Raw genomic sequence first — 72,089 nt, 5'->3', positions numbered from 1 at the left:
CATTATCACACGAGGAAACTTACAAGAAACCTCAGGATTTAAACAAAACAAAGACTTGTTGACACGTTCGCGACTTAAGGAATATTTTCGTTATTTTAGGAAGCTGTTAGAGTTCATCCTGAGCTTTGAGGTTCTAAAGTGGCTTTCAGAAGTTGGGGGTTCCTGCACAGTATTACAGGCTATGACGGTAAAGATGATATTGGATAAGCAATTTTTTTTCAAGTTCGGCATGACTTTAGTGTGGAAGCAAATTCCAGAGAATAGGGGCAGCTCTAGAGAAGTTTCTAATGAGAAGAATACAAGATCCTAGGACACATGGTCATGGTGGTTAGGGAGTCTAACACATCGAAGGGGACCAGAAGTTTAGGGTGAAGTATGAAGCTTTTTCTACGTACGCAAATTATGGTGTAATCTATAACCCAAGAGTTTTAGGTTTATCTACCACTTGCAACATGGTCTTTTGGGGTATATCTATCACTTGTGGTCATAGTCTTTTTGGGCATATCTACCACTGGTGGTCATCGTCTTTTGGGTATATGCACCACATGTGGTCATGGTCTTTTTGAGAATATCTACCACTTGTGGTCATTGACTATTTGGGTATATCTACCACATGTGGTCATGTTCTTTTTGGGTATATCTACCACTTGTGGTCATGTTTTTTTGGGGTATAGCTACCATTTGTGCTCATGGTCTTTTTGGGTAAATCTACCACTTGTGATCATGGTCATTTTGGATATATCTACCATTTGTGGTTATGGTCTTTTTGGGTATATTTACCACTTGTGGTCATGGTTTTTTGGGGTATAGCTACCATTTGTGCTCATGGTCTTTTTGGGTAAATCTACCACTTGTGATCATGGTCGTTTTGGATATAGCTACCATTTGTGGTCGTGGTCTTTTTGGGTATATTTACCAATTGTGGTCTTTTTGGGTATATTCACCACTCATAGTTATGGTCTTTTGGAGTATATCTACCATTTGCAATCATGGCTTTTTTGGGTATATCTACCACTTCCAGTCATGGTCTTTTTGGGTACATCTACCACTTGTGGTCATGGTCCTTTTGGGTATATCCACTACTTGTCGTCATGATCTTTTTAAGTATATCAACTATTTGTGGTCTTGTTCTTTTTGGGCATAACTACCACTTGTGGTCATGGTCTTCCTGGGTATATCGATTTGTGGTCATGGTCTTTTTGGGTATATTTACCACTTGTGGTCATGGTCTTTTTGGGTATATTTACCACTTATTGTCATGGTCTTTTTGGTATATCTACCATTTGTGGTTATGTTTTTTTTTGGTATATCTACCATTTGCAGTCATGATTTTTTTGGGTATATCTACCACTTGTGGTCATGGTCTTTTTGGGTATATCTACAACTTGTGGTCATGGTGCTTTGGGGTATATCTACCACTTGTGGTCATGGTATTTTGGGATATAGCTATCACTAGTGGCATGCTCTTTTTGGGTATATCTACCATTTGTGCTCATGGACTTTTTGGGTTTATCTACCACTTGAGGTCATGGGCTTTTTGGGTATATCTATGTAACGCCTGCCTGGATCCACAGACTCAGATGGGCTGTAATGGACAGGCTAGAGGGAAGCCACTCACCAAGCAGGACCCCCAAAACCCTGAAACCCTTTAACCCCTATACAGTAATTTGGTATTACACAGGTCCCTGGAGATCACTACCTGTGGAAGGCTGCAGTCTGAGAGAGTAGTAGTCAGGCAGGGTCGAACCAGGAATTGCGGAACAGGGACAGAATCGGCAGGCAAGGACGTAATCAGAAAACGTAGCAGAGGTCAAATCCGGATCGGGCAGCGAGGTACATAAACAGCAGGCAGGAGGGTAGTCAGGAAACAAGCGGTAATAAGCACACGAAATCACAGAACAGGACGAAACAGGAGCCAGAATTTTCAGAACTATCTCTGGCAGTGGTCAGCAGACAGGAGGGGGAATAAGAAGGGTGTGGTGTCTTCCCATTGGTTGTAGCTGAATGATGGTACTTCAGATGGGAGACACCCGCCACCTTCAGTCAGCCAGTGGCACTGCAGGTCCCCAGGAAACCCTGACCAGTGGATGAGCGGAGCCTGCGCCCACCGATGCCGCTGGCATCGACTCCTCTCCCATCACCAGCACTATCCACGGCAGGAACACGGCGTCACCTGGCGATCGGAGTAGAAGTCGATGGAGCGGATTCCGGTGATGACGTAACAATCTACCACTTTTGGTCATAGTCTATGCTCTTCCTATCAGGAAAGGTCGATGTGTGGAGATGTTGCTCACTTTCAGGTTTTGTAAACTGTGATGCATTGCACTAATCCGATATACTGTGTAATATATACATTCCTCCTAATGGACATTTTTGGTGACCCTAATGCATTTGATGACAGTTCCAATGAAGGGCATCTTCGCTGTCTTTGTGCAATGCTGTGTCAAGGCTTGGCATGATAAGTGCATGCAAGGGGGTGATCATGCGTCTGTTATTCTTGATGGTGGATAAACACAGCCGGTAGTATGTCAGCTATTTTAATAGACCTTGTCGGATATAGGTAGAGCACGCTATTAATAAAGGCATCTGGTGCCTGACACGTAAAGACACCATACTTGTCAACTCTCCCAAAAATGCCTTGGATGCTTCCAGATGAAGAGGAGACCTCCTGGGCTCCCAAAATGGTTGCCAATTTTCAAGATTGGCAAAGAAACCTCAGAGAAAGCAGAGCTCCCGAAAGGTTCCTTGAGCTTAATGCTGGGATGCTTTGACGTAAGGGTCCTAGCATCTAAACGCACCCTGGTGGGGAAGTTAATGGGATGGGAGAAGTGAGGCATGGGCTAATAAAGGACATGCAGCTATGAAAGGCCGGCTCACAAAGTGTAATTATAAATAAAACATAGCATGGAGGGCTGTTACAGATTAATAATTCTGGCCCGGAAGCCAATTTGAAACCATAAAAGGGCAACGGAAGAACAGATATGTGACCAAAAGAAGTCAAGGGCTTGAGGGGTCTTTTAATTTCATGGACTAATTTTTTATCTTAAGTTTGAAATTTACAGGTTGCCATTTTTTGTCTTAAGTTGGAAATTTACAGGTTGCCATGCACTTTCTAAGTTCCAGTGCCCCATCTTCTATATTTTGGCCACCATAAAAATTAGTATGGTGGAGAGGTTGTCTAGAGTGGAACGGGGAAATAGTCGTTGGCCAGGTTCTGTTCCCTGATGCCCAAGCACACTATATGAAAAACGAGAACCTGGCTGGATGTGTACGGTAAGTACGTTGGGGCGGTACGACCGTGTAGGCCACATACTGCTGCGGGCTTCGGATGACTAGGACCCAATGTTAACCTGTTTCGGCAAGGAGACCACCACTTCCTTTTAAGCAGAGGAGCTTTACTGAGCAGTCCTTCAATGACTTCTATATACGCCAAAAAGTGGGTATACAACTTCTCGTACGTTTCAGTAACACAGAGTATCTTCAAGCGCTCGTTCATCAAACACATTTGGGATGTTCCTATTCCAGCCTAGAAGAACTTTACAGCCTGTGACAGCCATTCTATTGTCCCTGGGGTTCCGCGTCTGATTCTCCTAGAGGAGCCAATTTGTCAATATGGCTGTAGTCAAACTTCAAGCTTTCAGATGCCTCGGGAACTCTCACCTAAGATAGTCACTTTTTCTCACAGACTATTTCGTCTTTGGCCCTTTACTTTTAAGAGCTGTAGGTCATTTGGGGCCTGACTGCTTGTCATCTTTCTATCCGGACCCTTCTGACTAGGGTAATCCGATTCGAAGATCGGTCCTTGGACCTGACGCAATCTTATTGGATCACGCTATCTTGTCTCGGTCTCCTTTCTCCTGTTTGTCACAGGTCACCCACTCCATGGGGCCCTTCACAACCTTTCAGACTGTAGGGCTGTTCTAGTCACACGCTAGACCCTATCTGAACTTCTAGAAGGAAAAAATGTGTCTTTCCCTACATGCTAACCCCACCCATCATGGATTAGTCCCAACTTTTACTATCTCTGACCCTCTTCACTATCAGTTAATGTGCATAACTCAACTCCCTCATAGGACAGTGTACAACATTATTCATGGAAACATCTTAACACATCACAGTTCACATGACATTATATAACGTGTTTGGTGTCTTCAGGGAAGGAACCCAACAACAAGTCCATGTCCTTACAGTAGGGCAACATTTCCTAAGCTATTCTTCCCCTACTACTCCTAAACTTCTCCACAGTACTGAATTCTGGTCCTGCCTGATTGCCGTTACCTGCCCATTGGCTTGTTTGACTTTTTTACATCTACTTCTTGGTATATCTAAACCAGCACCATGGAATCAATGGTCCTCTAAAAATTAATAATAATAATCCTGACCGATCTCTATTAAAGCCAGAGTTTTACTGGCCTCCTGTTTCCCCGGCTTATCCACCATCCATGGTACATTCTGCTACAAGTACCTTCTCCACTGAACCTTCTGTAGCGTTGGCATATGTTATAGATCGTGAAATAACCTGGAAGAAGACTTGAATTTAAAGTTTCATGGCTGAATTTAGGGCTACATAGTCTAAATTATGGTGATCTATCACTATGGCGGGTATTGTTGCAACCCAAGCACTAATTCTCCAAGTATTCAGTCACGTTCCCAAACCTTAGAAGACCAGAACTTGTTACCATGCAGATCAAATATGAGTGACGGACCAACATTTCTCTTCCAGAACAATTTCTGAGAGTGTAAACATTAAGGGTCTTGTTCCGTACAAAACACCCCCCATTGCCCTCATGCACCGCCAGGTTGTGATGAGAATTGTCGACAGCACCTGTCTGGAGTGTGTACAAAACAAAGGCCTTACCATGCAACGGCCCCCGCTACAGTCACAGTTGTCATGCATTCCTGAGGGGCGGACATGACAGCGCAGGAAGACTATCTGAGGAATGGGCTATATCTTGCTGGGGCAGAGTAGGGGTTATCAGCAACGTAAACAGTAGGAGCTGCCCGGCCATTGGAATGGCATTCATCCAGGCTGAAAATGAATTGTCACTTGACTAATTTGGGGCTGATAGCAAGTGACATTACAGGACGCATTCCATTACTAACATGACCTGGCTATCAGTGCCATTATATAGTCGCCATGTAGAAGATCCACATCCAAAATGGGTTGTATAGGGTCAAAATCTCAAATTAGGAGGCAGATTACTCCACACATCGCCCTTTACCAGTGATGAATAATCATTGGTAGAAGATCCAAACCGTAGGTGACAATGTTGGACCACTATGGTAAATGGGCCATTCTACCTTCCAGGCCATCACTGTGAATGACTTCAGCACATCAGCAGCCACAGGACATCACTAGTCTCTCACACTGCTCTGGTGGGATTTTGGCCCACTCTTCTTCCAGTCTCTACCACAGGACATCACTAGTCTCTCACACTGCTCTGGTGGGATTTTGGCCCACTCTTCTTCCAGTCTCTTCCACAGGACATCACTAGTCTCTCACACTGCTCTGGGGGGATTTTGGTCCACTCTTCTTCCAGTCTCTTCCACAGGACATCACTAGTCTCTCACACTGCTCTGGGGGGATTTTGGCCCACTCTTCTTCCAGTCTCTCCACAGGACATCACTAGTCTCTTACACTGCTCTGGTGGGATTTTGGCCCACTCTTCTTCCAGTCTCTTCCACAGCACATCACTAGTCTCTCACACTGCTCTGGGGGGATTTTGGCCCACTCTTCTTCCAGTCTCTTCCACAGGACATCACTAGTCTCTCATACTGCTCTGGGGGGATTTTGGCCCACTCTTCTTCCAGTCTCTTCACAGGACATCACTAGTCTCTCACACTGCTCTGGGGGGATTTTGGCCCACTCTTCTTCCAGTCTCTTCCACAGGACATCACTAGTCTCTCACACTGCTCTGGGGGGATTTTGGCCCACTCTTCTTCCAGACTCTTCCACATGACATCACTAGTCTCTCACACTGCTCTGGTGGGATTTTGGCCCCTCTTCTTCCAGTCTCTCCACATGACATCACTAGTCCCTCACACTGCTCTGGTGGGAGTTTGGTCCACTCTTCTTCCAGTCTCTCCACAGGACATCACTAGTCCCTCACACTGCTCTGGGGGGATTTTGGTCCACTCTTCTTCCAGTCTCTACCACAGGACATCACTAGTCTCTCACACTGCTCTGGGGGGATTTTGGCCCACTCTTCTTCCAGTCTCTCCACAGGACATCACTAGTCCCTCACACTGCTCTGGGGGGATTTTGGTCCACTCTTCTTCCAGTCTCTTCCACAGAACATCACTAGTCTCTCACACTGCTCTGGGGGGATTTTGGCCCACTCTTCTTCCAGTCTCTTCCACAGGACATCACTAGTCCCTCACACTGCTCTGGGGGGATTTTGGTCCACTCTTCTTCCAGTCTCTTCCACAGAACATCACTAGTCTCTCACACTGCTCTGGGGGGAATTTGGCCACTATTCTTCCAGTCTCTTCCACATGACATCACTAGTCTCTCACACTGCTCTGGGGGGGGGGGGGGATTTTGGCCCACTCTTCTTCCAGTCTCTTCCTCATGACATCACTAGTCTCTCACACTGCTCTGGGGGGATTTTGGCCCACTCTTCTTCCAGTCTCTTCCACATGACATCACTAGTCTCTCACACTGCTCTGGTGGGATTTTGGCCCACTCTTCTTCCAGTCTCTTCCACAGGACATCACTAGTCTCTCACACTGCTCTGGGGGGATTTTGGTACACTCTTCTTCCAGTCTCTTCCTCATGACATCACTAGTCTCTCACACTGCTCTGGGGGGATTTTGGCCCACTCTTCTTCCAGTCTCTTCCACAGGACATCACTAGTCTCTCACACTGCTCTGGGGGGATTTTGGCCCACTCTTCTTCCAGTCTCTTCCACAGGACATCACTAGTCTCTCACACTGCTCTGGCCGGATTTTGGCCCACTCTTCTTCCAGTCTCTCCACAGGACATCACTAGTCTCTCACACTAGAGCAGTCTCTGGTGGGATTTTGGTCCACTCTTCTTCCAGTCTCTTCCACAGTTATTTGACTGTAGTGGGTTTCTTGGCCATAACTTTGCTACCAAGGATTTTTCAGAGGTTTTCTATTGGGTTTACATCAGGACTCTTGGCTTTGGCCATTTCATTGTTGCCAAGTTCTGCTTTCCCCATTTTGCTGTGTGACAGGGGGCATTGTCTTGTATGAAAATTACAATTGCTAGCTGATTGAGTGATGAACAGAAGAAAGGGGCCACGTGTTGTGAAGAAGGTTCTGATCCACACTTGGATTCACTCTGCCATGTAGCTGTATGAGAGGTCCAGCTCCTGCTGCAGAAAACATTCCCCAAACCATGACCCTTCCTCCACTGCCTTTTACTGACTTCTTAACACACTTTGGGTTCAGTCTTTCCCTAGTTTCTCCATGAACATAATGTTTCCCATCAGACCCAAATAAATTAAACTTTCATCACTATAATGACCTGTGGACATTGCTCCTCTGTCCACTCAACATGCTCTTCAGCAAGATGAGTCTAGCCTTGTGATTCTTTCTGCTAATCAGAGGTTTGGACACTGCAGAGTGGCCTTTCAGTCCAAATGCTCTTACACGTCGTGATACTGTATGACGACACAGATCCTTACCCTGTTCAGTGCTGGACTGGCGAGCAATTCCAGCTGCAGTGTTGAAATGATTACCCATGGAGATTCTCCACATTATTCTGTCCTCTCTTGCATTTATCTTTCGAGGGTGACCAGCCTCCCTGGGGGACTTGAAAGAGTTTGTGATGTTGTAAAGATGCAATATTCTCGAAATCACAGATTTGGAACGACCAACTTATCTTGCTATTGCTGATGGGGTCACCCCTTTGGCCTTCATATAGACAACCTGCTGCCACAGGGTTTCAGTCACTTTGGAATAGCACACCATTTTTGCAAAGTCAATTACATGCTAGTTACGTAGGGTTTGTCAGATAATTAAGGAAATTAGCACCAGGTGCCAAATTAACACCAATAACTTACAGGGATCTGAAAGTGTTCTCTAATTTTGATCAGTGTTCTTTTACATTTATCTCATTTACATTTTTATTATGTGCATTTGAGTAAATTCAATTTATAAAATAAGCAGAAAATCCTCATTTTAGATTCTAATCACATAGAACGACACAATGACCGCAACATTTTGGAAATTGTGTGTTGTTCTCTAATTTGATCTCCAGTGTATATAAGATTATCTCAGCACAAGAATATTTTTTTAAGCACATCAAATTGTGGAACTTATTATTATTCCAAGATCTATTGATTAAAGGTCACTTTGAAATTAACTTTTTTTTGTGGAAAAAACCCTTTAAGGAAATGATGCCAAGATCCAAGTGCTGAATACTTGATAATGAAAGACCTGGGGCAAAGGGGATATAGGCTGATGTCACACTTGCAAGTGATTCATACGAGAATCGACTCGCATCACTCGGCACGGTCTACCGCTCTCTGGACAGGAGCGTGCAGCTGCATAGATATACATGCAGCTGCACGCTCCTGTCCGAAGAGCGATAGGCCGTGGCGGGTGATGCGATTCTTCTTGCATGAGTCACTCGCAAGCATGACACTAGCCTTATGGGAATATTCTCCAGATCAGAACCCACATTGGGATGAATTATTTCTAGCTGGGAGGAAGCTTGCTGCTGCCGCAAGCTACTTCCTGCTAAATTAGAAGAGGAAAAAGTGAGGACCACGAGGAAAAATGGATCTCTAGCTTTGCTCTTGGATTGGCATGAGGCGCGAGAACAGATAACAATGTACTCTTAATGAATTGGCCATAACCTTCTGAGGTTTTAGGACTGATGCTGACGACCTCTGAATTGTTTGAATTGATCAACGGGACTTTTGCATTTTTTAATGTCCGTTCTTCTGTATTGCAGAAGTTAAAAGCAGAGGTGGATATATATCGTGATGTTCACGGATTACGTAGTCATTGGTCACGCTCGGCTGATGGTGGTATCTATTAATCTCACTTCTGCCCTCCGTCTATCTTCCTCTCTATCTGTTTACATCACACAGACCTGTGTACAGGATCATGTACTTATGGCTAAACACATGTAAATATCTAAATGGTTAAAACCATTGTCAGGACCATGGCTGCGGCTTCTCGTTTAGGTGATGAGAGGTCTCCAACTTGTGTCTCTCCAGCTGTTGCAAAACTGCAACTCCAAGCATGCCCTGACAGCCTGAGGAAGAGTAGCCGATGACTTATCTCTACTGGGAACGGCAGTGTGTGAGGCCAGGGAGGACCTGTTAGAGTCCTCTGAAGGGTGCTGAGGTCTGTCATAGGGCCCGCCGTCACCAAGGTCTGTTCTAGGACTCTAGGGGCTTTTAAAGTATGCTGGATCCTCATAAGGTCTTATGAAGGGTGCTGAACCTGTTGGAGTCCTCTCTAGGGTGCTGAGGTCAGTCATAGGGCCCAAGGTCAATAGGGTCTTCTCTTGGACTCTAGGGTCCTTTAAATGTTCCTGAATCGTCATAAGGTCTTATGAAGAGTGCTGGACCTGTTGGAGTCCTCTCTAGGGTGCTGATGTCAGTAATAGGGCCCAGGGTCAATAGGGTATTTTCTGGGACTCTAGGGTCTTTTAAAGGATGCTAGATCCTCATAAGGTCTTATGAAGAGTGCTGGACCTGTTGGAGTCCTCTCTAGGGTAATGAGGATGGTCATAGGGCCCAGGGTCAATAGGGTCTTTTCTGGGACTCTAGGGTCTTTTAAAGGATGTTGGAGTCTCATAAGGTCTTATGAAGGGTGCTGGACCTGTTGGACTCCTCTGAAGGCTGCCGAGGTCAGTCATAGGGCCCATTATCACCAGGGTGTTTTCTTGGACTCTAGGGTCTTTTAAAGGATGCTGGATCCTCATAAGGTCTTATGAAGGGTGCTGGACCTGTTGGAGACCTCTCTAGGGTGCTAGGTCAGTCATAGGGCCCACAGTCACCAGGGTCTTTTCTTGGACTCCAGGGTTTTATAAAGGATGTTGGATCCTGATAAGGTCTTATGAAGGGCGCTGGACCTGTTGGAGACCTCTCTAGGGTGCTGAGGTTAGTCATAGGGCCCAGAGTCAATAGCATCTCTTCTGGGACTCTAGGGGCTTTTAAAGGATGCTGGATCCTCATAAGGTCTTATGGAGGGTGCTAGACCTGTTGGAGCCCTCTGAAGGCTGCTGAGGTCTGTCATAGGGCCCACAATCACCAGGGTGTTTTCTTGGACTCTAGAGTATTTAAAAGGATGCTGGATCCTCATAAAGTTTTTTAAAGGGTGCTGGCCCTGTTGGAGACCTCTCTTGGGTGCTGACGTTGGTCAGTAGGTCCTTTTTAGGGACTCTAGGGTGTTTTAAAATTTGCAAGATCCTGCTAAGATCTCATGAAGCGTGATAGACCGATTACTGTCCTCAAAAGGGTGCTGAGCTCTGTTATAGGGTCTTTTGAAGGGTTATCAATGTTGCTTGGGTCCACTGAAGGTGTGTGACCTACATATGAATGGGTGGGACATACATCTAGAAATTTGGCAATCTCTCCAGCAGAAAAAGGTATTTATTTTTTATACTTTTACTCATCCTTTACACAATTACTTTTAGTACCTAGAAAGAATTTGCCAACTCGCTGGGATATAAAGACAAAAATGTACAAAAGAACAAAAAAATATGGAAAATTGTGTAACAGAAGCCGCTGCTGTTCAGCGTGATGCCTTACGTCATGTTCTTATGGTATAGCAATCTGAAAAACTTCATAAACGATGTCCTTTCCTGCGGTGAGATGAAATGTTGGGACGACAGAGATTCATTAGGCCTCGTGTTCTGGTTTGACCTTTTTGTAAATCATTTTAACAAAGTTCAAAAAGTTTTCAAAAACTTTATGGTAACCATTTAGAATTTTTTTTTAATGAAGTAAGTGATGTAATTGGTTACTACTATATATTTATGGGAAGTGACAGGTTCCCTTTATAGCCTTTGTCTCGTAAGGGAACGCCTTGTCTATATGTCTGTCACGCATATGACTAGGGGATGTCCGGCACACGGTGCAACACCGAGGTCACAACAGGATGGAAAGGTACAGGAAGATCCTGATGATAGGGAGCAGGGGATGTGTCACGGGGTTGTACGGATGGAACAGGGGCTCCTAGGTTGACCCTAACACTGGGCCCCCTGTGCTTTTCCATATCTTGAAGGTAGACTTGATAGCAGGCAGGTTTGAGCCTCCAACGTGGCCCTGTTTCCTGTTCAAGCCCTGATACTACTTCCGCCCAGTAACCAAAACCCCACAAATAATCACAGACAAGGATAAACGAAAACTGGTGCACACTGCACTCAAACACAAAGGAGGGACAGTAAGTGAACTGTAGAGTAATTCAAAAGGGGTAGAAAATAAATGCACAACTGGAGGACTCACCACGCTGAACCTCAACTTGTAGGGGTTGCACCTAAGACGTGTGTGTGCACACTGGCCCCTCTCTTAAAGGGCTGGCATATCGTTTCCCAGAAATACCTCAGCCTGTTGCTGAGAGGCACTATGTAATTAAGGCACCCTCCCATTAGGAAAGGTGTCTGCGCAACGTTCCCAGTTAGTCAGTGCCCTGTAAGTCTAGCTATTTGTCAGGTTCCTGTGCTCCTGTCCTGTTATATCTGTGTTCATGACTCTGTACCTGCCTTTCCTGGCGTGCCCACCTTATTTGTCTGGCACAGTCATCCTGACTGTACCTGCCAATATCTGTGCCCGTACATCACCTGTCCTGCAGGTCAGCTGCCATAGTCCCAGTCACTGCCCTGGGAGTGGCACCTGGCATCTACGTCACAGTAGGCGCTTAGTTAAGCCCCTTCCAATACATTGTGAGCAGAATTATTAGGCAAGTTGTATTTTAGAGGATTTTTTTTATTATTGATCAACAACTATGTTCTCAATCAACCCAAAAGACTCATAAATATCAAAGCTTAATATTTTTGGAAGTTGGAGTGGGTTTTTTTAGATTTGGCTATCTTAGGAGGATATCTGTTTGTGCAGGTAACTATTACTGTGCAGAATTATTAGGCAACTTAATAAAAACCAAATATATTCCCATCTCACTTGTTTATTTTCACCAGGTAAACCAATATAACTGCACAAAATGTAGAAATACACATTTCTGACATGCAAAAACAAAACCCAAAAAATTAGTGAGGAATATAGCCACCTTTCTTTAAGACGACACTCAGCAGCCTCCATCCATAGATTCTGTCATTGCTTGATCTGTTTATGATCAACATTGCGTGCAGCAGCCACCACAGCCTCCAGACACTGTTCCCAGAGGTGGACTGTTTTCCCTCCCTGTAGATCTCACTTTTTATGAGGGACCACAGGTTCTCTATGGGGTTCAGATCAGGTGAACAAGGGGGGCATGTAATTATTTTTTCATCTTTTAGACCTTTACTGGCCAGCGACGCTGTGGAGTAGTTGGATGCATGTGATGGAGCATTGTCCTGCATGAAAATCATGTTTTCTTGAACGATAGCGACTTCTTCCTGTACCACTGCTTGAGAAGTTGTCTTCTAGAAACTGGCAGTGGGTCTGGGAGTTGGGCTTCACTCCATCCTCAACCCGAAAAGGTCCCACAAGTTCATCTTTGATGATACCAGCCCATACCAGTGCCCACCTCCACCTTGCTGGCGTCTGAGTCGGAGTGGAGCTCTCTGCCCTTTACTGATCCAGCCTCTGGCCCATCCATCTGGCCCATCAAGAGTCACTCTCATTTCATCAGTCCATAAAACCTGTGAAAAATCAGTCTTAAGATATTTCTTGGCCCAGTCTTGACGTTTTATCTTATGTTTCTTGGTCAGAGGTGGTGGTTTTTCAGCCTTCCTTACCTTGGCCATGTCCCCGAGTATGGCACACCTTGTGCTTTTTGATACTCCAGTAACGTTTCAGCTCTGAAATATGGCCAAACTGGTGGCAAATGGCATCTTGGCAGCTTCACGCTTGATTTTCCTCAATTCATGGGCAGTTATTTTGCGCCATTTTTGCCCAACACGCTTCTTGTGACCCTGTTGGCTATTTGCCATGAAATGCTTGATTGTTCGGTGATCACGCTTCAAATGTTTGGCAATTTCAAGACTGCTGCATCCCTCTGCAAGACATCTCACAATTGTGGACTTTTCAGAGCCCGTCAAATCTCTCTTCTGACCCATTTTGCCAAAGGAAAGTAAGCTGCCTAATAATTAAGCACACCTTATATAGGGTGTTGATGTCATTACACCGCACCCCTCCTCATTACAGAGATGCACATCACCTGATTTACTTAATTGGTAGTTGGCTCTCAGCCTATACAGCTTGGAGTAGGACGACATGTATAACAAGTATCATGTGATCACATTACTCATCTGCCTAATGCGGGCTTTACACGAGATGATAGATTGTGCGATATGTCGTTGGGGTCACGGTTTTCGTGACTCACATCCGGCATAGCGCACGACGTCTTCTCGTGTGACACCTCCGAGCGATGCAGTATCGCTCACAAATTGTGAGTCGTGTACTCGTCGTTAACTTTCATAATCTCGTTTATTTTCATGGGTGCAGGTTGATCATCGTTTCCGTAGCATCACACGTTGCTCCGTGTGACACCACGGGAACGATGAACACAGCTTACCTGTGTCCCACGGCACCCGCCTGCTTAATGGAAGGAAGGAGGTGGGCGGGATGTTTACATCCCGCTCATCTCCGCCCCTCCGTTTCTATTGGTCGACTGCCGTGTGACGTCGCTGTGACGCCGAACGTCCCTCCCACTTCAGGAAGTGGACGTTCGTCGCCCACAGGGAGGTCGTCCGGAAGGTAAGTGCATGTGACGGGGGTTAAACGAGTTTGTGCGCCACGGGCAGCGATTTGCCCGTGACGCAAAAACGACGGGGGCGGGTACGGTCGATTGTGAAATTGAACAATCGGTCGTCCCGTGTAAAGCAGGCTTAATAATTCTGCACACAGTGTAAAGGGTAAGCCCGGGTTCCCCCCGTGGTCCAGTAGGTCCACGAATCCTGCTCGCTGCCCTTACAATGGCCATGAGTGTTACACTCATGGAGAGATATCTCCTGGTGGGGACCACCCTATGGGAACCATAGCAGGAGGTCAATAATTAAGGCCATCAGCAGGTCAATGTATGACATTTTCCGCCATTCGTTCCAGCAGGCACACGTGTAGGGCCTACTTGAATTTCCGCTGCAGCTAACAGGTGATAACTGTGTTCCAGAAAACCTGATTGGGACTGCCATCTTTAGAGGAGATGTCTTCTTCAAAAAAAAGCGCACAACCTCTGCCGGAGGGAGTATAATACATCCATACTACACATTATTCAGCGATCATTGGGGTCTTAGGGCCTGGACTCCCACAGATCTACAGGCAATTAAAGTGGCTTCGAAAAAGGGGAGTTACATTTATTTAATATATGAAATGATCAGAAAATGATTTAGCAGGAAACGAATCATTTATTATTGTGCTTGACTTATGAAAATTAATTTAAATTATTATTACATTTAGAATTTATGGGATTTAATTTAGAATTTGATTGTGTTACCTGACCCTTTTGACTTTTTTTTTTTGGCTAGCGAATATTCAGATGATTAGTCACTTCTGAAGTATTGTACGATAATTAATTTCATGGGAATGTGTTCGGAGGATGAGATGGATATCTATGGATGACTAATGAGACATTCGGGAGACTTCTCTTCGCACATACCCATTATTCGTGAATTATTTTTAGACTCTGGTATCAAGCAATTCCTCTAACCCGTCTGATTCAGTCTTTTAGGATTAGTCATTCATGTCTTAAGTCATCTTATTACTGAACTTGCACTGAAGGAACCAAGGGGGTATTTGATCCCTCGATACTAAGGAATGAGTGGCGCTCCAAAACCAACGGGTCAAATTCCAAGGAGAACTTTACTATGGGGCCTCTAGAGAGACAGGGCTCAAGCTTAGTTTATCCCATTCATTTTACTTTTGGGTAGGGGTACCAGGACCCCCTCGACAGAGAATGTCAGGTTGATTTCTAAGGTGTCCAATGTCCTCTCCAAACCCTCAGGTTTGTAATTCCCGAAAACCACCCTAGACTTGTAGTCACGTCTAAGACGAGGCCGGAAAGAGGAGAAGAATCTACAGAGTCAGGTCTGGGGGTCTGGATTTGTTTAGAGGATCTTGAGACAGTATTAATTTAGGGAATCTGGTCTGGGATCTGGTCTTAAGTCCATATTATTTTAGAGAATCTGTTATGGTATCTGCAATAGTTTAAGGGTCTGGTTTGGGGTCTGTATTACATTTGAGGTTCTGGTCTAGGGTTTATATTAACTTAGGGAGGTCTGGTCTGAGGTCTGTATTTATATAGAGGCTCTGGTCTGAAGACTCTATTCTATTTATATAGATGGTGTGGTCTGAGGTCTGTATTTATATAGAGGGTCTGGTCTGAGGGCTGTATTTATATAGAGGGTCTGGTCTGAGGACTGTATTTATATAGAGGATCTGGTCTGATATCTGTATTTTTATAGAGGATCTGGTCTGATATCTGTATTTATATAGAGGGTCTGGTCTGAGGGCTGTATTTATATAGAGGGTCTGGTCTGAGGGCTGTATTTATATAGAGGATCTGGTCTGATATCTGTATTTATATAGAGGATCTGGTCTGATATCTGTATTTTTATAGAGGATCTGGTCTGATGGCTGTATTCATATAGAGGATCTGGTCTGATATCTGTATTTATATAGAGGATCTGGTCTGATATCTGTATTTTTATAGAGGATCTGGTCTGATAGCTGTATTCATATAGAGGATCTGGTCTGATATCTGTATTTATATAGAGGGTCTGGTCTGAGGGCTGTATTTATATAGAGGGTCTGGTCTGAGGGCTGTATTTATATAGAGGGTCTGGTCTGAGCTCTGTATTTATATAGAGGGTCTGGTCTGAGGACTGTATTTATATAGAGGGTCTGGTCTGAGGGCTGTATTTATATAGATGGTCTGATCTGAGGGCTATATTAATATAGAGGGTCTGGTCTGAGGTCTGTATTTATATAAAGGATCTGGTTTGGGATCTGTATTTATATAGAGGGTCTGATCTGAGGGCTATATTTATATAGAGGGCCTGGTCTGAGGTCTGTATTTATATAGAGGATCTGGTTTGGGATCTGTATTTATATAGAGGGTCTGATCTGAGGGCTATATTTATATAGAGGGCCTGGTCTGAGGTCTGTATTTATATAGAGGATCTGGTTTGGGATCTGTATTCATATAGAGGGTCTGGTCTGAGGTCTGTATTTATATAGGGGTCTGATCTGAGGTCTATATTTATATAGAGGGTCTGGTCTGAGGTCTGTATTTATATAGAGGATCTGGTTTGGGATCTGTATTCATATAGAGGGTCTGGTCTGAGGTCTGTATTTATATAGGGGTCTGATCTGAGGGCTATATTTATATAGAGGGCCTGGTCTGAGGTCTGTATTTATATAGAGGATCTGGTTTGGGATCTGTAATTATATAGAGGGTCTGATCTGAGGGCTATATTTATATAGAGGGCCTGGTCTGAGGTCTGTATTTATATAGAGGGCCTGGTCTGAGGTCTGTATTTATATAGAGGATCTGGTTTGGGATCTGTATTCATATAGAGGGTCTGGTCTGAGGTCTGTATTTATATAGGGGTCTGATCTGAGGTCTATATTTATATAGAGGGTCTGGTCTGAGGGCTGTATTTATATAGAGGGTCTGGTCTGAGGGCTATATTTATATAGAGGGTCTGGTCTGAGCCCTGTATTTATATAGAGGGTCTGGTCTGAGGTTTGTATTTATATAGAGGGTCTGGTCTGAGCCCTGTATTTATATAGAGGGTCTGGTCTGAGTTCTGTGTTAGAGGGTCTGGTCTGGGGTATGTAATTATTTTGGAGTGTAATGAAGACTGTCATATCTACTGTATATACGGTTAGGTCCAAAATATTTGGATAGCTATACACGTTTTGTCGTTTTACCAAAACATATTCAATATCCAGTTATATAATCAATATGGATTTAAAGTGCCGACTCTCAGCTTTTATTTAAGGGTATTCACATTTTAACTGTAGTAAGGGTTTAGAAATTACAGCTGCCTCTTTTTCAAGGTACCAAAAGGAATTGGACAATTATCTCTAAAGCTCTTATTTGGGCTACATGAGGAATCCATGACAGAGATAGCAGAAATGTTAGGAGTGGCCAAATCAACAGTTTGGTACATTCTGCAAAAAAAAAAAAATGGCACACTGGTGAATCCCCAGAAGACAACAGTGGTGGATGATCGCAGAATCCTAAATGTGTTCACAACATTCACCCAAGTGAAGAACAATCTCCAGGAAGTCTGTGTTTCAGGATCTAAATGTACCATAAAGAGAAGACGTCATGAGAGCAAATACAGAGGGGTCACCACAAGGTGCAAATACAGAGGGGTCACCACAAGGTGCAAATACAGAGAATATAGAATAGAAAAGGAGGGGCGGAGACCAGAAGCATTAACAACACTGTCACAAACCACCGGGGGGTCACTCAGAAATCCCCCGCGCTGGCTACCAGTACGTCACAATCGGGGGGTAACAAGTGGGGGTCACCCCTCCTTTATACCTCCCGACCGACAGACAGAGCACGTGACGCGCTCTCTAGCGCCCCTCTTATAGTCAGGCCAATTATGGAATTGCCCGACAATAAGCCAGGAGGCCGCTATACTACTTATGCCGATTATTGAAGGGTCCCCGGTGAGAGTAAGGCATATATTCCCCCGACCTCCGCGGGCGGAATATATAAAATCTCCCCGAATCTCACTGGCCTCCCCACAATAATCCTTGGCACAATTCGCTGCCACCAACCGATTTACGGTAACTATTAGCCGAACACACAGACGTGGGATTCAAGATCGAGATAACAGAACAGCCCAAGATTAATTATATAATTTAATCAGCCTAAAGCACACTAGAAACTACAATATATACAATAGGGAATCTACAGAATATACATATGTCAGAGTACAGTTACAATCAAAGCATGGGTTACAAACAGGCATACACAGTTCCAGCAGTTACCTTGTTGCGTCTGGCCACAGGGGGGCGCTGTAGACCAGGTTTCTAGGAACTTCCCACAGATGTTTCCTACACGTGCCCCCAGCGAAAAGAACACTGGAAAATGGCCGAAGTAGGGTTATCAACCTGGGCAAATCCAGGTCCCCTCCTACCTTAGTGACCTCAGAGGGAGCACTGCTCCACCCCTGGCTGGAGTTATGGACAAAATCCACAACATGGAATATGGCCATAACTTGGCCTGGGAGCGTCGTAGGCGGACGCCAATGCTCTCATTGTGACAGCTATGAATTTAGCTACAGAATGAGAGGTTTCATGACTTGTCTACTAGTTCCACATTGGCTGATATCACGCCTGGGGTATTTCCCAAGCTCCCGCTCCCATAAAAAAGGTGTGCCAGCATCGTCCGCATGCGAAAACACCATTTTTATGGTTGCCGTATTTATCGGAAATATGGCTGGCGAGATATGAACCATTTTTTACTGGAGTCGTTCTGTCTGGCTAGTTCCAGAGCCTTATAATGAGATACAACTCTTGTTACAGGGTGACGGCAGGGAGTCATCCTGTGTCCTTTGTTCCCACATCACCTAATTTCCATATCACAGGAGAGGGCCATGGGATGGGTTGCTAAACAAGTTGTGTGAAGGAAAGGGGGGGTGACACCAGGAGAGGGCTTCCTGACATAACTTGAATATCATGATTTATCGTCATATCTCCGGATTTACCTCACACCTCCCCCCTTTTGAGGGCGCTAGGGGGCAGCACACTCCGGTGTTCCCCCGTGCGCCCGTCCGCGACCTCTCCTTGTCGGGACAGCCCGTCTGCGTTACCGTGGTCACGGCCCCTTTTGTGGCGAATGGTGAAGTTGTATTGCTGGAGCGCAAGGCTCCATCGCAACAGTCGCCCATTCGTCCCAGAGACGGTGTGCAACCAGCTGAGGGGGTTGTGGTCCGTCTCCACGATGAAGTGGCGCCCGTATAGATAGGGTTGCAGACGCTGCAGGGCCCACACTATGGCCAGGCACTCCTTCTCCATTGTGGAATAGGCCACTTCCCTCGGTAACAGCTTCCTGCTCAGGTACAAGACTGGGTGCTCTTGGCTCGCAGAGTCCACCTGGCTGAGCACCGCACCGAGGCCGAAGTCACTGGCGTCGGTCTGTACTACAAACGGCCGCGTGAAGTCGGCTGCCTGTAGCACGGGCGGGCTGGACAGGGCGTCCTTTAGGGCCCGGAAGGCTGTCTCGCAGTCCATTGTCCAATCGACTGCAGAGGGCAGCTTCTTCTTGGTGAGGTCCGTCAGGGGCTTTGCCAGGCTACTATAGCATGGAACAAACCTCCTATAGTACCCAGCGGTCCCCAAGAAGGACATCACCTGCTTCTTGGTCCTGGGGGTGGGCCAGGATGCGATGGCCTCCACTTTCTCAGGCTCGGGCTTCAGTGTTCCCCCGCCTACCCGGTGACCGAGGTACTGGACCTCGCTCATGGCCAGCTGACACTTGCCCGGCTTGATGGTCAAACCTGCCCGGTGGACCTGCCTGAGCACCTGTGCTAGATGCTCTAGGTGGTCCTCCCAGGTGGGACTGAAGACGGCAATGTCATCCAGGTACGCGGCCGCGTACCCTTCAAGTCCCTTGAGCAGGGTGTTGACCATCCGCTGGAAAGTGGCAGGGGCATTCCTCATCCCGAATGGCATCACCGTGGACTCGTACAGTCCAAATGGGGTAATAAAGGCAGAGCGTTCCCTGGCCTTGCGAGTCAGGGGGATCTGCCAATATCCCCGGCTCAGATCCATGATGGTCAGGTACTGAGCCCCGGCCAACTGATCGAGCAGGTCATCGATGCGTGGCATTGGGTACGCATCGGCGACCGTGACCGCATTGAGCCCCCTGTAGTCCACGCAGAACCGAGTGGTTCGGTCCTTCTTAGGGACGAGGACTACAGGCGAGGCCCAAGCGCTGTTGGATGCCTGGATCACCCCCAGCTTCAGCATCTCGTCAATCTCCTGGCGCATGTGTTGCTGCACCTCCAGGGAGACCCGATATGCTGAACGCCGGATCGGGGGATGATCCCCAGTGTCCACGTGATGGACAGCCAAGTCAGTCCTTCCGGGCTGGTTGGTAAACAACCCCCGGAAGGGGTGTAGGGTGGCCCACAGCTGGGACCGTTGGTCCTCCAAGAGCTGGTGGCCAACCTCCACATCCTCAATGGATCCGCCGGCCCTAACCTGGGCTAGCATATCCAAGAGGGTTTCCGCTTCTCCCTCCTCGGGCAGGTTGCACACGGGGAGCGCACACGCCTCCCGCTCATGATGTGCCTTCATCATGTTCACATGGAAGGGCTTCCGCCTTCCACGGGCAGGGTCCAGGGTGACCAGGTACGTCACAGGGTTGAGCTGCTGGTACACGAGGTATGGGCCTTCCCAGGCTGCCTGAAGCTTGTCCTGTGGTACGGGGACCAGTACCCACACCTTTTGACCCACTTGGTAGGTCCTCTCACAAGCGTTCTGGTCGTACCAACGCTTCTGATCGGCCTGGGCTTGAGCCATATTGTCGTGTACCAGTTGCGTCAAGGCCTGCATTTTGTCCCGGAAGCGCATGACATACTCGATAACCGACACTCCAGGGGTGGCCAAATCCCCTTCCCAAGCCTCTTTCACCAGAGCCAGGGGGCCCCGCACACGTCGCCCGTACAGGAGCTCAAACGGTGAGAATCCTGTTGAGGCCTGTGGAACCTCCCGGTAAGCAAATAACAGGTGTGGGAGATACCGCTCCCAGTCACGCCCATGGGAGTCGACCAACATCTTAAGCATCTGCTTTAAGGTGCCATTGAACCGCTCGCACAGGCCATTAGTCTGTGGATGGTACGGGCTGGCCACCAGATGTCGCACCTGGACTTGCTTACAGAGGGCCTCCATCAGCTGGGACATGAATTGGGTCCCCCGGTCAGTGAGCATTTCCTGGGGAAAACCCACTCGGGAGAAAATCTCCAGCAATGCGGTGGCCACCTTGTCAGCCCGAATGGACGACAAGGCCACTGCTTCTGGGTACCGGGTGGCATAGTCCACTACCGTCAGTATGAAGCGTTTCCCGGAGCTGCTGGGGATGGCCAGCGGGCCGACCAGATCCACAGCCACCCTCCTGAAAGGCTCATCGATGATGGGCAGAGATACCAGTGGGGCTTTGGGGCGTGGCCCCGCCTTCCCCACTCTCTGACAGGTTTCACACGAACGGCAGTAGGCAGCCACATCGGCCCCCATTTTTGGCCAGTAGAAATGCTGGTTCAACCTGGCCTTGGTCTTAGCGATCCCTAGGTGTCCGGCCATCGGAATCTCATGTGCGATCCGCAACAACTCCGTCCGGAACGGATAGGGTACCACTAACTGTCGGTCCCTGGGCCACGCCTCCGGTGAACCCTGCTGGACCGTGGCCCGGTACAGCCGTCCTTGGTCCCAGACCACTCGCTCCGGGTCCGAGTCCGAGGGAGGCTGTGCCGCCTGCTCCTTAAGAGCTTTCAGGCTGTCGTCAGCCTCTAACGCTGCCTGAAACCCCTGACTAGATGTGGCCAGAATCGACGAGACTGTCACATCTTCAGTCAGTACCCCGGGACCTGTGTCCTGGCCTCCACCTGACTCGGCTGCCACTTGGTCAGAAGGGGAAGAGCTATCGGACCTCCGGGAGGCCCCTTGGCTTCCAGCACTCCCACTGCGGGTGACAGCGGCCACAGCCGCTGCGACCGTGGGTCGTGCCTGCTCCTCCTCCGTTCCTGACCAAGTCGCCGGTTCAGGCAGACCTACCTGGCTTCCTGACACCCCGGTTGTGGGGGAACCATGCACCGAGATCTTACCTGGGAGCACTTCCGCTCCTGGACCGGCCCCAATCTCACCTGCCTGTTCCCCTCCTGCAGCAACAGAACCCCGCTGTGAAATCTCTGGGGACCCCACATTTGCTGTGGTAGCCCCCACCCCACACACTGGTCCTCCCCCTGCAGCACCCTGCTCTCTGCTTATCCCTGCAGAGGGCAACAGATCCCAGCTCACAGGCTGATCACTTGTAGAGGCATTGTCACACCTTTCTCTGACCCCCTCCCCTGTCACAGCTGCAGCTGTGTGTGTGTCTATGGTGTCTATGCAAGCAGAAATATCAGAGTTCACTCCCTCCTCCCTTACATCATTCATAGATAACACATTAACATTGTCCGGAGGCATGTCAGTACTGGCTGAAGGTTCAGCCCTTGGTTGGGGCCCAAACTGGGAGGTTATCTGCCCCAAATCTGTCCCAAGTAGCACGTTTGCGGGGATCCGATCAGTTACCCCCACCTCCCTCACCCCTCGCCCTGCGCCCCAGTCCACATAAATGTCAGCAACAGGCAGCGCCGGGTCAATGCCTCCAATCCCGGAGACAGCGAGGGTTTTTCCAGGGATCAAGTCTTGGGGGGACACCATCTCAGGCCGCACCAGAGTCACCTCCGAGGCGCTGTCTCGCAGTCCTATGGTCACAGACCGGCCGACGGTGACAGGTTGGAAGCTGTCCAGGGACCTACCACCACCCCCACCCACACAATACACCTTGGGCGGCCCTTGGGACGGGGACGGAGCCGGGGCCTTGGGACGCTGAGGGCACATGGCCTTGAAGTGTCCAGGTAGGTTGCACTGGTGGCACCGTCTTGGTTCTGCCACGGGCCTGGAGAGGGGAGTTGAGGGGGACACCCCCTGCAGTCTAGGGGCAGGTGGGGCAGTCGCAGAATTCATCTTACCCCCTCTCCAGGTGCTGCTGGTGGCCGCTCTCCTGGCCTCAGGGGCCCGGTTGTTGGTGTAGTCATCGGCAAGGGCAGCTGTAGCCGTGGACCCCTTTGGCTTCTGGTCTCGGATGAACTGGCGGAGATCCTCAGGGCAGTTCCACAAGAGTTGCTCCGTGATGAACAAGTCCAGGATCTCCGGTCCGGTGGAAAGCTGCAGGCCTTGGGTCCAGTGGTCGGCAGCTCGGGCAAGTGCCCGCCGGTGGTCAGCCCAGGAGTCCTTTGGTCCCTTCTGTAGGCTCCGGAACTTCTTGCGGTAGGACTCTGGAGTGAGGTTGTACTGTTGGATCAGGGCCCGCTTGATGGTGTCGTAGCCCTGATCTGCCTCAGCAGGCAAGTCCCCAAGGATATCCAGGGCCTTACCCCTTAAACGGGGGGTCAGGTATTTGGCCCACTGGTCCTTGTCCAGATGGTGCTGCAAGCAAGTCCGTTCAAAAGCAGTCAAGAAAGGGTCCAAGTCTCCATCCTTCTCCAGCACTGGGAAGTCCTCAACACGGACCTTTGGAAGTTTGGTGTCTTGAAGGTCACGTGTGGCTGATGAGGGCTGGAGCTTGGCTAGATGCAGCTGGTAGTCACGGTCTGCCTGTCGCTCCGCAGCCTCACGCTCTGCCTGGCGCTCTTCACGCGCTGCTTGCCGCTCCGCAGCCTCAGCATCACGCGCTGCCTGCCGCTCTGCCCTGCGCTCTGCCAGGAGTTCCTTGTAGCCCTTCTGGTCTCCAGCCTGGAGAAGGGCCATAGCCATTTGAAGAAGGCTATCCGAGCCTCCCAGGCTCGGTGGAATGGCACGTGGTGATCTGCGGCCCGCTGCGGAGCCTGGTGATTCACTGTCCATTGCAGAGCGGAGGGCTGGCATCTGGCTCGTTGAGGACCCTTGGGTGAGCTGCTCCTCATCTTGTCCAGCAGTGCCAGGTTGTGCAATGTCCTCTGCAGAGCTGTTTTCTGGCGTCGGGCTCTTGGAGGACTCGTGGACAACCTCCTCATTACTGTCCACAGCACCGTCCTCCCTCTCTTCGGCTCCTGCCTTAGCATTGGCCAGTTGCATAGCTCTGCTCCTGGTGCCATCAGCCATTCTTGCAGACTTTTGGTCACTGACACAGAACTGACACCTGATGCCTCCACACACCTTACAGTATCTGCACTCTGACACTCTAGTGTTGAGCTAGTCTGAAGACCCCAGCAGCCACAGCTGCTGCAGGCAGTCTTTAGTGTCTGGGAGTATGGGTCTCACACTCACACACACTATTATCTCGATCCCACCGCTTGCCACCAATATGTCACAAACCACCGGGGGGTCACTCAGAAATCCCCCGCGCTGGCTACCAGTACGTCACAATCGGGGGGTAACAAGTGGGGGTCACCCCTCCTTTATACCTCCCGACCGACAGACAGAGCACGTGACGCGCTCTCTAGCGCCCCTCTTATAGTCAGGCCAATTATGGAATTGCCCGACAATAAGCAAGGAGGCCGCTATACTACTTATGCCGATTATTGAAGGGTCCCCGGTGAGAGTAAGGCATATATTCCCCCGACCTCCGCGGGCGGAATATATAAAATCTCCCCGAATCTCACTGGCCTCCCCACAATAATCCTTGGCACAATTCGCTGCCACCAACCGATTTACGGTAACTATTAGCCGAACACACAGACGTGGGATTCAAGATCGAGATAACAGAACAGCCCAAGATTAATTATATAATTTAATCAGCCTAAAGCACACTAGAAACTACAATATATACAATAGGGAATCTACAGAATATACATATGTCAGAGTACAGTTACAATCAAAGCATGGGTTACAAACAGGCATACACAGTTCCAGCAGTTACCTTGTTGCGTCTGGCCACAGGGGGGCGCTGTACCCAGGTTTCTAGGATCCTTCCCACAGATGTTTCCTACACGTGCCCCCAGCGAAAAGAACACTGGAAAATGGCCGAAGTAGGGTTATCAACCTGGGCAAATCCAGGTCCCCTCCTACCTTAGTGACCTCAGAGGGAGCACTGCTCCACCCCTGGCTGGAGTTATGGACAAAATCCACAACATGGAATATGGCCATAACTTGGCCTGGGAGCGTCGTAGGCGGACGCCAATGCTCTCATTGTGACAGCTATGAATTTAGCTACAGAATGAGAGGTTTCATGACTTGTCTACTAGTTCCACATTGGCTGATATCACGCCTGGGGTATTTCCCAAGCTCCCGCTCCCATAAAAAAGGTGTGCCAGCATCGTCCGCATGCGAAAACACCATTTTTATGGTTGCCGTATTTATCGGAAATATGGCTGGCGAGATATGAACCATTTTTTACTGGAGTCGTTCTGTCTGGCTAGTTCCAGAGCCTTATAATGAGATACAACTCTTGTTACAGGGTGACGGCAGGGAGTCATCCTGTGTCCTTTGTTCCCACATCACCTAATTTCCATATCACAAGAGAGGGCCATGGGATGGGTTGCTAAACAAGTTGTGTGAAGGAAAGGGGGGGTGACACCAGGAGAGGGCTTCCTGACATAACTTGAATATCATGATTTATCGTCATATCTCCGGATTTACCTCACAAACACGCCCACCTCGTTGCCGGGGGACGCAGGAACTCTGTTGTTCGTCGTTCCCGGGATGTCACACATAGCGATGTGTGCTGCCTCAGGAACGACTAACAACCTGCGTCCAGCACCAGCAACGATATTTGGGAAAGGAACGATGAGTTAACGATCAACGATTAGGTCAGTATTTTTGATCGTTGGCAGTCGCTCGTAGGTGTCACACGCAACGACGTCGCTAACGATGCCAGATGTGCGTCACGAATTCCGTGACCCCAACGATATGTCGTTAGCGATGTCGTTGCGTGTAAAGCGGCCTTAAAGGTCATGCGCACTACAATACTTTGATCAGCCCTCAAGCAGGGCAGAGAGAAGTGCGCGTGCACAGGCGAAGAATGGAAGCCTCTGTGTGTAGGACAGCGATCGCAAGAAGCTAGGAGGCACCGAACCGAGACCAGTGACGCCTATGAGACCTGTCCGTCCACCAGTGAGTATAATAAAAGGTCTTTTTTTACGTTATACAGAGCGGCCTTGGCTCTTATATACAGCGTTCTAGATAAAGAACTATCAGCAAAATTGTCTGTTTTGCCCATAGTAACTGGAGCACCACAAGGGGTCAGGGGAAAATACTCATCACCAGGCTGGTGAGGGTCAGGGGATGTCACGGGTGGCCCTGCCCGGTTTCGTGACCTCGAGGTGTCCACGGAAGGGAATGGGTGATGAAGGAAATAGTATGGCGTTGTCTTGTGACGTCACCTGTGGTATGTGGCCAGGGAATAGCCGCTGCTGCTGTCCTCTGGGGCTGATGGTAGTAGCAGCTAAGGCGTTTCTGCTCCCCACAGGAGAGGGTCCCGGGGAGGATGATGAGGGGAGTAGTGATGGCAGGCGCCGAAGCATGGGGCGCCAACGCCGGCAAGGACAGGCGGACACAGTCTCTGCGGATTCAAGGTTTTCTTTATGTGCCGCCCCCATGCCAGCAGTCGGCACTGCTCGGATCAGGGGCTTACAGTACGGCTCGAGGGGTTCCCCGGACTCGGGGGTCGCGCTGACACTCCGAATAAAAGGGGGACGTATTTGTACGGGACTTATTGTAGAATGTCTGTGACGCCACCCACGGTGTGTGGTGAAGCGGGACACCACCGCTGCTGTTGTGGGATACCCGGGGGAGATGTAATGGCAGCCGGATGTTAACACCTCCGTGGGTAGGGATGGTTGCCCCGGGGCCCAGTGTCTCTGTGTAGGGTTGGATGACGGCAGGGCCTTGCACGCTCAGGTGAACCAGGGGTTAGTTGGTTACTCACAATTGAATGAATCACACGAGTCTTTTGGTAAACCAAGGTGCTGGTGGCCGGCCGCCGCGGCCGATTGTACTCTGGTCCCCCACCCGGGCTGGCGGTCTCTGTCCTTTCCTCTGCACTGTTTTGTGTATTATGGGATGCCTGGTTTGGGACTCAGGATTCCGCTCCCGCCTTTCTGTATGCCTGAGGAGCCGTGCCCGCTGACGCTGACCTGTGGGATCTATGGGCCCTGGCGGTTGCCCTATGCCTCTCTGTGGGTGGTTGTCTGCTTTTGGGACTTTGGTTGGGACAGGACCTGTAATCCTGCCCTCAATCAGTTAATTAGCTAGGCCGCTGGTTTCGGTCCTGGCTTCAGGGTCCGAGTACCCCCTCTGTGCATGGTTTTCGGTCAGGTCTCCGGTGTCGGTACCGGTGGGTTCCAACCCTTCTCTGGTCCTCCTCAGATCTGCCAAGCCGTCTTCCCGTCTCCTGCTGACGGAGACCACCGTCTGCCACCTAGCCAAGGTACCGGGGCTCCGACCCTGGCACCGTTCAACTTGAACTTCCTCTGCTGGAGCTACACCTAGCTCCATCCCACACTCCTCTCCACTTGAACTCCAAAACTGAACTAAAGCTTAACTGAAGCTTAACTGCTTGTTTTCCAGCCCCGGGGTGTCTAGTTCCCTTACTGCCTGGTCCCGCCCACTGGTGTGCCTGTCTTGCCCTGAGGGGGGTGACTAGGGTTTCAGGTCAGCTGTGTGTCACCTAGGTGAGGTAAGGTGTTGTGCGGGGGCCTATGTGTGACTACCTGGTTTTGCCAGGGCGTCACATTTACTCACGGTCCTGGTTTACCTGGGAGATGCTGGTCACCGCCGTTATGGGCCCCAGTCGATCCCAGATCCGTTGGAGGTCAGAAACGGTACAGTGGACGGTGGGCCCTTCCTCCTTGCACTTCTTAAGGTGGATCCCAGTGGCTTGAAGCTTCTTGGGGATCCCAGTTCTTGAAAAGTGTTTACTCCCGTCCCGTATGCAGGTTCCGCGGGTACATTGTGGGGCCTGCCTTGTAAGACGACCCCGGACTCTATGTAGCACTGTGCTCAGGGAATTGTGGGGGCCGGAGGGACATGCAATCCCTCTAGCCTGCAGATTTTGGTGGACAACCTGAAGTATAATCCACACTAGGATTCTGCACCCCGTTTCTGCGCCGGTCTGGAGGGAGTAATGAAGCTCTCTCCTCGGCGACCGTACTGACTCCTGCATCCCACCAGAGCCACTAGCAAAACCCGACTGTTCTCTTCTTCTCCTGCTGGAGAACTCCTAACTGTGGTGTTGTTCCTGACTCCCCCTGGTGGCTGCTCCTCACCCGGTTCCCTGTCACTAGTGGGTGTCAGCCCCCCATGTTTGGTGACTGCCTTAAGAACAACCCTAGCTGGTTACCAGTGGGGAGGCCAACCTGGTTGTGTGTGTGATTTGGGGTGTTGTGAAACCGGTACTGACCTCCTCGGGATCCAGGATGAGTACCGCACCTTGTGAGGTGCAGTACCCTGTGGCGATTGAAGCCTCAGGGGCGCCACACAACCAGAGTTCAACTTTCATTTTACCAGAGCAACCAACCAATCAGAGTTCAGCTTTCATTTGCCAGAGCATCTAACCAGAGCTCAGCTTTCATTAGCCCACAGCAACCAGAGCTGATTTTTTTTTTACCCCAGCAACCAGTTTTAACTCAGCTTAACCCCTTAACGACCGCGGGCCGTAAAATTACGTCCTAAATGACATAATCTTACTGCCCGCGGTCCTCCGGCGGCAGCATGCCGCGATCGGCACACATCTCAGCTGATTTTCACAGCTGAGATGTGTGCCTGCTAGGCACGAGCAGAATCGTTATCTGCTCGTGCCGATTAACCCCTTATAATGGCGCTGTCAATACATGACAGCGCCATTATAAGCGCAATCGCGGTAAAGTTTTACTTACCGCCGAAACCGGAAGTCACGTGACGCGATCACGTGACTCCCGATAGTTGTCATGGTAGTACAGGGTCATGTGATGACTCCTGTACTACACATGAATTGGTTTCACTTTCGCTGTGCCCGGGGCACAGCAAAAGAGAAAGACAGCGTATCTGCTGTTTACAGCCTTCCAGCTGTGATCAGCAGATACTGCAGAGCGATCGGAATGCTGATCGCAATAGCCCCCTAGGGGGACTAGTAAAATAAAAAAAAAAAGTAAAAAAATAAGTTTTAAAAAATTAAAAAAAAACAAAAAAACCTAAAAGTTCAAATCACCCCCCATTCGCCCCATTGAAAATTAAAGGGTTAAAAAAATAAAAAATATACACACATTTGGTATCGCCGCGTTCAGAAACGCCCGATCTATCAAAATATAAAATCAATTAATCTGATCAGTAAACGGCGTAGCGGCAAAAAAATTCCAAACGCCAAAACGACGTTTTTTTGTCGCCACAACTTTTGCGCAAAATGCAATAAGAGGCGATCAAAACGTAGCATCTGCGCAAAAATGGTACCGTTAAAAACGTCAGCTCGAGACGCAAAAAATAAGCCGTCATTGAGCCTAAGATCCCGAAAAATGAGAACGCTACGGGTCACGGAATATGGCGTAAAACGTGCGCCACTTTTTTCGGACAAACTTCCGATTTTTTTTTAACCCCTTATATAAAAGTAAACCTATACATGTTTGGTGTCTACGAACTCGCACTGACCTGAGGCATCACACCCACACATCAGTTTTACCATATAGTGAACACAGTGAATAAAATATCTCAAAAACTATAGTGCTATCGCACTTTTTTTGCAATTTTTCAGCATTTGGAATTTTTTTGCCATTTTCTAGTACACAATATGGTAAAACTGATGGTTTCATTTAAAAGTACAGCTCGTTCCGCAAAAAATGAGCCCTCACATGACCATATTGACTGAAAAATAAAAAAGTTACGTCTCTCAGAAAAAGAATGGCGAAAAAAAAAAACGGAAAGCGAAAAATCGGCCGGTCGTGAAAGGGTTAATTTGCCTACAGCAACCAATTAGAGCTCATCTTTCATTATACCAGGGCAACCAATCAGAGCTCAGCTTTTCATTTTACCTCAGCAACTAGACAGAGTTCAGCTTTCGTTTTACCTCAGGAGCCAGTCAGAGTTCAGCTTTCGTTTTACCTCAGGAGCCAGTCAGAGCTCAGCTTTCGTTTTACCTCAGCAGCCAGTCAGAGCTCAGCTTTCGTTTTACCTCAGCAGCCAGTCAGAGCTCAGCTTTCGTTTTACCTCAGCAGCCAGTCAGAGCTCAGCTTTCGTTTTACCTCAGCAGTGTAATGTCTGAGGTGGTCGTCTTCGTCCTGTCAGTGGAGGGTTTCTCTGAGGAGGACCGTTGTGTTATCTGAGTACAACATGGAGTCTTGTTATTGCGTAGGCCGATGTTCACACAGGAGCAGTCACAGAAACACGCGACAGTTCTGCCGGGCAATTTCCTGATCTTCCCGTTCCAGCAGTATACCTGGAAGAAGTACCACAGGATTGGAAAGTTGTTGTATAGGTGCAAAATGGCGGCAGATAGGGGGCACCAGAGATGACGTCCTCATCGCATTCCTTAGGAACAGATGGAGGGGAAAAATGTTGTTTTCTTTGCTTTTCTTGTGGAGGTCTTCCAAGTGTAACATTCGGCTGGGACGGCAGGAATGTGGGGGCCGCGGGGGCCACTGTATGGACAATTTTTGTTCCCATAGCCGACCTTTCACCTCTGCTGTCAGGGGCGCAGCAGCTGTCCCAGCCGAGCAATGGCGACGGGAGGGGGAGACGGCCCATATGTAACCTACTGGTGCTGGAAGGAGAGACGTCTGTGCTGTCTGCCTACTGACCATACAGAGGAGCTCAGGGCCTGAGGAAGGCACCGCACTATCTGCATTGTCCGTGCCATCCTGCTATTGGCCATGGCAAGCTATACTCATGTATCCTGTAATATTCAGAATGGGAAAAGAAGGGCATAATGCCCCCTGTAGGGAAAACTGGCACAGGGTACACATTATTTTGCAGTGCCCGATTGTAGTTACCAACGTTCCTGAGCACAAATGCCACCTGGCACAAGATGCCTCATATATGCCAAGCTTAACATGGACAAAACAGAATTCATTGTCTTTCCTTCTCCTCACTCAACTCCTCTGCCAAGCCTTTCCATCAGACTTAATGGTTGCTCACTCTCCCCAGTCTCACAAGCTCGTTGCCTTGGAGTAACCCTCGACTCTGCTCTATTCTTCAAGCCGCACATCCAAGCCCTCTTCACCTCATACCGACTACAACTCAAAAATATCTCCCGGATCCGTGCTTTCCTTAACCAAGAATCAGCAAAAACATTAGTACTCTAAGTACGCTCTCATCATCTCCCGCCTCGATTACTGCAACCTCCTGCTCTCTGGCCTCCCCTCCAACACTCTTGTACCCCTCCAATCTATCCTAAACTCTGTCGCCCGCTTAATCCACCTCTCCCCTCGCTATTCCCCAGCCTCGCCACTCTGCCAATCCCTTCACTGGCTTCCCATCGCCCAACGATTCCAGTTCAAAACATTAACCATGACATACAAAGCCATCCACAACCTGTCTCCTCCTTACATCTGTGACCTAGTCTCCCGGTACCTACCTGCACGCAACCTCAGATCCTCACAAGATCTCCTTTACTCCTCTTTCATCTCCTCTTCCCACAATCGCGTACAAGATTTCACCCGTGCCTCCCCCATACTCTGGAACGCTCTTCCCCAGCATATCAGACTCTCACCTACCGTGGAAAGCTTCAAGAGGAACCTGAAGACCCATCTCTTCCAACAAGCCTACAACCTACAATAACCCGCAGTCCAGTACACCACTGCGCAACCAGCTCTGTCCTCACCTACTGTACCATCACCCATTCCTTGTAGACTGTGAGCCCTCGCGGGCAGGGTCCTCTCTCCTCCTATACCAGTCTGTTTTGTATTATCATTCATTCTTGTACATATACCCTCTTTCACTTGTAAAGCGCCATGGAATAAATGGCGCTATAATAATAAATAATAATAATAGTAATATGCCAGGACAGATGCCCCTGACTCTTGAGTCCCACATATCCTTTAGAGAATGTAATGTGAAAAACGCACAAATCTCAGATCCCCTAGTTTGCTCCTAACAGCGCCATGCCCCAGCACCCTCTATTCATTTGCACCAATGTTGTCCACAAATGCCCTAATATTGATCACAAATCCAATATGTCAGACCTTCGAATTGCACAGAAATCTTCGATAGTACCCATCACGTATGCCCCACAGTGCCAAGCACAGATCTGGCTATCATATTGGATGTATTTTATATTATCCATCACAGATGCTTCAATAACGCCAACCACACATCTATGTCCCAGATCTTCAAATTGCACAGAAGTCTTTGATGGTACGCATCACAGATGCCCCCTACAGTGCCAACCGCACATCTATTTCCTCTATTTTCAAACTACAATGATGCAGATGTTCTCGATTGTCTTGTGTGCCACATATTCAGCCACAGATGCCCAAATACGAGGGGCTGCTGATAAGTCTTTGTGATCTTTTTTGTTTCTATGGTAACGAATGTTACATCACATGAAAGCCTTATGTTTCTAATTTATGTTTTCAAAATTTTGTGTTTGTTGCTTATGGCAACAGTGTGCTACGCACGCGGGAAAACAAAATGGCGGAGTTTAATGCGATATTTACAGCAACTGAGAGCAGAGGAGTGATAAAATTCTTATTTCTGCAAGGAAAGTCTGCAAAGGATATTCATGGTGATATGTCACAGACATTGGGGGATCAATGCCCTTCATATTCCACAGTTAAGAACTGGGTTGCCAAATGTAAAACGGGCCCCCTCAGCCCCAATGATGGGGAACGTCCTGGACGCCCGAGAGTGGTTGTTGTTCCGGAGATCGTCGATGCTGTGCACAACCTCATACTGGAGAATCAACGAATTTAAGCTAAAGCAATAGCAGACATCATGGGGATTTCCCGTGAACGTGTTTGTGTCATTATCCATGAACATTTGGACATGAGGAAGCAAAATGTCTGACAACAGATCAGAGACGCATATGAGTGAAAACTTCCCGGGCCATTTGTCAGCATTTCCGGACTGATAAGAACTTCTTGGATAGATTGGTCACTATGGCTGAGACCTAGATTTATTTGTATCACCCTGAAAACAAGGAGCAGTCAAAATATTGGAGGCACAGTTGTTCTTCTCGTTCAAAGAAGTTCAGGGTGCAAACATCAGCCACTAAGGTGATGGCGTCTTTGTTCTGAGATAAGGAAGGCGTGCTGCTAGTGGACTACCTTCAAAAGGGTTCCACCATCAATGCAAGGTATTACATTGAACTTTTGGACCAATTGAAGGCAGCTCTGAAGGCCAAAAGGCGCGGCAAGCTGTCCAAAGGAATCTTGTTCCTGCAAGACAACGCCTCCACTCACACTGCACAAGTGACCACTGCAAAACTGGCAGAGCTGGGCTTCCAGCTGGTTGACCACACCTTATTCACCAGATCTAGCTCCCTCCAACTATCATCTGTTTCAATACCTGAAGAAACACCTCAAGGTCTCAATGCAGGACCTCAATGCCGGTCTGTGTGGATGAGTAGTACGTGTCATGCACCCAGGCTTCAGAAGGAGGAGAACAAAGATGGCCAAAAGAGGAGGCACTGGTACCGGAGAACAGAGACACCCATCTGACCAGTCTGCACCGCACCGCCCCTTAGGTGAGTATTATAAAGTGAGTTTTATGTTCTACACAGCAGCCTGGACTTTTATGTACAGCATATTAAAATGCTCTATATAAGAGCCCACTGGTGGTGGCCGCAGCTAATAGTCGCCAAATCTGGTGATAGGTTCCCTTTAAATACGACATTGTACCCGTTTGGCCACTAGATGGCACCAGCCGCACTTGCAACATATCTAGCCTAAGATCTAATAAAACATTCTGGTTGGGGTCTTTAGAGGGGAGTTCTTTGCACACCGACCATCTCCTTACCTATGGATAACACCCTCTATAATGGCGGCCATGTTGGTAGTCACAGAACTTCCCCAGACCCCACCCCACCTCACCCCCTTTAACATGACGGACTTTTCCCGCAGAGACCCTGTTCCCAGTTACCGTTGCATTGTGAAGTGCGGGGGAAGCTGGTATTCACCTTGACGCAGCTGACATTCAGTGTGAGAAGAAGCAAATGGAATCCGGAGCAGGAATTCCCAGAATTTAAGAGAGAGGTGAGATATTTGCAATGGACACACACTCCCGATGGTGGCAGCTGCTGCTCGGACTCAGCAGAGCCGGACACCGGCACATACATACAATCCATACATGTGAGCGACGTCTCTGCGATAATCTAAGCTTTCACTGAGACACGGATTCAAAGTTTATTTTCACTTTTCCCTTTAAGAAAAAAGATCCGAGGCTGCTCTTAAAGGAATATTCCACTTTAGCTTAATCCTAACATAATAAAAAGTTCTGCAGCTTTCGATATCTTTTGTGTTTATGTTTCTTACTTACAATAGCTCTCCTTGCTTTGTGTGAATAGAAAGACTCTGATTTATCAAGGAGCCAATACACTAAAAAGCCCTGACCCTGGAATTGGGACGCTTCCTGACTTATGGATGCGAACAAGCATGTTTCCATTCAACAACATCAAGCAGAGATTTTAACAACAAATGAAAAATATGACCACAAAGTGGTAGAAAATGTTATTAGAAGTATCTAGGATTATCATATCATGACCTTTGCCCCTTCCCCACCCCCTCCAATTGTTACCGATGCGTTTGCGTGCAATAAAGTTTGATCGCCTTCCAAATTGACAATATTACGACTTGCATCACGGTTTTATGATGTCTAAACATCTATTAAAAGAAACCTACAGCTAAATTGCCCCCATCCCCACCTCTTCCTTTGTAGTTGAATCATTCTATTGCTTTCTGTTATCTGCCATTTTAAGCTGGGGAGAGGCTGATTAGTCTTCTTCAAATGGGAGGAGACTAATTTTTTTTCGAAGGAAGAAAGCGACTGTTGCCAACTAGTAGGGATGCAGATAGCGTGTGTGATTCCAACAAATCACAGTCACTGTGGGTGGGGGTGCGGTCTGACTGCAACCAATCTCAGACGCCAGGACTGATGGTGGGCGGGGCAAGCAGTGAATATGTATGAGAGTTAATGAGCGGATCCTGAAGCAGGTACAGTAAGTATTACACTCCTGCTTTATTCCTTATTTTCTCTTTTTTCCTTTTATTATCTGGGCGTCCAAACTCGAACAATAACACCGACTTCCCAGAGCAAACCCCTCGTTCGAGGTCCATGCACGGACACTAGATATCCGGTAAGGACCCCAAACTTTACAGTTCGGGTTTGCCCATCACTACTGACTAATTAATTCATATATTTTTTTTGAATTATTATGTGTGTTCTCCTTTAAGAATTGCCCCCCCCCCCTAGTATAATATGGGAAGAAAATTTCTTAAAATGGGAAAATCAATCTTTGCTAATGTCTGGCCTTGAACCAGCAAGTAGAAAATCTATAGAAAGCTCAAATCTGCTTGAAGAGTCCTTCAAACCAGTGTATAAGCCCCGTCCAGTGCATAAGCCCCGCCCAGTGCACAAGCCCCGCCCAGTGTACAAGCCCCGCCCAGTGCACAAGCCCCGCCCAGTGCACAAGCCCCTCCCCAGTCCCATTGCATCATGATACTGGATTTTAAAGCATCAAAAATACATTTAAAGGGTCAGTAATCAGAAAAATCACCCCAAGGTTACCCCTACATATAAATGCTAATGTGTCCATATATAAATATACCTTGGGCAGACATGCCCTTTAAGCAGCCTCTACAGCCTGCCCTGCCAGTCATATATCTCCCAAATCATTGACACAAAAGAAGAGGAAATAAAAAAAATAATTAAAAACATTTTTATTATTTAGTTCATTTTACATATAAAAGCTGGTAATACTGCCGGACATACAAGAAACGTATATATGAAAGTGACAGTCACAAGTGCCATAAAGGGGTTAGACACCTATGTACAAACCAAGTCTAAATCAGGCGCACCCCACCCTGAGCCACCCCCTATAAAAGGGAACATCAGAAATAAAAATGGGTGTAAGGGGTGTAGCTTAGTAGTCCTGCCGTTCCCCGCCAATAGTTGGGGCCCATAGACACCTATGGGTTATACCAGGGGTTCCATTCACACCAAACATTCCGGGCCATAAATCATTGGAGATAACATGGTCAGGGTTATGCTAATCAGTGCCCCCTTAAATAGTACAAATATGTAAATTATTTTTAACCCTGCATTGGGAACACAATGAAAACCATCAGTGTATGAATGACAGACAAAAAAAAAAAAAAAAATTAGAATGGAAAAAAAAAAAAATAAAAAAACAATAAAAAAAACCCCAAAACACGTAAACAGCTACCGGCATCAAATATTGCTTAGTGATGCGTCACAAAAAGCTACAATTTGTGACATAATGCAGGCAGCGATATTCTCCCCCTCCCTAACGGCAAGAAAAATCTGCAACCCCTACTTTATGCTGGTTATAGAAGTTTAAAAAAAATATATGCACCCCCCCATGTGCAGCATTTGGCAGGTGGACTTGACCCTTACCTCCTGTGTTGAAATTTCGACAGAAGGTATACCCCCCATGACACAGTTATATCATATACGTGTAACTAAGCGGGTTTATTGGGGAGGGTCAGGGGTACACTTTTTTATACAAACCTATTAGGTAGGAGTAGGGGGTATAGCTGTGGGTTTCTTACTGCTCCTGATGAAGCCCTCCGTCGGGAAACAATGTTTTCACTACCTATATGAAACAACACAAACTGCGCCTGTCAGAGCCATTGTTCCTAGGATAACCTGCCTTTAGTGATGTCACAGCCTCCAAATACCTTAATTGGCCGTGATCTCTGATGTCACTGTGTCCTCGAGCATTCATTGGCTAGGTCATCTGTGAAACTACGGGTTCCTATATACAGTACATAACACCGTTGTGATACACTGCAGTTGCGCTGTATTTTTTTTATCTTTAGGGGTATGGGGTTATTTTTTCTGCTTTACATAATATATGGGTTTCATACTTTTTTTTTCTATTTTTTTTTGTACATTTTTGCATATTTGTTATCAGTACAACTAATACTTCTTTGGTTGCTCCCCGGCCAAGACTTGACTTTCTGTAAAGCACCACCCTATGGTGAATATTCACTACCTGTTTCAGAGGGGCAACAAATGAATCAAAGTTTAAAAAAAAGCAGCAAATTGTCCATTTTATAAGTGCCTTTCTGGTAAACTACTGTATTAATGGTAGTTTATAGTTCCCAATTAGACCACACGAGGACTGTTTCCCCTCTATTAATGACCACAGAAGGGCTCATCTGGAAGGCGAAGTAATCCATAATTTAGATTACCAAATTTTAATCTACAAGTTATCCTTAAAAGACCCATTTTTGAGTTAATAGTAGCCCATGAAGTTCTCAAGATCTTCATGTTGTCTCGTTTCACGCCCAAAAATTGATTTCGAACCAAGTCCTCTTACTAGATGGTCTCAGGGTTACCACCAATGTTTGCCTATCCTAATGGAATTGATGTCAGGTCTACGACTCTGACCACGTCTGGGTCAATCTGGGTCTGTAGTCATAATGGTCGTCATTACAACTATTCCTCTTATCTACTCTATATTTAACGTTTCCCAGGCACATACGGGAGATCACATTAATCTGAGATCTCGTCCTAGGCTGAAGTCGGAGGACATTTTACCATGTTCTTACCACCACCACAGCTCTCAACATTAAATTTCGAGAACCAGTTAAGGCTGTGAGTGACTTGGTGGACATCTACAGTCCCATCTGTCATAATACTGCTCCGCTGAAGTCCACACAATCAAACTGTACAGATACCCTGAATTTCACCTGCGACCAGGACGCCTCTACAATCTAATTGTACTGCACTTTTACGACTAATGGATCTTTTCTCCCTCATTGGAATAAATCTGCCTCTCTACCATTGCTAAGCCCGTGACGGACGCCACTCTTCCGTTTGATGAAGTTTTCTCAGGAGAGTCAATGGTAAAGTCGTGCATCACTAGACCGCGTGACGCACCATCCACTATATCACCACCCAGTCTTGGGTGGTCGGACCCTGTAAGTTGGAAATATTTTGAAGGATGGGTAACCATTTTTTTTTCCCATGGCCACCACCCCATAAGTCTGAAAGAAGAAAGCCATTCTCGGCCACTCAGTCTGTGAATTTGTGGATATCATTGTGTAACCGGTAATGGGGGTAAGATAACTCGCTGTGATAGGGGCAGTTTTGGTGACACCTGCACTTTTCAATCCACATCATGCTTTTCTGGAAAGTGTCTCCATCGTCACAACGGAAGCGCACCCTCATGGTTCTGGTCTTAGATGGGGTGCAGCACCGGCCGTCTGTGCAAGACCCGCAGTAATTTGGCTTGTACCTCCGCACACTATTGCATCCGGCGTAGGTGAAGTGCATCGCCTGTTTGGCCTTCTTCGTTCTGGTGCATTTCTTGCCATTCTAAATAAAAAAACAAAACACAAAATTACAAAATATGTTAACGCAACCAGCACACTATTTGTTTAGGCCAAAGACTTGTCTACTAGAAAGTCCATCAGACTAAGAATGTTTTGGTGTATGGGATGAAGGACTCACACGAACACACTAGTTGTTTCGGCCCAAGACTTGTCTACTAGAAAGCCCATCATACTAAGAATGTTTTGGTGTATCGGATGAAGGACTCATATGAACATCAATAAAAGATGTTGATGTGGTCGAACTTGACCCTGAGTTAAGAGTCAGAAGAAGCTTTTCCTTCCTTTTATTGGCTGACTTTACAGGTTCATAAAATACTCCTTTAGACATATCATTCAGTTATTATCTTGAGTTATGAGTCAAGAAGATACTGACAAAATCGATAAGGTTGTTGTCCCAGCTTTGTGCTTTAAGCTCCGAGTTGTCCAAGGTGATCCTCAAACTTTCCCAGCCTGTAACAGAGAACCATACCAACTCCAGCAAAGAAAAAGGCAATGCTTTACCTTGGGTTTGGATGGTAGTGGGTCCTTGCAGGGCCGGATTTGGCACAAGCGGGTCTCTTTCATGAGCTTGCATTGAGGGTTATCATTAGTTATCCTGGTGGACAGTCCCATGCCACAAGATTTGGAACACTGTGACCATTCGGTGGTTTGGATGGCACAACTGGAACGATCTGGCTGCGGATGAGGACCCAGACCTGTAAGCAAGAAAATGTAAAAAAAAATTAGCGAAAAGTCATCTTGATTCAAAGATCCTTTTACACAGATATTAAGGACTTCTCTGAAAAAGGATTAACTCAATACGTCAATCATGAGTCACTTGCCAACGGGCACCACTGGACTAAGAACTTAATTCAACTACTTCCCCATGTTGGATAAGGTGAAAACCACCAGGTCCACCATAGATGATCATAATAGATCCCTAACACTCCCTAACACTTACCAGTCTCCACTTTGAATCCATTTCGAACCAAAGTAATGAGCTCGTTGCTGGATACGGGTTCCACATCCTCCTGATCTAAGTTTTCTTCAGATGATTTCAAAGTATCATCCACGTCTCCCATGGTGGTGTCTCCCGAGTCTTCGGAGATATGGTTGCTATCACACATCCACTCCTCACAGCACTGTCCAGGGACCTTGACGAGTCTCGGATTAATGCAGTCCACGCTGGGCAAGGCCATTTCCTGAGGACACAGGGGCATACATCCTACCACTCCATCCATGCAGGAACACTGGTGCTTGCAGTTGGGTTGAAAGTTCTCCCCGTTCTGATAGATTTGCCCGAAAAATTCACAAGGTCGACCTTCAGACTTGGCTGGGTGGGGGGAATAAAAATATCAATATTAGCACAGAATTGACTACGAGAACTGGATGAGCCTTTATATTCATGAAAGTTTGCGCCCCCTTAGTCAATATGACAGAGAAGAGTCGAGAATTTTGGCAGGACAGGCCAACTATCTTATGCATAATTGGGGGCCTCCCAATTTTCTCATGACAAATGTCGGGAAAGATGGATTGGAGTTGATTTCTAAACCCAATTCTCAGGCAAAAATGACCTGATGCCCAAAGTTTCAGGCACCATTTTTCTCGCCTCTTCCAATTCAGAGCACGTACAGGCACCAACCGAACATAAGTATAAGGGGTCAGAATGAATATCAGCAGGCTAAACAGGATTCGGAGGGTACCTCTTGAATATATGATCAATGGTATCAGACTTCTGGAACTCTTGTTAGTAGCTGACCGAAGGTGTCATGTTATTTCAGCAAGCACCATAGCACTGTATAGCTTATAGGTAAGTGTGCCAGAAGTCGGAGAAATTGATAGTCTTGATGAAATCATCTTGATGAAAGATCCCTTAAAATTAATTTGGTAATTCTGAAGTTTGGCTTGAGGCCTTTCTTTCGTGAGTAATTAAAGTACGACTTAACAAGAGACAACCCTCATAATATAATGTCCATAAAACACTCAAGGTAGCTGTTACGATTCCTCTGTGCGGAGCATCTTGCACACAGGTGATACTCTGCCGCACCTTTCTGAACTACAGAGCCGGCAGTGACATGTTTTCTTTGTACAGAGCATCTTGCATTTGGAGATGCTCTGCTGTGTTTCTCTGAGAACTAGCTGACAGGTTGTTGACAGCCCTGGCTTCCATGCAGGTTCTGGGAGGTGCTTTTACTCAGTGTTCCACCTTCCTGGTAATTGCTCTGTTTCATTACTGAGCATGCTCTCCCAGAACGTCACCAGTCGTACTCTCTGGTTCTGCAGTTGTGCTCTTGGTTCGTGTTCTGATCTAAGTTTCTTGACCCCAAACTGTTTACTGACTCCTCTCTGCCTACTCCCTGTTCTTGTTGTTTCCTCCTGGCTTCTGACCTCGGACCCTTACCTGACCACATCTGTCTGCTCCCTGAATCTAGTACGTATTCTCCTGGAATTCTGACCCTCGGCTTGTGACTTGACTGTGTTCTGCTTACTCCCTGTGTCTTCCTGTTTCCTGACCCTGGACTATTTACTGACTCCTCTCTGCTTGCTCCATGTTATTGTCGTTTCCTCCTGGCTTCTGACCTCAGACCGTTACCTGACCATGTCTTTGTCTGCTCCCTAAATCTAGTACGTACTTTCCTGGAATTCTAACCCTCGGTCTGTGACTTCACTGCGTTTCTCCTTACTCCCTGTGTCCTGTCGTGTCCTCCTGTTTCCTGACCTCAGAATGTTTACTGACTCCTCTCTGCCCGCTCCCTGTTTTTGTGTTTTTCTCCTGGCTTCTGACCTCAGACTGTTTACTGACCACGTCTGTCTTCTCTTTGAATTTAGTACATACTCTTCTGGAATTCTGACCCTCACTTGTGACTTGACTGCGTTTCTGCTTACTCCCTGTGTCCTGTTGTGTCCTACTGTTTCCTGACCATGGACTGTTTATTGATTCCTCTCTGCCCATTCCCTGTTCTTGTCGTTTTCTCCTGGCTTCTGACCTCGGACCGTTACCTGACCACATCTCTGTCTGCTCCCTGAATCTAGTATGTACTCTCCTGGAATTCTGACCCTCGGCTTGGGACTTGACTGTGTTCTGCTTACTCCCTGTGTCCTCCTGTTTCCTGACCCTGGACTGTTTGACTCCTCTCTGCCCATTCCCTATTCTTGTTGTTTCCTCCTGGCTTCTGACCTCGGACTGTTAACTGACCACTTCTCTGTCTGCTCTCTGAATTTAGTACTTATTCTCCTGGAATTCTGACCCTCACTTGTGACTTGACTGCGTTTCTGCTTACTCCCTGTGTCCTGTCCTCCTGTTTCCTGACCCTGGACTGTTTATTGATTCCTCTCTGCCCACTCCCTGTTCTTGTTGTTTCTTCCTGGCTTCTGACCTTGGACCGTTAACTGACCACGTCTTTATCTGCTCACTGAATCTATTGCATACTCTCCTGGAATTTTCGACCCTCGGCCTGTGACTTGACTGCGTTTCTGCTTACTCCCTGTTGTGTCCTGTCGTGTCCTCCTGTTTCCTGACCCCTACTTGTCTGACTACCCTATGAAATAGGCATTCCAAGTAAAAAAAAAATCCTTTAAAATATTTTAGACTTGTCCCTTTAAGACGACCAAAGTCCCAAAATTAATTGGAAGTCACCACGGGTCACACGGTTATGATCTGCGAGCCTCGTAACGTGATCCGCAATAAACTTCTCCCACGAGAACATTCTGTCAAATCAATATCCGCCTCTTGGACAGACCTTGCTCGTTAGAGGTGACATGTAATGGGTCGGTAGTGGCAGCGGGTCAGAATTATAAAAAGTTCTCGGCAATTATGCTCGCCCAAGTGTTTACAGACGGGCGGATGATTGCTGGCACGACGTCTTGCCAGGTGCGGTGTTGACTTAAATGATATCTGCTCTTCAAAAAAACATCCCTATCGACAGAAGAACCTTGGCCAAATACCAGCCCGGTGCCCGGCGGACATCGCGCTCATCTTCTACTAATGAGTTCTGATAGGTAAGGGAGAAAGGTGCAAATATAAATGCAATTACACCCCAATCTGGGTCACCAGCCAAGCTGATATAAGGAGCCCTAATTATTCCACTTCATTACCTCTGTACACACAATGTTATTGCCAATCTTTACGGGCGATACACATTACTGGAGGTGCGCCCAAAGCAAAGGGTGCTGGGCATGACTGCTGCCATAGCCGTGCCTACAGGGATCAGTACAGCTGGGTATGGTGCCAGTTCCAGATAAACTGGTCCCCGGGCACATTTCATGGCCCCGCCTCTTTTGGAAAACACCCTAATAGAGGCGAACTACATGGCTGCAATTGTTTTGGGTGACTACTTACCACGGCAGATGCCCTTGGTAGAAGAGGGATCGGCTCCAAAGTCGCAGTGCAGCCCCTTGATGTGGTCGCAGGGGTGTCTCACGTCGCAGTCCTGGTTGTATTGACGGGCGCACACTTTACAGCATCCGCAACTGTCCGTTACAAGGCTGATGCCAGGGGCGCACATGGATGTTTCTTTGGGGCAGACGCACGTTGATGAGCATGATAGTTCTGCCTAAAGAGAGCAAAAACAGCTTAGACGCCATTCAGATCCAAACGTTTTCAGGATTACTGTTAGCATTCAACGAGTATGATCTCACAGTCCCATGCAGCCCCTGCTGATTCAGTATCTGCACAACTGCATTATGGGAGATGTAACAATACAACAGAGCGCACACTGACTGATGTATTGTTACTACTGCACACTATAACATTACGAGGGGCTCATTCTGGAGACATCTATTCTCCTGGGGATCCAGACAGTGTTACTAAATCCACAGGAGAAGCGCTATAATTGATTTGGATAGCAATAAATTTTAACATTACAATATAATGTCAGGTCCGAGGAAAAATATCAAATAACTCACTGCAAAGAGCCCCAAAACAAAGGGTATATTCTTATCTGCGGAATCTAATAGCAGTTATATTCTTCTATATAAAAGAGCAGTATTATAGTAGCTATATTCTTGTACAGTGCCTACAAGTAGTATTCAGCCCCCTGCAGATTTAGCAGGTTTGATAAGAGGCAAATAAGTTAGCGCCTGCAAACTTCAAACAAGAGCAGGATTTATTAACAGATGCATAAATCTTACAAACCAACAGGTTATGTTGCTCAGTTAAATTTTAATAAATTTTCATCATAAAAGCGTGGGTCAATTATTATTCAACCCCTAGGTTTAATATTTTGTGGAATAACCCTTGTTTGCAATTACAGCTAATAATCGTCTTTTATAAGACCTGATCAGGCCGGCACAGGTCTCTGGAGTTATCTTGGCCCACTCCTCCATGCAGATCTTCTCCAAGTTATCTAGGTTCTTTGGGTGTCTCATGTGGACTTTAATCTTGAGCTCCTTCCACAAGTTTTCAATTGGGTTAAGGTCAGGAGACTGACTAGGCCACTGCAACACCTTGATTTTTTCCCTCTTGAAACAGGCCTTGGTTTTCTTGGCTGTGTGCTTTGGGTCGTTGTCTTGTTGGAAGATGAAATGACGACCCATCTTAAGATCCTTGATGGAGGAGCGGAGGTTTTTGGCCAAAATCTCCAGGTAGGCCGTGCTATCCATCTTCCCATGGATGCGGACCAGATGGCCAGGCCCCTTGGCTGAGAAACAGCCCCACAGCATGATGCTGCCACCACCATGCTTGACTGTAGGGATGGTATTCTTGGGGTCGTATGCAGTGCCATCCAGTCTCCAAACGTCACGTGTGTGGTTGGCACCAAAGATCTCGATCTTGGTCTCATCAGACCAGAGAACCTTGAACCAGTCTGTCTCAGAGTTCTCCAAGTGATCATGAGCAAACTGTAGACGAGCCTTGACATGACGCTTTGAAAGTAAAGGTACCTTACGGGCTCGTCTGGAACGGAGACCATTGCGGGGGAGTACGTTACTTATGGTATTGACTGAAACCAATGTCCCCACTGCCATGAAATCTTCGCGGAGCTCCTTCCTTGTTGTCCTTGGGTTAGCCTTGACTCTTCGGACAAGCCTGGCCTTGGCACGGGTGGAAACTTTCAAAGGCTGTCCAGGCCGTGGAAGGATAACAGTACTTCCATAAGCCTTCCACTTCCGGATGATGCTCCCAACAGTGGAGACAGGTAGGCCCAACTCCTTGGAAAGGGTTTTGTACCCCTTGCCAGCCTTGTGACCCTCCACGATCTTGTCTCTGATGGCCTTGGAATGCTCCTTTGTCTTTCCCATGTTGACCAAGTATGAGTGCTGTTCACAAGTTTGGGGAGGGTCTTAATTAGTCAGAAAAGGCTGGAAAAAGAGATAATTAATCCAAACATGTGAAGCTCATTGTTCTTTGTGCCTGAAATACTTCTTAATACTTTAGGGGAACCAAACAGAATTCTGGTGGTTTGAGGGGTTGAATAATAAATGACCTCTGAATAAACTTTTCACAATTTAAAAAAAAAAATAGAAATAACATTCTTTTTTGCTGCATTTCACACTTCCAGGCTGATCTACAGTCCAAATGCCACAATGCTAAGTTATTCCGAATGTGTAAACCTGCTAAATCTGCAGGGGGTTGAATACTACTTGTAGGCACTGTACATAGGGGGCAGTATTATAGTGGTTCTATTCTTGTGCATAGGGGGCAGTATTATAGTGGTTCTATTCTTGTACATAGGGGGCAGTATTATAGTGGTTCTATTCTTGTACATAGGGGGCAGTATTATAGTGGTTCTATTCTTGTACATAAGGGGCAGTATTATAGTAGTTATATTCTTGTACATAGGGGGCAGTATTATAGTAGTTATATTCTTGTACATAGGGAGCAGTATTATAGTAGTTATATTCTTGTACATAGGGGGCAGTATTATAGTAGTTATATTCTTGTACATAGGGGCAGTATTATAGTAGTTATATTCTTGTACATGGGGGGGGCAGTATTATAATAGTTGTATTCTTGTACATAGGGGCAGTATTATAGGATTGATAAAGAGCATTACTTTTTCAGTCTTTTCCGTTGTAGGTGTTTCCTGCACGTTTCATGTGAATATTACCCCTAAATGGAGCTGCCCTTTAATTATATTGGCCTTTGGATGACACTATTACATTATAATGGAGTCAGGAAGATAAATGTAATAAATGATAATCCAAACTGAGAAAGTTTAAAGGAAGAGAACCGCGTTCTCAGAAAACGCCGCCATAAAGATGGACTCCGCCAAGAATTTTTATTCTCGGTTTGCGGTTCTCCGCTGTGTATGTCACAGATTTAGTTAATGTGAAATCTGTAAATTCTCTCAGGTTAATCCTCAAATTACAGCTAATTCCTGGACGAGCAGGCGAAGACTGGCATAAACAAAGGGGCACGTGACCCGCTGACTCACAGCAGCGCCTCCTCAGACCTGGCATCACTCACAGGAATCGGACAGGGCAGGAGCTGTGACTCCGGGATTAACAGAGCGCCACTTTACTACTACTGTTATGATAACCAGTTCAGCAGTGGAAAAAAAACGCTCCAAAGAGGGAAAAGGCGAGGAAAATATTTACTCCAACCACACAGCGCTGCCATTATTAAAAATAGCAACCGGTGGTTTCCAGCAAATAATAATCTAAATAAAATATATATTATAGTCCCTTGAAAAAGTATTCATACCCTTTGAGCCTGTTGACATTTTTTCACTTTCCACCCACAAACATCAAGGTATTTTATGTGATATACTAACACAAAGTAGCAAGTATTTGTGAAGTGTTAAAGGAAATGATTCCTGGTTTTCAAAATATTTTAAAAATAGTGTCGTGCATTTGTATCCAGCCCCCTGTAGTCTGATACCCCTAAATAAAATCCTGAGTGATCAGTTGCCTCCAGAAGTCACTGATAAGTACATTGCTTCCACCTGGGTGTAATTTCTTCTCAGAATAACTATCTGTTCTATGAAGGCCTCAAACGTTTGAGAACATCAGGAATCAAACAGCATCATGAAAAACAAGGAACACACCGGACAGGTCAAGGATAAAGAGGAGGAGGAAAGCAGGGTTAGCACCTGTGTGCAATTTCTTCTTAGTATAACTACAGCTGTTCTGTTTGGGCCTAAGAGGTTTGAGAACATTAGGGATCAAACAGCATCATGAAAACCAAGGAATACACCGGACAGGTCAAGGATAAAGAGGATAGGAGGAAAGCAGGGTTAGCACCTGTGTACAATTTCTTTTTAGTATAACTACAGCTGTTCTGTGAAGGTCTCAGAGGTTTGTGTGAGAACACTAGGGATCAAACAGCATCATGAAAACCAAGGAACACACCGGACAGGTCAGGCATAAAGAGGAGAGGAGGAAAGCAGGGTTAGGTTATAAAGAAATAGCCCAAGCACCTGTGTGCAATTTTTTCTCAGTATAACTACAGTTCTGTGAAGGCCTCAGAGGTTTGAGAACATCAGGGATTAAACAGCTTCATGAAAACCAAAGAACACACCAGACAGGTCAGGGATAAAGAGGAGAGGAGGAAAGCAGGGTTAGGTTATACAAAAATAGCCCAAGCTCTGAACATCTCAGAGCACTGATCAATCCATCATCCAAAAATGGAAGGACTACAACACAACTGCAAACATATAAGACATGGCCGCCACGAAACTGACATCCCAAGGAGAAAAGCGCTAATCAGAGAAGAGCCTAGAGGCCAATGGCGAGTGGAGGAGATGCAGAGATCACAGCTCAGGGGGAGAATCTGTTTACAAGACGACTATTTAGTCGTAGACTCCACAAATCTTAGCTTTATGATAGAGTGGCAAGAAGAAAGACATTTGTGAAAGCCATAAGAAGGCCATGTAGGGGTCAGCGGGCAATGAAAGAAGAGGCCCTTGTCAGATGAGACCAAAGTAGAACTTTTTGGAATAAAGGAACAGCTATGTGTTGCAGAAAACTAACAATGCACATCACCCAAAAAAAACACCATCCCTACCGTCACACATGGTGGAGGCCACATCCTGCTGTGGAGAGGCTTTTCTTCAGCAGGGGCAGGGAAGCTGGTCAGAGGTGATGGGAAGATGGACGAAGCTAAATACAGGACAATCTTGGAGGAAAACCTGTTAGAGGCTACCAAAGACCTGAGACAGGGGTGTAGGTTCACCTTCCAGCAGAGCCACCATGGAGGGTTCAGATCAGAGCATAGAATTGAATAGAATCTGTGACCAGACGGGAAAACGGATGATCTCAGACGTCACTGAGCGAGAGCGAGTGTGCAAAGAAGAAAGGAAAAATGTCATCCTCTAGATGAGCAAAAAATGTGGAAAAGTTCAAGGGATATGAATACTTTTTCAAGGCACTGTGTATATACTACAATGCAAACAGATTCTGCCCTTTTACTGGTGGCAACCACATAACCGCCCACGCTGGCAGTGATACATTGTACTCCCGGGATCTTCTTCAGAAGACACTAATCCTCCCTGATCTTCCTCCTCACACGAGCCATGAGCCGGAGATTAGCGCATCATGATATATGATATTAGATCTTGTATACCGCCGTATAGTGCACCGTATACGAAAACGGTCCGAAAGACGCACGGCCATCCCCGATCTGTGCCAGGGTAATGCCGTACACTGGCTTTTTGGCACCTCTTTGGTTGCGGCGCTGCCCCGTGTTACTCCAGGAGAAAGATAGCGGGATTTTTAGGGTCATTGAGCCCCCCCCCCCCCCTCCAAAACCTTACAAGACTCTGTTCAAGGATTTGTAAAATCTGATAAAACGTGAGGTTATTAACAATTCCAGAGCTGAACTCCCAGCGTGCGTTTAGTGAGTGATACCCGGCGCACAGGAAGCCTGGACCGCGGCCAGCGGCAGCCGAGTACAGAGGGTCGGCGGGGTCACTCCTGGAGGACCCTAGAAAGGAGTCGTGCTCATTGACAGTCATACTTGTTGGCTCCCTCCGCTCCCTACCACCAGCCCTAGTGGTTGTCATCCAGTTTGGGGCAATATATTGGTCAATGAGCTCACAGGCGGGGACGGCGGTTCTCATGGAGCCCCCCCAGCCAGCCCATAGCCCCCCTCAGCCACTCAATGCAGGAATGTGGGGTCTGCACATGGGATGTTTTCCTTCACAATCCCACATGGAGATGATCGCGCCAAGTCCCTTGAAATGTGATATTGGCAGGCGGCAGCGAGGTTATACATAAACATCCCGGGATGTGGAGGGCACCCACTGTTTACAAACCTGACGCCGGGTATTTATAGTGGGCATGAATTAGGAGCCACCCCGATTTTATTAAAGGGGCAGACCCCTGAATTATGGCCGAGCTAACATGGGGTTGCTGGTGAACCATTAGAGGTGAATGTGCCCACCACATATGCCACCCTAGCCATCAATCATTGCCCACATTGCCAGCCGGAGGTCAAATTTTACTAGACAGAGCCCAAAATAGTGCGGCTTCTGGGGAACTACAAGTCTCAGTAAACATTTGCATGGTTCCATGGCAAACAATACACATAACACCATCTCTGCCCCACTAGGGGGCATCACCCAGCTTTCCCAGGTACAGATGTGACTAGAACCCCATGGCTAAGAAGAGGTTAATGGGCACCATCCTTTACAGCCTCCCGCCGCCCATATCCCAGCGCTCCGCCGGCCCTGGACCAATCAGAGGCCGTAATACGGAGACTTTGATCTCAGCATCACAACAAAGTCATTGATTATAATAAGGCTGGAGAGGAAATCACTAATGGCCCAGCAGAAAGGAGGGATTGTTCCCCATCATCTCCCGGCAGACACGTGGGAGGGGGCGCTGCGAAAACAGACAACTGTAGGAGTGCAAGCTCCGCAGCCCAGCACATCTGCAGCCGCTACAACTACAGCCCCCAGCAAGGGATGATAGGAGGAGTAATCCCCCGCTGCACAGCCCCATCTACACAATATAACTAACGAAGATTCTGCCCCATATGGGCGGCACGGTGGCTCAGTGGTTAGCACTGCAGTCTCGTGGCGGCTCAGTGGTTGGCACTGCAGTCTCGTGGCGGCTCAGTGGTTAGCACTGCAGTCTCGTGGCGGCTCAGTGGTTAGCACTGCAGTCTTGTGGCGGCTCAGTGGTTAGCACTGCAGTCTTGTGGTGGCTCAGTGGTTAGCACTGCAGTCTTGTGGTGGCTCAGTGGTTAGCACTGCAGTCTTGCTGCGCTGGGATCCTGGGTTCAAATACCACCAAGGACATCATCTGCAAGGAGTTTGTATGTTCTCCCCGTGTTTGCGTGGGTTTCCTCCGGGTTCTCCGGTTTCCTCCCACACTCTAAAGGCATACAGCTAGGGACTCTAGATTGTGAGCCCCAATGGGGACAGGGGCCAAAGTATGTAAAGTGCTGTGGAATTAACAGCGCTATATAAATGAATAAATATTATTATTATTATTATTATTATTAATTATCTGCTGAGCAACTACAACTCCCAGCATGTCCATCCTTGCTGTAGGGTAATGCTGTTATTTGTAGTCCTACAAGGCTCAATAGAAATGTTGACAATCCAGGTCTAATACATTATAGTAGACTGTGCTGCTGATGAACTACAACTCCCAGCATGGCCAAGCACCAGGACACAATGATTCTGGTAATTGTAGTTTGACAGCGCTCATTAGAAATAATGACAGAGAGGAACTACAACTCCCAGCTGCATATAGAGAATGGAGGTGGTGCTGCTGGGACTTGTAGTTCTACAGCACTCATTACAAATGAGGACTACAAAAGGAACTACAACTCCCAGCATGACAATGCAGCTGCATAAAAGTAAAAATGGAAGTGGTGCTGCTGAGACTTGTAGTTCTTCAGCGGTCATTAGAAATGATGACCACAAGAGGAACTACAACTCCCAGCTGCATACAGAGAATGGAGGTAGTGCTGCTGGGACTTGTAGTTCTTCAGCGCTCATTACAAATGATGACCACGAAAGGAACTACAACTTCCAGCTACATGAAGAGAATGGAGGTGGTGCTGCTGAGACTTTTAGTTCTTCAGTGCTCATTAGAAATGATTACCACAAAACAAGCTACAACTCCCAGCATGACCATGCTGCGGGACATGGTGATTCTGGTAATTGTAGTTCTACAGCACTCATTACAAATGATGACTACAAGAGGAACTACAACTCCCAGCCTTCAATACAGCTAATACAACAGAATGGAGGTGGTGCTGCTGGGACTTGTACTTCTTCAGTGCTCATTACAAATGGTGACCACAAGACGAACTACAACTCCCAGCATGACAATGCAGGGGTGCACTGTGATTCTGGTAATTGTAGTCCTTCCGCGCTCAGTAGAAATGATGACTACAAGAGGAACTACAACTCCCAGCTGCATACAGAGAATGGAGGTGGTGCTGCTGGGACTTGTAGTTCTACAGCTCTCATCATAAATAATGACTACAAGACGAACTACAACTCCCAGCTGCATACAGAGAATGGAGGTGGTGCTGCTGGGACTTGTAGTTCTTCAGTGCTCATTAGAAATGATGACTACAAGACGAACTGCAACTCCCAGCCGTCAATGCAGCTGCATAAAAGGGAAGGATGGAGGTGGTGCTGCTGGGACTTGTAGTTCTATAGCGCTCATTGGAAATTATAGCATTTCAGATGTCGTATATCAATGCCTATGAGGTACTACAAATCCCAGCATGCCTACAATGCAGCTGGATGCAGAGTAATGCTGGGAATTGTAGTTCTACAACACACTCATTAGAATAGGAACTACAAGTCCCAGGATGTCCATGCAGCAGCCCAAAGTGACTGTGGGACCCTATAAGTGGGGGGCTGGGGGTCAGGACTCACCATCTTCACAGAGCAGGCAGTTCCCAGCAGCGCAGCCAGAAGCAGAGATCCAGCAAACATGGTCCACAGTGAGTGTAGTGTCCTGGAGAGCAGCAGAGGAGGGGGGCAGCTGTCTGGGGGTGCACAGGACCAGGGATCCTCAGTCACACTTTGGGGAGGGGGTTGCTTGGTATTTGGGGGGTTGAGCCGGTGCCTGGCTGCTCACAGCCACAGATCACCTGCGAGTCTCAGCTGTTCATTGACAAAACTCTGCCAGCTTCTGCCTTATATACAGGGCATGCCACAGCCCCGCCCCCCGTGACGTCACCGCTACTGGCACCTACTGAGAGAACTGGGCAAAGAGCACCTCAGCGCTGCCACCTGCAGGCCACGCGGGGAAGTGCAGCACATTCCCTCACCAAGAATAGCAGCTGTTGTCAACTCACTGACTGTCATTATTTTTTTTATTTTGGCCAAATGCACAAATCTGCTAATTAATATGAAGGGGTCAGCTATCTGGGTGATTCCTAGCAGAGTGGGCACATGTCCAGTGGCCTGTCAATGAGAGAGAAGCAGGAAATAACACTAGAAGTCCCAGAGAGGGGTCATTTAACATTTCCTACCTTTGGAACCAAGGGAGCTCGAAATTTCTGGGACTTCTAGTGTTAAGGGCAATGCAAAAAACAAGGGTAAACGATAAAATACTGACTGCCTGCAGTCACCACTAGGGGGAGCTCACTGCATAAAGATTTCTACAGCTGGTAAAGGAAGCATGTCCGTGAGCTCCCTCTAGTGGTGGCTCCAGGGAAGTGCTTGTAAAGAAGCTGATCAGTGCTGGACCCTCTATCACCAGGGACCTCATTGCAGTTACCTAGTCACTGGGGCGTCTCCTCCAACCTGTGTCCTACGGTCACTAATGACTAAGACATGGAAGGGCAGCATCATTAACAACCTGCAGGCGACTCACAGTCTCTTTTCTGTTACCTTCTCTTCATTCATTCTCTGTTTATTCCCTATTTTTTTAATTTATCTTCTCTTCATTATCATAGTACCTATTTTCATTCATTCTCTCCACATTCCATAACAGTCCCTATAATTTTCTCATTCATCCTCTTCATTCCCTAGATCTACTGATTTTTTCTCTTGCCTTTATCTCTACCCAATTCTTACTTTACTGTATTCAATTTCTGATCATTCCTGCCCATTCCCTACTGTTCATTCATTTATTCATTCACAAAATTCCCGTCACAATCCTAACCATTTTCTCATTCGTTCAGTTCTTTTTGCAATCCTTACCTTTTCCTTGTTCATTCACTCAGATAATTCCCTTCACAATCCCTACACTTTCTCCACTTATTCACTATTCATTACCTCACAATCTCTACTTTTTATTAATACATTTAGTTAATTCCCTTCACATTTCCTACCTTTTTCATATAATTCCCTTATTCCCTTCACAATCCCAATCATTTCCTCATTCATTCCCATATTCAATTCACAATCCCTATCATTTTCTCACTCATTCCTTTCACAATCCCTATCATTTTCTCACTCATTCCTTTCACAATCCCTATCATTTTCTCACTCATTCCTTTCACAATCTCTATCATTTTCTCACTCATTCCCTTCACAATCCCTATCATTTTCTCATTCATTCCCTTCACAATCCCTATCATTTTCTCATTCATTCCCTTCACAATCCCTATCATTTTCTCATTCATTCCCTTCACAATCCCTATCATTTTCTCATTCATTCCCTTCACAATCCATATCATTTTCTCATTCGTTCCCTTCACAATCCCTACTAGTTTGTAATTCATTCCCTTCACAATCCCTACCATTTTTTCATCATTACTTTATTCCCTTCACAGTCTCTATCATTTTCTCATTATTCCCTCTTTCCCTTCACAATCCCTACGATTTTCTCATTAATTCCCTTCACAATCCCTACCATTTTCTCATTCATTCCCTTCACAATCCTTATCATTTTTTCATTCATTCCCTTCACAATCCCTAACATGGTCTCATTCATTCCCTTCACAATCCCTATCATTTTCTCATTCATTCCCTTCACAATCCCTACGATTTTCTCATTCATTCCCTTCACAATCCCTACCATTTTCTCATTCATTCCCTTCACAATCCTTATCATTTTTTCATTCATTCCCTTCACAATCCCTAACATGATCTCATTCATTCCCTTCACAATCCCTATCATTTTCTCATTCATTCCCTTCACAATCCCTACGATTTTCTCATTCATTCCCTTCACAATCCCTACAATTTTCTCATTCATTCTCTTCACAATCCCTACCATATTCTCACTCATTCCCTTCACAATCCCTACGATTTTCTCATTCATTCCCTTCACAATCTCTATCATTTTTTCATTCATTCCATTCACAATCCTTATCATTTTTTCATTCATCACCTTCACAATCCCTAACATGTTCTCATTCATTCCCTTCACAATCCCTATCATTTTCTCATTCATTCCTCTTACAATCCCTATCATTTTCTCATTCATTCCCTTATTCCCTTCAAAATCCCTATCATTTTCTCATTCATTCCCCTCACAATCCCTATCATTTTCTCATTCATTTCCCTTCAGAATCCCTATCATTTCCTCATTCATTTCCTTATTCCCTCCACAATCGCCCTCAGCTTGTGTGCCAGCCTATCTGACGCGTCCAATCACAGACCCGGTCTGTGGGTCTATAGAATACAGTAAAAATAAATACATTTTAAAAAACGGCATGGGTTCCCCCCCAATTTTGACAACCAGCTAAAATAAAGCAAGACAGCTGGGGGCTGGTATTCTCAGGCCGGGGAGACCCATGCTATTTGGAGCCCCCCAGCCTAAAAATATCAGCCTGCTGCGGCCCAGAAATTGAGTGCGTCACAGCTGCCAGCCGGGTCCCGCTTCTCATTGTTTCCCGGAGCCTGGAGAGATTGGACATGATTTTTGTCTCTCCAGGCTTGGATGTAGCAGAGCAGAATTGTTGTGGGACCTCGTGTGTATTACGTCGAACCCACAGGGAGGTTTTTTGGGGTTCATAAAGTGGTAAAAGAGGGTCTTTCTTTGTATTTTATTTCAAATAAAGGATTTTTGGGGTGTTTGTGTTTATTTCTTTTCACTTACAGATTAGTGATGGGGGTGTCTCTTAAACACCTGCCATTACCAATCTAGGGCTTAGTGTCAGCTGTGAGCTGAGGTTAACCCCTTATCACCCCATTTGCAACTGCATCAGGGCAATCGGGAAGAGCCAAGTAAAGTGCTAGGGTTGTCGCATCTAATGGATGCGATAAGCCTGGGCGGCTACAGGCTGGTATTTTTAGGCTGGGTGGTTCCTAATACCTTGGGTCTCCCCAGCCTGAAAATACAAGACCCCAGCTGTCTGGCTTCATCTTGGCTGGTTATCAAAATTGCATGCCATTTTTAATTATTTATTTTTACTGTTCGCTATAGACCCGTAGACCGGGTCTGTGATAGGAAACATCAGACAGGCTGTCACACAGGCTGGGGGCGCTGTCTGACTGCAACCAATCACAGACACCGGTGGGCGGGGAAAGCAGTGAATATGCATGAGCCTAATGAGTGACCCCGGAGGAAGAATGAGCCGCTGTAGGAGCAGTAAATAAACCTTGCCAGTTTTTTTTTTTTTCTTTACCTTTTTTATTTACCGTGCGTCTGATCGCTGCGGGTGCCTTTGAGTGCAGTTAAAACTGCAGCGTGTGCATATAGCCTTACCCCCCCCCCCACTCCGGTCCTTTCTTTCTCTTCTGGACCCGGTTTTCCATCAGTTATTTTGGACCTCACTCGTTTACCCTGTTACCACAACACTGCCCCTTCCCCCCGCATCCTCACCTGCGGCCGGCCCACCCCTGGACGCCCATTAAATATAGCCCTTGTTCTAAATGTATTTTTATCCTCTTTCCTATTTGAACAAAACAGATCCATCCTCCGGCCGTCATGGGACGTCGCTTTAATAATAACTAAATATGAGCGTGATGAATGTGGGTGGTGCAGGGGCTGATATAGGGGGGGGTCAGGCCATCAATAAATACGCAGTTGTCAGCACCTGGCTCAGCGATGACACGAGACTCATCCTAAAACATCCGCCTCGTCCTAACAGAGACCAGTGTCACCAGTGAGTGGAGGAGCCGCGTCCCCACTAAGCCCTAGAGATCTTCAATGGCCTTCCTTTATTATATCTGTTTCATGGAAAGTTGGATGACTAATTATAATTAATTCATGACTTGTCATCCAGCTATCCTGGAGTATATTCTTGTGCATAGGGAGCAGTATTATAGTAGTTATATTCTTGTACATAGGGGCAGTATTATAGTAGTTATTTTCCTGTACATAGGGGCAGTATTATAGTAGTTATATTTTTGTATATAGGGGGCAGTAGTATAGTAGTTATATTCTTGTACATAGGAGCAGTATTATAGTAGTTATATTCTTGTATATAGGGGCAGTATTATAGTAGTTATATTCTTGTACATAGGAGCAGTATTATAGTAGTTATATTCTTGTAGATAGGGGGCAGTATTATAGTAGTTATATTCTTGTACATAGGGGGCAGTATTATAGTAGTTATATTCTTGTACATAGGAGCAGTATTATAGTAGTTATATTCTTGTACATAGGAGCAGTATTATAGTAGTTATATTCTTGTACATAGGGGGCAGTATTATAGTAGTTATATTCTTGTATATAGGGGCAGTATTATAGTAGTTATATTCTTGTATATAGGGGCAGTATTATAGTAGTTATATTCTTGTACATAGGAGCAGTATTATAGTAGTTATATTCTTGTAGATAGGGGGCAGTATTATAGTAGTTATATTCTTGTACATAGGGGGCAGTATTATAGTAGTTATATTCTTGTACATAGGAGCAGTATTATAGTAGTTATATTCTTGTACATAGGAGCAGTATTATAGTAGTTATATTCTTGTACATAGGGGGCAGTATTATAGTAGTTATATTCTTGTACATAGGAGGCAGTATTACAGTAGTTATATTCTTGTACATAGGGGTAAAATTATAGTAGCTATATTCTTGTACATAGGGGGCAGTATTATAGTAGCTATATTCTTGTACATAGGGGCAGTATTATAGTAGTTATATTCTTGTATATAGGGGCAGTATTATAGTAGTTATATTCTTGTACATAGGAGCAGTATTATAGTAGTTATATTCTTGTAGATAGGGGGCAGTATTATAGTAGTTATATTCTTGTACATAGGGGGCAGTATTATAGTAGTTATATTCTTGTACATAAGAGCAGTATTATAGTAGTTATATTCTTGTACATAGGAGCAGTATTATAGTAGTTATATTCTTGTACATAGGGGGCAGTATTATAGTAGTTATATTCTTGTACATAGGAGGCAGTATTACAGTAGTTATATTCTTGTACATAGGGGTAAAATTATAGTAGCTATATTCTTGTACATAGGGGGCAGTATTATAGTAGTTATATTCTTGTACATAGGGGTAAAATTATAGTAGCTATATTCTTGTACATAGGGGGCAGTATTATAGTAATTATATTCTTGTACATAGGGGGCAGTATTATAGTAGTTATATTCTTGTACATAGGGGCAGTATTATAGTAGTTATATTTTTGTACATAGGGGGCAGTATTATAGTAGTTATATTCTTGTACATAGAGGCAGTATTATAGTAGTTATATTCTTGTACATTGGGGCAGTATTATAGTAGTTATATTCTTGTACATAGGGGCAGTATTATAGTAGTTATATTCTTGTACATAGGGGCAGTATTATAGTAGTTATATTCTTGTACATAGGGAGCAGTATTATAGTAGTTATATTCTTGTACATAGAGGCAGTATTATAGTAGTTATATTCTTGTACATTGGGGCAGTATTATAGTAGTTATATTCTTGTACATAGGGGCAGTATTATAGTAGTTATATTCTTGTACATAGGGGCAGTATTATAGTAGTTATATTCTTGTACATAGGAGCAGTATTATAGTAGTTATATTCTTGTACATAGGGGCAGTATTATAGTAGTTATATTCTTGTACATAGGGAGCAGTATTATAGTAGTTATATTCTTGTACATAGGGGCAGTATTATAGTAGTTATATTCTTGTACATTGGGGCAGTATTATAGTAGTTATATTCTTGTACATAGGAGGCAGTATTACAGTAGTTATATTCTTGTACATAGGGGTAAAATTATAGTAGCTATATTCTTGTACATAGGGGGCAGTATTATAGTAGTTATATTCTTGTACATAGGGGTAAAATTATAGTAGCTATATTCTTGTACATAGGGGGCAGTATTATAGTAATTATATTCTTGTACATAGGGGGCAGTATTATAGTAGTTATATTCTTGTACATAGGGGCAGTATTATAGTAGTTATATTTTTGTACATAGGGGGCAGTATTATAGTAGTTATATTCTTGTACATAGAGGCAGTATTATAGTAGTTATATTCTTGTACATTGGGGCAGTATTATAGTAGTTATATTCTTGTACATAGGGGCAGTATTATAGTAGTTATATTCTTGTACATAGGGGCAGTATTATAGTAGTTATATTCTTGTACATAGGGAGCAGTATTATAGTAGTTATATTCTTGTACATAGAGGCAGTATTATAGTAGTTATATTCTTGTACATTGGGGCAGTATTATAGTAGTTATATTCTTGTACATAGGGGCAGTATTATAGTAGTTATATTCTTGTACATAGGGGCAGTATTATAGTAGTTATATTCTTGTACATAGGAGCAGTATTATAGTAGTTATATTCTTGTACATAGGGGCAGTATTATAGTAGTTATATTCTTGTACATAGGGAGCAGTATTATAGTAGTTATATTCTTGTACATAGGGGCAGTATTATAGTAGTTATATTCTTGTACATTGGGGCAGTATTATAGTAGTTATATTCTTGTACATAGGGAGCAGTATTATAGTAGTTATATTCTTGTACATAGGGGCAGTATTATAGTAGTTATATTCTTGTACATTGGGGCAGTATTATAGTAGTTATATTCTTGTACATAGGGGCGTTATTATAGTAGTTATATTCTTGTACATAGGGGGCAGTATTATAGTAGTTATATTCTTGTACATAGGAGCAGTATTATAGTATTTATGTTCTTGTACATAGGGGCAGTATTATAGTAGTTATATTCTTGTACATAGGGGCGTTATTATAGTAGTTATATTCTTGTACATAGGGGGCAGTATTATAGTAGTTATATTCTTGTACATAGGAGCAGTATTATAGTATTTATGTTCTTGTACATAGGGGCAGTATTATAGTAGTTATGTTCTTGTACATAGGGGCAGTATTATAGTAGTTATATTCTTGTACATAGGAGCAGTATTATAGTATTTATGTTCTTGTACATAGGGGCAGTATTATAGTAGTTATATTCTTGTACATAGGGGCAGTATTATAGTAGTTATATTCTTGTACATAGGGGCAGTATTATAGTAGTAATATTCTTGTACATAGGGGGCAGTATTATAGCAGTTATATTCTTGTACATAGGGGCAGTATTATAGCAGTTATATTCTTGTACATAGGGACAGTATTATAGTAGTTATATTCTTGTATTTAGGGGCAGTATTATAGCAGTTATATTCTTGTATATAGGGGCAGTATTATAGTAGTTATATTCTTGTACATAGGGGGCAGTATTATAGTAGTTATATTCTTGTACATAGAGGCAGTATTATAGTAGTTATATTCTTGTACATAGAGGCAGTATTATAGTAGTTATATTCTTGTACATAGGGGCAGTATTATAGTATTAATATTCTTGTACATAGGGGGCAGTATTATAGCAGTTATATTCTTGTACATAGGGGCAGTATTATAGCAGTTATATTCTTGTACATAGGGGCAGTATTATAGTAGTTATATTATTGTACATAGGAGTAGTATTATAGTAGTTATATTCTTGTACATAGGGGGCAGTATTATAGCAGTTATATTCTTGTACATAGGGGGCAGTATTATAGCAGTTATATTCTTGTACATAGGGGCAGTATTATAGTAGTAATATTCTTGTACATAGGGGGCAGTATTATAGCAGTTATATTCTTGTACATAGGGGCAGTATTATAGCAGTTATATTCTTGTACATAGGGACAGTATTATAGTAGTTATATTCTTGTATATAGGGGCAGTATTATAGCAGTTATATTCTTGTATATAGGGGCAGTATTATAGTAGTTATATTCTTGTACATAGGGGCAGTATTATAGTAGTTATATTCTTGTACATGGGGCAGTATTATAGTAGTTATATTCTTGTACATAGGGGCAGTATTATAGTAGTTATATTCTTGTACATAGGGGCAGTATTATAGTAGTTATATTCTTGTACATAGGAGCAGTATTATAGTAGTTATATTCTTGTACATAGGGGCAGTATTATAGCAGTTATATTCTTGTATATAGGGGCAGTATTATAGTAGTTATATTCTTGTACATAGGGGCAGTATTATAGTATTTATGTTCTTGTACATAGGGGCAGTATTATAGTAGTTATGTTCTTGTACATAGGGGCAGTATTATAGTAGTTATATTCTTGTACATAGGAGCAGTATTATAGTATTTATGTTCTTGTACATAGGGGCAGTATTATAGTAGTTATATTCTTGTACATAGGGGCAGTATTATAGTAGTTATATTCTTGTACATAGGGGCAGTATTATAGTAGTAATATTCTTGTACATAGGGGGCAGTATTATAGCAGTTATATTCTTGTACATAGGGGCAGTATTATAGCAGTTATATTCTTGTACATAGGGACAGTATTATAGTAGTTATATTCTTGTATTTAGGGGCAGTATTATAGCAGTTATATTCTTGTATATAGGGGCAGTATTATAGTAGTTATATTCTTGTACATAGGGGGCAGTATTATAGTAGTTATATTCTTGTACATAGAGGCAGTATTATAGTAGTTATATTCTTGTACATAGAGGCAGTATTATAGTAGTTATATTCTTGTACATAGGGGCAGTATTATAGTATTAATATTCTTGTACATAGGGGGCAGTATTATAGCAGTTATATTCTTGTACATAGGGGCAGTATTATAGCAGTTATATTCTTGTACATAGGGGCAGTATTATAGTAGTTATATTATTGTACATAGGAGTAGTATTATAGTAGTTATATTCTTGTACATAGGGGGCAGTATTATAGCAGTTATATTCTTGTACATAGGGGGCAGTATTATAGCAGTTATATTCTTGTACATAGGGGCAGTATTATAGTAGTAATATTCTTGTACATAGGGGGCAGTATTATAGCAGTTATATTCTTGTACATAGGGGCAGTATTATAGCAGTTATATTCTTGTACATAGGGACAGTATTATAGTAGTTATATTCTTGTATATAGGGGCAGTATTATAGCAGTTATATTCTTGTATATAGGGGCAGTATTATAGTAGTTATATTCTTGTACATAGGGGCAGTATTATAGTAGTTATATTCTTGTACATAGGGGCAGTATTATAGTAGTTATATTCTTGTACATAGGGGCAGTATTATAGCAGTTATATTCTTGTACATAGGGGCAGTATTATAGTAGGATAAGTAATACCAGTCACGTCTGGTATCAGGTATGTTATGGAGTTGCTTTTTAGCAATTTCTTTATTTTTGGATGTATCTGGACCTGGGTTTTTGGGAACATGTGAGGTGAGTGCGGTGTTATTGGGTAATGTTGTGCCCTCTGTACATGCGATAGTAATCTTTTTCTCCTTAGATATTGGCACCGATCTTCTGCCACATCCAGTAAACAGTCGGGCAAATGTTTCGGAGCTGAGAGATTTACGTCAGACTATTAATAAGGTACAGTAGCTGTCTGTTTAATATCCAATTACCGAGCCGCATTCCTGCATCGAGCTGGAAAATCAGGCTGTTGATGCTTTGAGATGAGGATGGAGCTGAGCGGAGGATCAGGGGAGACCTCAACGAGACCCCAACGACAGCAGAGGCCACCGGCTCCAAAGTGTGCCACATCCACAGAACCAGGAGGCTCAGGATGAGCAGAGCAAACGGTGCCAATGTGGCATGTGTCCATGCACTGGGAGGCTCTGGATGAGCAGATACAGACTTGAGTAACGGATAGGTGGACCCTACTTGGGTGGTTTGAGTCACCAGTTTCGCCCTCACCGGTTCCATCGTAGTCGTGACTCCTAAATCTCCTTCTTCTGAAATATTATTCATGCGTCGTTTTCTAGTGAATCACATCAAAGAGCGGCGTCTGCGCCTCGGTCCCGGAATAGATCTCTGGCACGCGTCTTCCAAGCGCGCACAGTCCCCGCATTTATCTTCTTACATCTCCTGGACGAAGTCTTGGAGGAGAGTCAAAGTATCGGTATAAGTAATTGTTCAGTGCAATCTTAGTACAATGAGACCGCAATCCGACCTGCATTATCATATCTACTCCATTCACAACCAAAGCTGCATTCAATAGTTGTGTTTCCTCTTAGTTGCCAGACAATAGGGGTCTTGAAAGTCTCTGCTGCCCCCTGCAGCAGGGGTGGGACATACCGTTGGTGCAACTTGGAGTCCGAGAGGTTGGGGTGCCCATTTCTACCTCCAAAGCAGATGGAATTGGACATTTTGATGAGCTCTTGGGCTGCAAAGGGCCCATATAGTTATCTTGCACAGGGGCCCATATAGTGTTCTTGCACAGGGGCCCATATAGTGTTCTTGCACAGGGGCCCATATAGTGTTCTTGCACAGGGGCCCATATAGTGTTCTTGCACAGGGGCCCATATAGTGTACTTGCACAGGGGCCCATATAGTGTTCTTGCACAGGGGCCATATAGTGTTCTTGCACAGGGGCCCATATAGTGTTCTTGCACAGGGGCCATATAGTGTACTTGCACAGGGGCCCATATAGTGTTCTTGCACAGGGGCCATATAGTGTTCTTGCACAGGGGCCATATAGTGTTCTTGCACAGTGGCTCATATAGTGTTCTTGCACAGTGGCTCATATAGTGTTCTTGCACAGTGGCTCATATAGTGTTCTTGCACAGGGGCCCATATAGTGTTCTTGCACAGGGGCCATATAGTGTTCTTGCACAGGGGCCCATATAGTGTTCTTGCACAGGGGCCCATATAGTGTTCTTGCACAGGGGCCCATATAGTGTACTTGCACAGGGCCCATATAGTGTTCTTGCACAGGGGCCCATATAGTGTTCTTGCACAGGGGCCCATATAGTGTACTTGCACAGGGGCCCATATAGTGTTCTTGCACAGGGGCCATATAGTGTTCTTGCACAGGGGCCCATATAGTGTTCTTGCACAGGGGCCATATAGTGTTCTTGCACAGGGGCCCATATAGTGTTCTTGCACAGGGGCCCATATAGTGTTCTTGCACAGGGGCCCATATAGTGTTCTTGCACAGGGGCCCATATAGTGTTCTTGCACAGGGCTCATATAGTTTTCTTGCACAGGGGTCCATAAAGTATTCTTGCACAGGGCCCCGCAGGGTTTTCTTGCACAGGGGCCCATATAGTGTTCTTGCACAGGGGCCCATATAGTGTTTTTGTATAGGGGCTCATATAGTGTTCTTACACAGGGGCCCATATACTGTTCTTGCACAGGGGCCCATATAGTGTTCTTGCACAGGGGCCCATATAGTGTTCTTGCACAGGGGCCCATATAATGTTCTTGCACAGGGGCCTATATAGTGTTCTTGCACAGGGGCCCATATAGTGTTCTTGCACAGGGGCCCATATAGTGTTCTTGCACAGAGGACCATAGAGTATTCTTGCACAGGGGCCTATATAGTGTTCTTGCACAGGGGCCCATAGAGTGTTCTTGCACAGGAGCCCACATAGTGTTCTTGCACAGGGGCCCATATAGTGTTCTTGCACAGAGGACCATATAGTGATCTTGCACAGGGCTCAAATAGTATTCTTGTACAGGGGCCCATAAAGTATTCTTGCACAGGGCTCCATAGGGATTTCTTGCACAGGGGCCCATATACTGTTCTTGCCCAGGGGCCCATATAGTGTTCTTGAACAGGGGCCCATATAGTATTCTTGCACAGGGCTCATATAGTTTTCTTTCACAGGGGTTCATAAAGTATTCTTGCACAGGGGCCCATATGGTGTTCTTGCACAGGGGCTCATATAGTGTTCTTGCACAGGGGCCCATATAGTGTTCTTGCTCAGAGGCCCATATAGTGTTCTTGCTCAGAGGCCCATATAGTTTCCTGCACAGGAGCCCATATAGTGTTCTTGCACAGGGGCCCATATAGTTTTCTTGCACAAGGGCCCATATAGTGTTCTTGCACAGGGGCCCATATAGTGTTGTTACACAGAGGCCCATAGAGTATTCTTGCACAGGAGCCCATATAGTGTTCTTACACAGGGGCCCATATAGTGTTCTTGCACAGGAGCCCATATACTGTTCTTGCACAGGGGCTCATATAGTGTTCTTGCACAGGGGCCCATATACTGTTCTTGCACAGGGGCCCATATAGTGTTCTTACACAGGGGCCATATACTGTTCTTGCACAGGGGCTCATATAGTATCCTTGCACAGGGGCCCATATGGTGTTCTTGCATAGGGGCCCATATAGTGTTCTTGCACAGAGGGCCCATATAGTGTTCTTGCACAGAGGCCCATATAGTGGTCTTGCACAGGGGCTCATATAGTGTTCTTGCACAGGGGCTCATATAGTGTTCTTGCACAGGGGCCATATATTGTTCTTGCACAGGAGCCCATATAGTGTTCTTGCACAGGGGCCCATATAGGGTTCTTACACAGGGGCCATATACTGTTCTTGTACAGGGGCTCATATAGTGTTCTTACACAGGGGCCCATATAGTGTTCTTGCACAGGAGCCCATATAGTGTTCTTGCACAGGGGCCCATATAGGGTTCTTACACAGGGGCCATATACTGTTCTTGTACAGGGGCTCATATAGTGTTCTTACACAGGGGCCCATATAGTATTCTTGCACAGGGCTCATATAGTGTTCTTGCACAGGGGCTCATATAGTGTTCTTGCACAGGGGCCCATATAGTGTTCTTGCACAGGGGCCATATATTGTTCTTGCACAGGGGCCCATATAGTGTTCTTGCACAGGGGCCCATATAGCGTTCTTACACAGGGGCCATATACTGTTCTTGCACAGGGGCTCATATAGTGTTCTTGCACAGGGGCCCATATGGTGTTCTTGCACAGGGGCCCATATGGTGTTCTTGCATAGGGGCCCATATAGTGTTCTTGCACAGAGGGCCCATATAGTGTTCTTGCACAGGGGCTCATATAGTGTTCTTGCACAGGGGCTCATATAGTGTTCTTGCACAGGGGCCATATATTGTTCTAGCACAGGAGCCCATATAGTGTTCTTGCACAGGGGCCCATATAGTGTTCTTACACAGGGGCCATATACTGTTCTTGTACAGGGGCCCATATAGTGTTCTTGCACAGGGGCCCATATAGTGTTCTTGCACAGGGGCCCATATAGTGTTCTTGGACAGGGGCCCATATAGTGTTCTTGCACAGGGGCCCATATAGTGTTCTTGCACAGGGGCCCATATAGTGTTCTTGCACAGGGGCCCATATAGTGTTCTTGCACAGGGGCCCATATAGTGTTCTTGTACAGGGGCCCATATAGTGTTCTTGCACAGGGGCTCATATAGTGTTCTAGCACAGGGGTTCATAAAGTATTCTTGCACAGGGCCCCATAGGGTTTTCTTGCACAGGGGCCCATATACTGTTCTTGCACAGGGGCCCATATAGTGTTCTTGCACAGGGGCCCATATAGTGTTCTTGCACAGAGGACCATATAGTATTCTTGCACAGGGGCCCATATAGTGTTCTTGCACAGAGGCCCATAGAGTGTTCTTGCACAGGGGCTCATATAGTGTTCTTGCACAGGGGTTCATAAAGTATTCTTGCACAGGGCCCCATAGGGTTTTCTTGCACAGGGGCCCATATAGTGTTCTTGCACAGGAGCCCATATAGTGTTCTTGCACAGGGGCCCATATAGTGTTCTTGAAAAGGGGCCCATATAGTATTCTTGCACAGGGGCCCATATAGTGTTCTTGCACAGGGGCCCATATAGTGTTCTTGCACAGGGCCCCATAGGGTTTTCTTGCACAGGGGCCCATATACTGTTCTTGCACAGGGGCCCATATAGTGTTCTTTCACAGGGGCCCATATAGTGTTCTTGCACAGGGGCCCATATAGTGTTCTTGAAAAGGGGCCCATATAGTATTCTTGCACAGGGGCCCATATAGTGTTCTTGCACAGGGGCCCATATAGTGTTCTTGCACAGGGCCCCATAGGGTTTTCTTGCACAGGGGCCCATATACTGTTCTTGCACAGGGGCCCATATAGTGTTCTTGCACAGGGGCCCATATAGTGTTCTTGCACAGGGGTTCATAAAGTATTCTTGCACAGGGGCCCATATAGTGTTCTTGCACAGGGGCCCATATAGTGTTCTTGCACAGGGCCCCATAGGGTTTTCTTGCACAGGGGCCCATATAGTGTTCTTGCACAGGGCCCCATAGGGTTTTCTTGCATAGGGGCCCATATAGTTTCCTGCACAGGAACCCATATAGGTTCTTGCACAGGGGCCTATATAGTGTTCTTTCACAGGGGCCCATATAGTGTTCTTGCACAGGGGCCCATATAGTGTTCTTGAAAAGGGGCCCATATAGTATTCTTGCACAGGGGCCCATATAGTGTTCTTGCACAGGGGCCCATATAGTGTTCTTGCACAGGGCCCCATAGGGTTTTCTTGCACAGGGGCCCATATACTGTTCTTGCACAGGGGCCCATATAGTGTTCTTGCACAGGGGCCCATATAGTGTTCTTGCACAGGGGTTCATAAAGTATTCTTGCACAGGGGCCCATATAGTGTTCTTGCACAGGGGCCCATATAGTGTTCTTGCACAGGGCCCCATAGGGTTTTCTTGCACAGGGGCCCATATAGTGTTCTTGCACAGGGCCCCATAGGGTTTTCTTGCACAAGGGCCCATATAGTTTTCTTGCACAAGGGCCCATATAGTGTTCTTGCACAGGGGCCCATATAGTGTTCTTACACAGAGGCCCATAGAGTGTTCTTGCACAGGAGCCCATATAGAGTTCTTGCACAGGGGCCTATATAGTGTTCTTGCACAGGGGCCCATATAGTGTTCTTGCACAGGGGCCATATATTGTTCTTGCACAGGGGCCCATATAGTGTTCTTGCACAGGGGCCATATACTGTTCTTGCACAGGGGCTCATATAGTATTCTTGCACAGGGGCCCATATGGTGTTCTTACACAGGGGCCCATATGGTGTTCTTGCACAGAGGGCCCATATAGTGTTCTTGCACAGAGGCCCATATAGTGGTCTTGCACAGGGGCCATATATTGTTCTTGCACACGGGCTCATATAGTGTTCTTGCACAGGGGCTCATATAGTGTTCTTGCACAGGGGCTCATATAGTGTTCTTGCACAGGGGCTCATATAGTGTTCTTGCACAGGGGCCCATATGGTGTTCTTGCACAGGGGCCCATATAGTGTTCTTGCACAGGGGCCCATATGGTGTTCTTGCATAGGGGCCCATATAGTGTTCTTGCACAGGGGTCCATAGAGTGTTCTTGCATAGGGGCCCATATAGTGTTCTTGCACAGGAGCCCATATAGTGTTCTTGCACAGGGGCCCATATAGTGTTCTTGCACAGTGGCTCATATAGTGTTCTTGCATAGCGGCCCATATAGTGTTCTTGCATAGCGGCCCATATAGTGTTCTTGCACAGTGGCTCATATAGTGTTCTTGCATAGCAGCCCATATACTGTTCTTGCACAGGGGCCCATACAGTGTTCTTGCACAGGGGCCCATACAGTGTTCTTGCACAGGGGCCCATATACTGTTCTTGCACAGGGGCCCATATACTGTTCTTGCACAGGGGCCCATATAGTGTTCTTGCACAGTGGCTCATATAGTGTTCTTGCACAGGGGCCCTCTTCTGTATGTGTCCGCCAATGCCCTGCAGACTGGGTGGTGTTTGCTCTGAACAAGCTCATCTGTGGTTCTTTGCAGAAAACCTAGACGTAGTATGAGGCTCCTGGAAGGAAATTTGGAACAATCTTCTCTTAACCTCATGGGAATGTAGACGCGTGAGCAGGGGTAACGTCTAGTCCACTATAGCTGCACCCTAAAGTTTGGATGGAGATGGTTCATGCAGCCAAAATATGCAGATTCTATCAGCAGGAAGCAAGGCACATTCCAGCCACCAGGGGTCACCGCCGGCAGCATTCTCTTCACTGTGTATTGTATCCACATCTGGACTGATATTGCGGTATTTATTATGGTCAGTCCATTTTTTGGGGGTAAAAACTGAGAATGCGCAAGGGAAATCAGTCATTTCTGTTCATGGTGGCTGAGGCTGGGAGTCAAGAATGACATTGAGCCCTGGATGTTTACAACTTACCAAGGAGATCTCCATCATAACAGTACCAAGGAGGGCGCCCCAATATTAGTGACAGTCACAGAACCCCCGAAACAGCCACAGAAACCATGGCCGAAGCTCCTTTATAGTAGAAAAGAATGATAGTCATGGTGCCCCCATAATAGTGATAGCCACATTGTCCACCCATAACTATGACATCCACAGTGCCTCTTAATAGTGACAGTCACAGACACCCCATAATAGTGATAACCGCAGTGCCCCCCATAACAGTAAGATAATTAGTGAGTGCCCCATAACTGTGACAGCTATAAAGCAGCTAGAACAGCATTTTTCACAGTGGCCCCATAACAGTAATATTCACAGTGCCCCCATAACAGTAATATTCACAGTGCCCCCATAACAGTAATATTCACAGTGCCCCCATAACAGTAATATTCACAGTGCCTCCATAATAGTGACATCAACAGTGCCCCCATAATAGTGATAGCCATTGTTCCCCTATAACAGTGAAAACTACAGTGCCCCCATAACAGTAAGACAATCAGTGCCCCATAAGCCATAGAGCACCCATACGGTAACCTTCACAGTGCCCCAATAATAGTGACATCACAGTGCCCCTATAAGAGTGACATCCACAGTGCCCCCATAATAGTAACATTCACAGTACCTCCATAATAGTACGACAGTCAGTGCTCCATAACTGTGACAGCTATAGAGCAGCAATAACCGCAATATTCACAGTGTCCCCATAAGAGTGACATAACAGTGCCCCTATAAGAGTGACATCCACAGTGCCCCCGTAACAGTAACATTCACAGTACCCCCATAATAGTTCGAGAGTCAGTGCTCCATAATTGTGACAGCTATAGAGCAGCAATAACCGCAACATTCACAGTGCCCCCATAAGAATGACATCCAACGTGCCCCTATAACAGTGACAGCTACAGTGCCCCCATAACAGTAACATTCACAGTACCCCCATAATGGTACGACAGTCAGTGCTCCATAACTGTGACAGCTATACAGCACCCATAACCGCAACATTCATAGTGCCTCTATAAAAGTGACATCCACAGTGCCCCTATAAAAGTGACAGCTACAGCGCCCCCATAACAGATTCACAGTGCCCCCAAAATAGTGTGACAGCTACAGAGCCTTTATATTAGTGACATCCACAGTGCCCCCATAAGTGATATTCACAGAACCCCCACAGCCACAGTGCCCTCCTAACAATGACAGTCAGTACCCCTTTAACAGTGAATGATAGAGTTGCCCCATGACAGTGACCTACGCCATAGTACCTCCTTATTAATAACAATGACAGTTCCTCTCTAATAATAACAGACACAGTACCCCATAATAATGACAGTGACCCCTATAGCAGCCATAGTGCTACCTATTCAGTAAGACCTCCATTCACGCTGCACCCAGACCCTGACCGACCCCCCCTATCTGATCTAATAAAGGTGGACATGGGGAGGTAAGTGTGTGCCCCTCTCCACTGGAGTCTATGGGAATTATAGGGACAGCCGAGACAGGGATCTCTTTACATGTGGCTATCTACCCACCTTTGTGCCGCTATAGGAAGTGGGGTGGGTGCGGGGAACCCCAGAGGTCATGGCGCATTCAGGCAGAGTGACCCAGTTGTCCTTTATATTTCCTTTTTTTGGCTTTTGTGATGCCTAATTACAAGAAAAAGTGTTAAAGGTTCCCAGTGGAAGAGGTAAAAGCAAGAGGTTAAAAAGGTGGATGTCCCCTGTAAGAAGCCCCATATATTGGAGAGACCATTTATGATTTACATTAAGGTATTAACCCTGCTATATAAACAGTGTGTCCACCCATATCCTGTATACACCGCACCTATATACAGTGTGTCCACCCATCTCCTGTATACACAGCACCTATATACAGTGTGTCCACCCATATCCTGTATACACCGCACCTATATACAGTGTGTCCACCCATATCCTGTATACACCGCACCTATATACAGTGTGTCCACCCATATCCTGTATACACCGCACCTATATACAGTGTGTCCACCCATCTCCTGTATACACAGCACCTATATACAGTGTGTCCACCCATATCCTGTATACACCGCACCTATATACAGTGTGTCCACCCATATCCTGTATACACCGCACCTATATACAGTGTGTCCACCCATCTCCTGTATACACCGCACCTATATACAGTGTGTCCACCCATATCCTGTATACACCGCACCTATATACAGTGTGTCCACCCATATCCTGTATACACCGCACCTATATACAGTGTGTCCACCCATCTCCTGTATACACCGCACCTATATACAGTGTGTCCACCCATATCCTGTATACACCGCACCTATATACAGTGTGTCCACCCATATCCTGTATACACCGCACCTATATACAGTGTGCCCACCCATATCCTGTATACACCGCACCTATATACAGTGTGTCCACCCATATCCTGTATACACCGCACCTATATACAGTGTGTCCACCCATATCCTGTATACACCGCACCTATATACAGTGCGTGCACCCATATCCTGTATACACTGCACCTATATACAGTGTGTCCACCCATATCCTGTATACACCGCACCTATATACAGTGTGTCCACCCATATCCTGTATACACCGCACCTATATACAGTGTGTGCACCCATCTCCTGTATACACCGCACCTATATACAGTGTCCCCCCCCATATCCTGTATACACCGCACCTATATACAGTGTGTCCAGCCATATCCTGTATACACCGCACCTATATACAGCGTGTCCACCCATGTCCTGTATACACCGCACCTATATACAGCGCGTCCACCCATCTCCTGTATACACCGCACCTATATACAGCGTGTCCACCCATGTCCTGTATACACCGCACCTATATACAGTGCGTCCACCCATCTCCTGTATACACCGCACCTATATACAGTGTGTCCACCCATCTCCTGTATACACCGCACCTATATACAGTGTGTCCACCCATCTCCTGTATACACCGCACCTATATACAGTGTGTCCACCCATCTCCTGTATACACCGCACCTATATACAGTGTGTCCACCCATCTCCTGTATACACCGCACCTATATACAGTGTGTCCACCCATCTCCTGTATACACCGCACCTATATACAGTGTGTCCACCCATGTCCTGTATACACCGCACCTATATACAGTGTGTCCACCCATCTCCTGTATACACCGCACCTATATACAGTGTGTCCACCCATCTCCTGTATACACCGCACCTATATACAGTGTGTCCACCCATATCCTGTATACACCGCACCTATATACAGTGTGTCCACCCATCTCCTGTATACACCGCACCTATATACAGTGTGTCCACCCATATCCTGTATACACCGCACCTATATACAGTGTGTCCACCCATCTCCCGTATACACCGCACCTATATACAGTGTGTCCACCCATCTCCTGTATACACCGCACCTATATACAGTGTCCACCCATCTCCTGTATACACCGCACCTATATACAGTGTGTCCACCCATATCCTGTATACACCGCACCTATATACAGTGTGTCCACCCATATCCTGTATACACTGCACCTATATACAGTGTGTCCACCCATATCCTGTATACACTGCACCTATATACAGTGTGTCCACCCATATCCTGTATACACCGCACCTATATACAGTGTGTCCACCCATCTCCCGTATACACCGCACCTATATACAGTGTGTCCACCCATCTCCTGTATACACCGCACCTATATACAGTGTCCACCCATCTCCTGTATACACCGCACCTATATACAGTGTGTCCACCCATATCCTGTATACACCGCACCTATATACAGTGTGTCCACCCATATCCTGTATACACCGCACCTATATACAGTGTGTCCACCCATATCCTGTATACACTGCACCTATATACAGTGTGTCCACCCATATCCTGTATACACCGCACCTATATACAGTGTGTCCACCCATCTCCTGTATACACCGCACCTATATACAGTGTGTCCACCCATATCCTGTATACACCGCACCTATATACAGTGTGTCCACCCATCTCCCGTATACACCGCACCTATATACAGTGTGTCCACCCATATCCTGTATACACCGCACCTATATACAGTGTCCACCCATCTCCTGTATACACCGCACCTATATACAGTGTGTCCACCCATATCCTGTATACACCGCACCTATATACAGTGTGTCCACCCATATCCTGTATACACTGCACCTATATACAGTGTGTCCACCCATCTCCTGTATACACCGCACCTATATACAGCGTGTCCACCCATATCCTGTATACACCTCACCTATATACAGTGTGTCCACCCATATCCTGTATACACCGCACCTATATACAGTGTGTCCACCCATCTCCCGTATACACCGCACCTATATACAGTGTGTCCACCCATATCCTGTATACACCTCACCTATATACAGTGTGTCCACCCATATCCTGTATACACCTCACCTATATACAGTGTGTCCACCCATATCCTGTATACACCTCACCTATATACAGTGTGTCCACCCATCTCCCGTATACACCACACCTATATACAGCGTGTCCACCCATATCCTGTATACACCTCACCTATATACAGTGTGTCCACCCATATCCTGT

General features: G+C 46.1%; 1 protein-coding gene across 1 annotated transcript; it reads right to left on the bottom strand.

Moving 5' to 3' along the window:
• Window positions 1–35,636: 35,636 nt before the first annotated feature.
• LOC142251581 (CCN family member 1-like) lies at window positions 35,637–51,218 on the bottom strand. Its single transcript, XM_075324514.1, has 5 exons — window positions 51,031–51,218; window positions 42,588–42,801; window positions 39,210–39,581; window positions 38,771–38,964; window positions 35,637–38,252 (listed from the first exon to the last, which is right to left on the bottom strand). The coding sequence occupies exons 1-5, from the start codon at window positions 51,088–51,090 to the stop codon at window positions 37,950–37,952; spliced, it is 1,143 nt and encodes a 380-aa protein (XP_075180629.1). The 5' UTR covers window positions 51,091–51,218; the 3' UTR covers window positions 35,637–37,949.
• Between the last annotated feature and the right edge of the window lie 20,871 nt (window positions 51,219–72,089).

Source organism: Anomaloglossus baeobatrachus, chromosome 9 (assembly GCF_048569485.1).
Source record: "Anomaloglossus baeobatrachus isolate aAnoBae1 chromosome 9, aAnoBae1.hap1, whole genome shotgun sequence".
NCBI classification, from domain to species: Eukaryota; Metazoa; Chordata; class Amphibia; order Anura; family Aromobatidae; genus Anomaloglossus; species Anomaloglossus baeobatrachus.
The sequence above is the reverse complement of the archived record's forward strand: the minus strand, read 5'-3'. Positions and strand labels throughout refer to the sequence as shown.

Excerpts from the sequence above, each read along its gene's own strand:
- LOC142251581 (XM_075324514.1), bottom strand. The coding sequence starts at position 51,090 with ATGTTTGCTGGATCTCTGCTTCTGGCTGCGCTGCTGGGAACTGCCTGC. Across the intron at positions 42,802-51,030 it reads CTGCCTGCTCTGTGAAGATG|GCAGAACTATCATGCTCATC; the intron begins GTGAGTCCTGAC and ends TGCTCTCTTTAG. Across the intron at positions 38,965-39,209 it reads TGGATTCAAAGTGGAGACTG|GTCTGGGTCCTCATCCGCAG; the intron begins GTAAGTGTTAGG and ends TCTTGCTTACAG.